This window comes from Moschus berezovskii, chromosome 12 (assembly GCF_049115385.1).
Source record: "Moschus berezovskii isolate FMDL1 chromosome 12, NW_MosBer_1.0, whole genome shotgun sequence".
Taxonomy (NCBI): domain Eukaryota; kingdom Metazoa; phylum Chordata; class Mammalia; order Artiodactyla; family Moschidae; genus Moschus; species Moschus berezovskii.
Genome location: NC_142471.1, coordinates 36,419,328 through 36,491,416, shown reverse-complemented (window position 1 = coordinate 36,491,416; position 72,089 = coordinate 36,419,328). Strand labels below are relative to the sequence as shown.

At 40.6% G+C, this 72,089-nt stretch overlaps 2 protein-coding genes across 3 annotated transcripts; one reads left to right on the top strand and one right to left on the bottom strand.

The window, feature by feature from the left end:
• Positions 1-23,409: 23,409 nt before the first annotated feature.
• On the bottom strand, positions 23,410-28,392 carry DYDC2 (DPY30 domain containing 2). 2 transcript variants are annotated; one of them, XM_088842467.1, is made up of 4 exons: positions 28,225-28,392; positions 27,700-27,870; positions 23,776-23,943; positions 23,410-23,676 (listed from the first exon to the last, which is right to left on the bottom strand). In XM_088842467.1, exons 1-4 carry the CDS (start codon positions 28,390-28,392, stop codon positions 23,659-23,661), a joined length of 525 nt encoding a protein of 174 aa, XP_088698593.1. In that variant the 3' UTR covers positions 23,410-23,658. The 2 variants fall into 2 exon arrangements, with proteins under 2 accessions (XP_088698593.1, XP_055281948.2); XM_055425973.2 differs by having other exon boundaries at positions 23,410-23,943.
• Positions 28,393-33,797: 5,405 nt separating this feature from the next.
• DYDC1 (DPY30 domain containing 1) lies at positions 33,798-55,938 on the top strand. Its single transcript, XM_055425974.2, has 8 exons — positions 33,798-33,912; positions 38,137-38,274; positions 38,363-38,532; positions 40,720-40,821; positions 48,288-48,380; positions 51,545-51,601; positions 52,448-52,549; positions 55,688-55,938. The coding sequence occupies exons 3-8, from the start codon at positions 38,386-38,388 to the stop codon at positions 55,715-55,717; spliced, it is 531 nt and encodes a 176-aa protein (XP_055281949.1). The 5' UTR covers positions 33,798-33,912; positions 38,137-38,274; positions 38,363-38,385; the 3' UTR covers positions 55,718-55,938.
• The last annotated feature ends 16,151 nt before the right edge of the window (positions 55,939-72,089 follow it).

Below are 72,089 nucleotides of genomic sequence, written 5' to 3'. Positions count from 1 at the left end.
AGGTTCAAGACACCAGGGAGAAAGAAAAACCCCAAGTAGTGTGACATTTAATACATTGCCTCATCCTAGCAGACAAATGCAAAACCATGGCTAGCAGACCCTGACACCCTCAGCAAACAGAGAGCTCAGTTTTCCACTAGAGAGAGGACTGGTGGAGCAAGTAACCAGAGCTCAGTCAATCACTGGCCCATCTGGAGGCTGATCTAGCATTCTGTGGCAATGCAAAGACTGGGAAGTAAGCATCCCATCTCACAGAGAAAGATCCTGTTTAAGTGTGCAGTCCATACTTCTAAAAGCTGGGCTTCTCGGGTTCATATTGATAAATTGTACTTTTAAAAAATAACATTTATTTCTCCAATGGAGAGAATAGCTTTATTTAATTTTAATTTTATAAAAGATTTATGATCATTATAAAGAAGTTTAAGTGCAGAAAAGTAATACAAAATATAAATTTGTCAGTATTCCTGTCACTCGACCATATTCTATGTATTTTTCTATGCATAGACATACACGCATAGTCTAAGAAAATACATTTATTGTGCTAACACATATCTTTCTACATTATTGCTTTTAGTGGCTGTCTAAGAGTCATAGTCATAAGCTGGAATCAAGATTGCTGGGAGAAATATCGATAACCTCAGATACGCAGATGAAACCACCCTAATGGCAGAAAGCGAAGAAGAACTAAAGAGCCTCTTGATGAAAGTGAAAGTGGAGAGTGAAAAAGTTGGCTTAAAGCTCAACAGTCAGAAAACTAAGATCATGGCACCTGGTCCCATCACTTCATGGGAAATAGATGGGGAAACAATGGAAACAGTGACAGACTTTATTTTTTGGGGCTCCAAAATCACTGCAAATAGTGACTGCAACCATGAAATTAAAAGACACTTGCTCCTATGCTATGACCAATCTAGACAACATATTAAAAAGCAGTGACATCACTTTACCAACAAAGGTCTGGTTTCAAAGCTATGGCTTTTCCAGTAGGCAAGTATGGATGTGAGAGTTGAACTACAAAGAAGGCTGAGCATCAAGGAATTGATGCTTTTGAACTGTGGTGTTGGAGAAGACCCTTGAGAGTCCCTTGGACTGCAAGGAGATCCAACCAGTACCTCCCAAAGGAAATCAATCCTGAATATTCATTGGAAGGACTGATGCTAAAGCTGAAACTCCAATACTTTGGCCACCTGATGCGAAGAACTGACTCATTTGAAAAGACCCTGATGCTGGGAAAAACTGAAGGTAGGAGGAGAAGGGGATGACAGAGGATGAGATGGCTGGATGACATCACCGACTCGATGGACATGAGTTTGAGTAGGCTCCGGGAGTTGGTGATGGACAGGGAAGCCTGGCGTGCTGCAGTCCATAGAGTTGCAAAGAGTCGTACACAACTGAGGGACTGAACTGAACTGAACTGAATAGTCATAGGGGGTTTCCCTGGTGCCTCAGCAGTAAAGAATCCACCTGCAATCCAGGAGCCACAGGAGACAGGGATTCAGTCCCTGGGTCAGGAAGATTCCCTGAAGGAAGGCATGGCAGACCATTCCAGTGTTCTTGCCTGGAGCTGGGAAGCTACATTTCATAGGATTGCAAAGAGACATGACTGAAGTGACTGAGCACACACAAGTGCAGCAGTAGTCATAGGGGAATGTTTTCACAATGAGTTCCAGAAACGTCTTTTGTCCTGTCTATCTCTGAAGTATTCAAGAAATTAAATACTAGATCAAAGTACCGTTTTTGTAATTGGCTCTTAAAATTGTTGTCAGCCTATGCTTGTGTGTTATTGCTTTTGTATGTGAAGTTCTTTGAGAAATGTTCAACTCTTTGTTTTAAGGAAAGGTTAGATGTTAAGCAGATTGGAACGTGGGATAGAATAACACAAGATTTTGGAATTCATTTGGCACTTCAGTAAGTAAATGGAAAGGTAGGCATCAGTTCAGTTCAGTTCAGTCGCTCAGTCGTGTCCGACTCTTTGCGACCCCGTGAATCACAGCACGCCAGGCCTCCCTGTCCATCACCAACTCCTGGAGTTCACTCAACCTCATGTCCATCGAGTCGGTGATGCCATCTAGCCATCTCATTCTCTGTCGTCTTGAGTCAGCTCTTCGCATGAGGTGGCCAAAGTATTGGAGTTTCAGCTTTAGCATCCAGCACTTGAAATCAAGTTCAGAAACCTGGAGCTGCTCCTCTGCCCACCTGCGCTTGTCTCTCTGATGCTGCCCTCTAGTGGTGAGCTGTCAAGGTTGCACCCTGCCACCTGTAGTCTTGCCTATCTTTTCTTCCTTTTCCCCTTATTTTTTTGCGCTCCAAAATCACGGTGGATGCTGACTGCAGCCATGAAATTAAAAGACGCTTACTCCTTGGAAGGAAAGTTATGACCAACCTAGATAGCAGATCAAAAAGCAGAGACATTACTTTGCCAACAAAGGTCCGTTTAGTCAAGGCAATGGTTTTCCCCGTGGTCATGTATGGAAGTGAGAGTTGGACTGTGAAGAAGGCTGATCTCCGAAGAACTGATGCTTTTGAACCGTGGTGTTGGAGAAGACTCTTGAGAGTCCCTTGGACTGCAAGGAGATCCAACCAGTCCATCCTAAAGGAGATCAATCCTGGGTGTTCATTGGAAGGACTGATGCTGAAGCTGAAACTGCAATACTTTGGCCACCTCATGCGACGAGTTGACTCACTGGAAAAGACTCTGATGCTGGGAGGGATTGGGGGCAGGAGGAGAAGGGGACGACAGAGAATGAGATGGCTGGATGGCATCACCGACTCGATGGACATGAGTTTGAGTGAACTCCGGGAGTTGGTGATGGACAGGGAGGCCTGGCGTGCTGCGATTCCTGGGGTCGCAGAGAGTGGGACACGACTGAGCGGCTGAACTGAACTGAACTGAACTGAGCTGGGTTCTCAAAGGGCACTGCTTAAACAGGAGGAAGAAATATTAAAAGGGAGACAAGCCTTCTTTTTAGTCGTGTAGCTTCTGAGTCCAATAAAATAGCTTTTATCAAAGAGAAGAAATCCACCCCTTTTTACAGCATCCTTTCAAACCACTCTTCTTTTTCCCACCTCTCTCTCTCCCCCCACGCGCCGCCCGCCTGCCCCCTCCCCACCTCGCCCCCGCCGCAAACAAACACATTCACACATACATACCAAAATCAATCATTAGCTGTAGCACATTCTCCCTATTGATGACACTCTGATTGCCCCGGGTTTTTCATTTTTATAAACTTATTTTGATGAACAACTCTGTATGTATATCTTTATATAGCTTGATAAATTAAAAAACTCTTTTTTACTTTGTTGAGAGCAGAGAGGCTGCTATTAGAAGCTGGAACAGCTATTCCCAAAGAGAATTCTTCCAGACTGAGGGCAACAATAACCTGCTTTCATGACTAGGTGAAAACAGGGTCACACAAAATGGCAAAAGATCCACTCCTGCCAGAATGCCTACAGCGCAGGGCCCTGCCTCTGGGGACATGGTGCCCCTTTAGCCCTTTGAGGGTGAGCAGTGTGGCAGCAGTGGCCATGGCACTGGGAGACAGCAGCACCTGCTTGGCGGCCGAAACCTTCAAAACACTCCTCAGAGAGCAGAGCCACATTACATGGTACTGTTTGAGAGCTCTCATGGTGGACCCACTAGGGATGACAAAAATAATCTAGGGAAGAATCTAAATAGGTGGAATTGTTGTTCAGTTGCTAAGTCATGTCCAACTCTTTGCTACCCCATGGATTGCAGCATACCAGGCTTCCCTGTCCTTCACTATTTCCTGGAGTTTGCTCAAACTCATGTCCACTGAATCAATCATACTATCCAACCATCTCATCCTCTGCCACCCCCTTCTCCTCTTGTCCTCCATCTTTCCCAGCATCAGGGTCTTTTCCAATGAGTTGGCTCTTTACATCAGGTGGTCAAAGTACTGTAGCTTCAGCTTCAGCATCAGTCCTTCCCATGAATATTCAAGGTAGGTTTCCTTTGGAATTGACTTGTTCAATCTCCTTACTGTCCACCACTGAAATAAAATATACATAATCACTTTTAATGTAATGGTTTTCAGAAGCCAGTGTTTAGCTACAGAAACATGGCCCATAGCTCGCGGAAATCCAAAAACAACTTTACATAGTGAAGCATCTTAGTATTCTAATCTTAGGGAGGGCAGGCATATGGGACGTGGAGCAGTTAAGTAACCTGTTCATAGCCAAACAGCTAATAAGTGCCAGGGTGTGGATGTGCAGCCAGTCTGGTGGAGGTCAAAATTCTCACTCTTATCTTTAGGTTATACTGCTTGCTTTCCAGTTAAACAGCAATTCACTTGAGGTGAAAATCAAGTAGAAATTGATCAATTTTATCATCACTTCTTTTTTTTGGTATGTTTTGTCTCTATTATTCATTGAGTGAAGGGGCTATACTCTTCTCATTTATACATTCAGTCCAGTTCAGTCACTCTGTGTCCGACTCTTTGCCACCCCGTGAATTGCAACACGCCAGGCCCCCCTGTCCATCACCAGCTCCCGGAGTTTACCCAAACTCATGTCCATCGAGTCGGTGATGCCATCCAGCCATCTCATCCTCTGTCATCCCCTTCTCCTCTTGCCCCAATTCCTCCCAGCATCAGAGTCTTTTCCAGTGAGTCAACCCTTTGCATGAGGTGGCCAAAGTATTGAAGTTTCAGCTTCAGCATCAGTCCTTCCAAGACTGATGAACACCCAAGACTGATCTCCTTTAGGATGGACTGGTTGGATCTCTTTGAAGTCCAAAGGGCTCTCAAGAGTCTTCTCCAGCACCACAGTTCAAAAGCATCAATTCTTCGGCGATCAGCTTTCTTCACAGTCCAACTCTCACATCCATACATGACCACGGGAAAAACCATAGCCTTGACTAGACGGACCTTTGTTGGCAAAGTAATGTCTCTGCTTTTTAATATGCTATTTAGGTTGGTCATAACTTTCCTTCCAAGGAGTAAGCATCTTTCAATTTCATGGCTGCAATCACCATCTGCAGTGATTTTGGAGCCCCAAAATATAAAGTCTGACACTATTTCCACTGTTTCTCTATCTATTTCCCATGAAGTAATGGGACCAGAAGCCTTGATCTTAGTTTTCTGAATGTTGAGCTTTAAGCCAACGTTTTCACTTTCCTTTTTTCATTAGGAGGATTTTTAGTTCCTCTTCACTTTCTGCCATAAGGGTGGTGTCATCTGCCTATCTAATGTTATTGATATTTCTCCCAGCAACCTTGATTTCAGCTTGTGCTTCCTCCAGCCCAGTACATCATTTCACATGATGTACTCTGCATGTAAGTTAAATAAGCACGGTGACAATAAACAGCCTTGACGTACTCCTTTTCCTATTTGGAACCAGTCTGTTGTTCCATGTCCAGTTCTAACTGTTGCTTTCTGACCTGCATACAGGTTTCTCAAGAGGTAGGTCAGGTGGTCTGTTATTCCCATCTCTTTCAGAATTTCCCACAGTTCATTGTGATCCACACAATCAAAGGCTTTGGCATAGTCAATAAAGCAGAAATAGATGTAGGTACCCATATGGTTATTTGCTTTTTCTTCTGGAGTTTCTGAAGTATCTGATGCATCTTTAGACCTGATATTTTGTTATATATTTAGTTAATAATCTCTTAAGAAATAGCTTCTTAGATAACTTCACCATCATCTTTCAACTCTAAGGAATAATACTGAACCGTAACGGAAAAGTTACAGTTACCCATAAAATAACCACTTTCAAGAAGAAATTTAACTCAGATTGGTGGCTGTCAGGAGCAATTCAGTCCTGATGAACAGCCTCCAGAGTGCTCATCTCTTGTGATGAAACTTCCTCCTGAAGTACAACTGGATTCTTTTATCTCTTCTCCGTGGTGTCTGTTCACCAGTGTTACCTCCAATATCCACCTCTCCCTAGTGGCAATTTGGTAAACACCTCCTCTCAGCTACTGACTTGTCTCTGAAGGAAGAAACACTGGGGAACTTTACCCGTTTTTCAAGGAAAGTCTTTGGGAATTATTTCTTGGATAACTTCATCCTGACTGAACTCATTCTCTGATGCTATGGCTTTCAATTCTCTTTGCTGAGATCTATCATCTTCGTTAACTTTAGTCTGGAGTTATCGCTCATGAAAACTTCTGAAAAGATTCTTTTATTTTTTTAGCTGAGTAGCATGTGGGATCCTAGCTCCTCGACCAGGGATTGAATCCATTTTCCCTGCATTGGAAGTGCAGAGTCTCAACCTCTGAACCACCAGGGAAGCCCCTGAAAAGATTTTTTTTGAATCACTGAATGCAAGCAAATTAAACTTAAAGTGGAGAAAATCTTCATGCTTTCATAGCTAACTAAATGTGGGTCATAGAAAGAAAACCTAAAGTTTAGTTTGGGTGACACTGATTACAGGACTTGTGCCACAAGATGACATCTGTGGGACTACTTGGCCTGGATTTAGTTTATGGTGGCTATCTGTTTTTCCTATAAAGAAATGAATTGAGATAATGGAGTTTACCTTAGAAGAAGTCACATCTGCAGCAGAGAATGTGCAGAGCACGTCTTTCTGATGGGCTACAGATATATGACATCACGAGCTAGTGTCAGGTCAGGTTTGCTTCAAATGGCTAACGATTCCTAAGACCTTTTGTCTTGGCTAACTTTTTCTAAAGATGTTCTTCTTTGAATAGTGTTTGCCACGGAGCCACACTGAGCTGGATCCTCTCCATAGATTGCCTGACAGCATTTGCTGGGTAGAATTTCCTGCCTCAGAGTATGCATTACTTGTTCCTCTCCTAGAGAATTGTTTGCAAGACTTTTATCCTGACTAATCGAATGCTTGGAATTTTAATCTCCAGATGACATTGTTTAACTAGACTTACCTACTATTATTTGCGATGACATTTGCTGAGAAATTTGTTCTTTGTTTAAAGTTCCTTATTTGGTTTGGGAGCTTTAGCCATGACAATGACAGTTGCTTTTGGTATTTTGGTAGCTAGTGACTATATCGGAGAAGGCAATGGCAAGCCACTCCAGTACTCTTGCCTAGAAAATCCCATGGATGGAAGAGCCTGGTAGACTGCAGTCCGTGGGGTCGCTAAGGGTCGGACACGACTGAGCGACTTCACTTTCACTTTTCACTTTCACACATTGGAGAAGGAAATGGCAACCCACTCCAGTGTTCTTGCCTGGGAATCCCAGGGACGGGGGAGCCTGGTGGGCTTCCGTCTGTGGGGTCACACAGAGTCGGACACGACTGAAGTGACACAGCAGCAGCAGTGACAAATGCTAATATGCCCCAAGGCATGTTCTCAGGAATACTACCCTGCAGAAACTCTTCAGTAAACCTGACTACTCAGGAGAAGTACGCCTAACAACCTCTGCCCTAGAGCTTGCCCTTATGCAATGGTTATATTTTCCAGATTTCAAGATTTTCTTAGTTTTATCATTTCTCATTGAGTCAACAAACCACCCTTTGGATCCTGCCTCTTTTGGGAGTTTTCCTCTAAACATCTTGACCTTTGGGTATTATTTTTCTAAACGAATTCTCTGAACATCTCTTCTCTGGCCAACCCCATTGATGGAAGCTTCTCTTTCTAAGGCTTTCTGTTGGTAACTATTAATATATTCTAAATATTTCACGGGAAGTACTTCTTTCAGAGCAAAACTATTGGGGAATTTCCCTCTTGATTTCTGTCCATTTGACTCCAGTACTCCTTAATAGGCTTGAGGAATAATGTCTTGGTCAACCTCTTTTCTACACGATAATCCCCCTGAAGGAGCTGCCTGGGAAATTGGGCCCCATTTACATATGTCTGTTGGTGAAATATCTGTTGATATCACTTGAGGAAATGTGCCTTAATTATCCTTTATAAAATTATACATATTAATTAAATTAATTAAATATATGTACATATTTTAAGCATTGCTTTTTGAAGACCTATTTCATAGATACCCTTATCCAAGGATCTCAGGGCTCTTGACCTAATTATTTTGTGGCTAATTTTATTCATAGAATCTTTCAAGTCAGCAACTGATTTTTGAGGCATCTCATAAACACCAGTTTTATGCACTGATTGTGACAGTGATGAATATTGAGGAATTTTTTTCCCCTGGCTAACTTTTCTCATGAAATTGCTTTCTATTGGCCATTACTCATGAGCATTTTCCCTAGCCAGGCTCATCTGCAGAATTTATCTCCTCTAGCGATAATTCTTGCAAAGTCTCTCCTCAGCTAGTTGAATCCATGTAGTTCATTTTTCAGATAAATTACCTGGAGGTAATTCATTCTGGCCCATTATGGTCTTGGAAAAATCCAGTGGTGACTTTTTTGGGGTAGTAGGGAATAATTGCAGTCTGACTGAAAACAGACGTGTGTTTCATCATAAGGGCAATGATTTCTGATCAGCTTCTCCCTTCTTGGCATTATGTATGCACACTTTTCTTTTACAGTACCTCTTGTGGGGCAACTTTGGCCCCAATAACTGGTATCTGGGAACTGTATTTCCCCATGAAATCTTTGATAATTCCATTTCACTTTGGCTAAACTTATCTACAAGTGTAATATTTTTTATACGTTATCTTTGGATGCTATCATTTTAGTCAGGGAGGTCATCCTTTTTGATGGTGCAACCAGAAAAATAATTTTTTCTTTTCTAATAATTTATTTGAGGAGGAAAGACCCAGGAAATTCCATCCAGTGTCAGGATAACTTCTGACCATGGCTTCCAAAAGTCTACTTTCTGGGAACACTTAATAGGACTTTCTTCCATTTATGACATCCAGACTTGCCTTTTGTTGAAAGTTATCAGAAGGAGTTTCTTCTTGACAAATAGAACTTGAACATGGACATAGAAAGACCCAGAGAACCTCCCTTGTGCTAACATGAGACATGCAACAGGGCTCAACTGTGAGCCATCCTTGGGGAATTGTTGGCACATGCATTGAACTCTCTTCATACAAGTCATAACTTTAGTCCTGCCCAGAAAAATCACTCACTGGTTTTTCTTTGCTGACAGGCATCTTCTCACAGCCACATTGTCAGCTGATTTAAGCCATTTCATCCTCATATTCTGAAAATATGTGGTTGCGACATCATGGCTGTCGCATTTGTTCTCCAAATTCATTCTTCATGTTGTCTTTCCGGAGATAGAAAACGGAGATCTGTTCTATCCTACAGAATACTATTCAACCTTTTGCAAAATATTTACAATCTGCATAAAAATATAACAATGAGGTTACTAGGTACTGATTATTCAAAAGAATATTTTCACTGGAAAATGTTACTCTGTCACTAGGAAGAGTTATAGTGATGGACTTTATCACATCACTTATAACAGTGTCTCTAAAGGATCTAACATGAATTTTTGAAGTATCCTGTTTGGATTGTAAATGCCTAGAGTGTCAATTAATTTTGGTTGATAATCAAGACAATAAAATATGCATGAGTGAGCTTAAATGCTCCTGGATAACAATGATCACTGGAAAGCTCTTTGAAGATTTCATTTCCTATCTGAGAGGTAAGAAAAAGACTGCAATTGATTTGGAGCAAAATATCCAAAGACTAGAGATCTCTTTATGAAAATTAGAGATACCAAGGGAACACTTCTTGCAAAGATAGGCACAATTAAGGACAGAAATGGTATGGACCTAACAAAAGCAGAAGATATTAAGAAGAGGTGGCAAGAATACACTGAAGAACTATACAATAAAGCTATTAATGACCCAAATAACCATGATGGTATGATCACTCACCTAGAGCCACACATCCTGGAGTGCGAAGTCAAGTGAGCCTTAGGAAGCATCACTGTGAGCAAAGCTAGTGGAGGTAATGGAATTCCAGCTGAGCTATTTCAAATCCTAAGAGGTTATTCTGTGAAAGTACTACACTCAATATGGCAGAAAATTTGGAAAACTTAGCAGTGGCCACAGGACTGGAAAAGGTCACTTTTCACTCCAATCCTAAAGAGAAGCAATGCTAAAGAGTGCTCCAAGTACCTCACAATTGCACTCATCTCACACGCTAGTAAAGTAATGCTCAAAATTCTCAAGCCAGGCTTCAACAGTACATGAACCATGAACTTCCAGTTGTTCAAGCTGGATTTAGAAAAAACAGAGGAACCAGAGATCAAATTGCCAACATCCATTGGATCATAGAAAAAGCGAGAGAGTTCCAGAAAAACATCTACTTCTGCTCTATTGACTACACAAAAGCCTTTGACTGTGTGGATCACAACAAACTGTGGAAAATTCTTCCAGAGATGGGAATACCAGACTGCCTTACCTGCCTCCTGAGAAATCTATATGCAGGTCAAGAAGCAACAGTTAAAACTGGACATGGAACAACAGACTGGTTCCAAATAGGGAAAGGAGTTCATCAAGGTTGTATAATGTCACCCTGCTTATTTAATTTATATATGTAGAGTACATCATGTGAAATGGACTGGAAAGGCTGAATTTAACTCACTTGACCATTGTATCTATTACTGTGGGCAAGAATCCCTTAGAACAAAAGGAGTAACCATCATAGTCAACAATAGAGTCCGAAATGCGGTTCAGTTCAGTTCATTTCCTCAGTTGTGTCTGTTTGTGACCCCATGGACTGCAGCACACCAGGCCTCTCTGTCCATCACCAACTCCCGCAGTATATTCAAACTCATGTCCATTGAGTCGGTAATGCCATCCAACCATCTCATCCTCTGCCATCACCTTCTCCTTCTGTCTTCAATCTTTCCCAGGATCAAGATCTTTCCCAATGAGTCAGTTCTTCTCATCAGGTAGCCAAAGTATTGGAGTTTCAGCTTGAGCATCAGTCCTTCCAATGAATATTCAGGACTGATTTCCTTTGGGATAGACCGGTTGGAGCTCCTTGCGGTCCAAGGGACTCTCAAGAGTCTTCTCCAACACCACAGTTCAAAAGCATCAATTCTTTGGCTGTCAGCTTTCTTTATGGTACAACTCTCACATCCACACATGACTACTGGAAAAACCATAGCTTTGACTAGATGGACCTTTGCTGGCAAAGTAATGTCTCTGCTTTTTAATATGCTGTCTAGGTTGGCCATAACTTTTCTCCCAAGGAGCAAGTATCTTTTAATTTCATGGCTGCAGTCAAAATCTGCAGTGATTTTGGAGCCCCCCAAAATAAAGTCTGTCACTGTTTCCATTATTTCCCCATATATTTGCCATGAATTGATGGGACCAGATGCCATGATCTTAGTTTTCTGAATGTTGAATTTTAAGCCAAACTTTTCACTCTGCTCTTTCACTTTCATCAAGAGACTCTTTAGCTCTTCTTCACTTTCTGCCATAAAGGTGGTATCATTTGCATATCTGAGGTTATTGATATTTCTCCCAGCAATCTTGATTCCAGCTTGTGCTTCATCCAGACAAGTGTTTCTCATGATGTACTCTGCACATAAGTTAAATAAGCAGGGTGATAATATACAGCCTTGAAATGCAATACTTGCATGCAATCTCAAAAATGACAGAATGATCTCTGTTCATTTCCAAGGCAAACCATTCAATATCACAGTAATCCAAGTCTATGCCCCAACCAGTAATGCTGAAGAAGCTGAAGTTGAACCATTCTATGAAGGCCTACAAGACCTTCTAGAACTAATACCCAAAAAAGATGTCCTTTTCTTTATAGGGGACTGGAATGCAAAAGTAGGAAGTCAAGAGATACCTGGAGTAACAGGCAAATTTAGCCTTGGAGTACAAAACAAAGCAGGTCAAAGGCTAACAGAGCTTTCCCAAGAGAACTCACTGGTCACAGCAAACTCCCTCTTCCAACAACACAAGAGCAGACTCTACACATGGACATCACCAGATGGTCAACACCAAAATCAGATTGATTATATTCTTTGCAGCCAAAGATTGAGAAGCTCTATAGTTAGCAGAAACAAGACCAGGAGCTGACTGTGGCTCAGATCATGAACTCCTTATTGCCAAATTCAGACTTAAATTGAAGAAACTAGGGAAAACCACTAGATTGTTCAGGTATGACCTAAATCAAATCCCTTACAATTGTACAGTAGAAGGGACAAATAGATTCAAGGGATTAGATTGAGAGACAGAGTGCCCGAAGAACTATGGTTAGAGGTTTGTGACATTGTACAGGAGGCAGTGATGAAGAGCATTCTCAAGAAAAAGAAATGCAAAAAGACAAAATGGTTGTCTGTGGAGGCCTTACAAATAGCTAAGAAAAGAAAAGACGTGAAAGACAAAGAAGAAAAGGAAAGATACGCAGGGTATATCATGCAAAATGCCAGCCTGGATAAAACACAAGCTGGAATCAAGATTGTTGGGAGAAATATCAATAACCTCAGATATGCAGATGACACCACCCTAATGTCAGAAAGTGAAGAAGAACTAAAGAGTCTCTTGATGAAAGTGAAAGAGGAGAGTGAAAAAGTTGGCTTAAAGCTCAACATTCAAAAAAGTAAAATCATGGTATCCAATCCCATCACTTCATGGCAAATAGATGGGGAAATAATGGAAACAGTGTCAGACTTTATTTTCTTGGGCTTCAAAATCTCTGCAGATGGTGACTGCAGCCATGAAATTAAAAGACGTTTGCTCCTTGGAAGAAAAGCTATGACAAATCTAGACAGCATATTAAAAAGCAGATATGTTATTTTGACTCCAAAAGTCCGTCTAGTCAAGGCCATGGTTTTTCTAGTAATCATGTATGGATGTAAGAGTTGGACCATAAAGAAAGCTGAGCGCCAAAGAATTGATGCTTTTGAACTGTGGTGTTGGAGAAGACTCTTGAGAGTCCCTTGGACTGCAAGGAGCTCCAACCAGTCCACCCTAAAGGAAATCAGTCCTGAATATTCATTTGAAGGACTGATGCTGAAGCTAAAGCTCCAAATCTTTGGACACCTGATGCGAAGAACTGACTCATTGGAAAAGACCCTGACGCTGGGAAAGATTGAAGTCAGGAGGGGAAGGGAGTGACAGAGGATGAGCTGGTTGGATGGTATCACCAATTCAATGGACATGAGTTTAAACAAGCTCCAGGAGTTGGTGTTGGACAGGGAAGCCTGGAGTGCTGCAGACCATGGGGTCACAAAGAGTCGGACATGACTAAGTGACTGAACTGAGCTGAACTGATCCACAGAGAGGGGAACTGAACTTTATTAGACAGCATCAGACAGCACTTCCTGGCTGTCATGTGGGTTCCTGACAGACAGACTCGAGTGCCACCTCCTGGCCCTCTGACCTTGGGACAGTCATCAACTTCTGAACCTTAGTTGTTTTCTCATCTACAATGTGGTGATTATTCAAATCTCCATCTCATGAAGTGTTGTAAGAATTAAATGAGATAATACAGTTAAGCATTTAGCATAGTGCCTGGCTCATAGTCAACACCCAACAATAGAAGTCAGATACTATTATTGATAATGATGATCATGCTTTTAAACTATGTCCTTTTAAACATGTGTGGAGGAATGAACTTGAGTGGGAAGTGGGGATTTCCATACTCCCATTCGGAAGGTATGAGAAACCTGATGAACCGATACCTTTGAGTCTGAGTAAGCTCCAGGTGTTGCTGATGGACAGGGAAGCCTGGTGTGCTACAGTCCATGGGGTTACAGAGAGCTGGATACACTGAAACAGCTTAGCATGCATGCACGCGCTCCATCCGAGATCTTAGCTCTTTGGGAGAGGTCCTGGTTTTAAAGTCCCTTCAAAAGTATGCACACTATTTTGCGGTGAATTTGCTCAACCTCTTAATTTCTCGTGAACAAATAAAAGTCGGAAGCTGTTTTAGATTTCTCTGTCCCATTCACTGCAGCTTCCTCTCAGATCTAGCCCTTACCCTTCACCCTGAGACCCTCCGGGAGCATCTCACACACATCTGCTTATGTTTCAGAGAGCTTTCACTCCTGTCTCCGTGCCTTTGCACATGCCCTTTTGCTCGGAAATGCTCTCTATAGCATCGTTCACCTGCCTTTGTTTATGTTGACATCTCTCCCTGCACTGGACCCTTCTGTGGTCATTGAACACCCCCTGGGCACTCGATGCTGAATCCCTTACTGCTCTTGTCCAACAAGCAGCCCTTTGTCAGTAAACAGGACAGGTGAAGAGCGCTGCCCACCACAAGAACCGAAGGGTGAGGAAAATAAGAGTCTCTCCTCAGTTGCTTGTCAGCTGTTCAGTAAGAGCAAAGCAAGCCTGGTCAGAGGTGAGACACACAGTCTTAGAGAGGAGAGAAAGACTATAGCCTGAGTGAAGGCATTCAGCTCCCTTTAGAAAGAATGTGTCCATCTGAAGGGGGGCAGCATGAGCACTGTCTGTGACTTCCAGGTACTACCCTCAGTGGGAGAAGACATTTCACTTAGCCATCCATCTTCAATCCCTGGCCTAGGCTAGCTGCAGAAAAGCTTGTGCATATGGGAACCAGTCACAGCTTGGTCTGTCCTGGACTGCAGCATAAAGCCTTCTCAGCTTGGAGAGGGATGGGGCTTCTGAGCTGAGTGCCCTTAACCCTATGCGTCCAAGGCTGCTTCTCTGAGGACAGTGCTGGTGAGTAAGTTCAAGCCCTCCTGTTGGGATTTGAGCACTGGCTCTCCCTCTTCTAGCTCCATGGGCTCAGGCAGGCTCCTTAATATCCTTGTGTCTCAGTTTCTTCACTGCTAAACTGGGGGAAAAATAGTATGTATTTGCAAAACATATATCTGAGGGTTTGTATCCATACATAAAGGGCTTCCCAGGTGGCGCTAGTGGTAAAGAACCCACCTGTCAATGCAGGAGACAGACGCAAGTTTGATCCTTGGGTCTGGAAGATCCCCTGGGCAAAGGTATGGCAACCCACTCCAGTATTCTTGCCTGGAGAATCCCATGGACAGAGGAGCCTGGTGGGCTACAGTCTGTAGGGTCACACAGTTGGACACAACTGAAGCGACTTGGCATGCACATCTACATAAGGATTTTATGTAGTTTACCATTTACTATTTTTCATGCATGATTAGAAGAAAATAAACGTAAAATAATTCACTCTAGCAAGAGTATAAAGAAATGACCATTTTCACATAGGAGTGTAAATTAGTCTATACTTTGCAGGTGACAGCTTGGCAAAATTGATTGCAATTAAAAATAAATGTTTATTTTTAAAATAAATAATAAATAAACAAAAGTTAAAATATAAGGACACTGAGGAGGTTTAAAAATGGACTATAGATAAGGTAAGAATTTTACAACTTTAAAATTTTAAAACTTTTAATAATTAATTTTGAGACAGTTATAAATTTACATGCAGTTCTATGAAATAATATAGAGAGATCCCATGTACAAATGGTAATGTTTTACAAAACTATGGGCTTCTCAAGTGGCGCTAAGTGTTTCTTTACAACAAAGAACCCACTTGTTAGTATAGGAGACATAAGGAACACAAGTTCGATCCCTGGTTTGGGAAGATCCCCTGGGGTAGGGCATGGCAACCCATTCCAGTATTCTTGCATGGAGAATCCCATGGACAGAGGAACCTGGAGAGCTACAGTCCATAGGGTCACATAGAATTGAACACAACTGAAGCAACTTGGCACGCATACAGTATAATATTGACATCGGTACAATCTACCAATCTGGTTCAGATTTCTTCAGTTTACTTGTACTTATTTGTATATGAGTATGGGTGCATGTGTGTGTTTAATGCTAAGCAATTTCTTTCATATGTGTGGCTTTGTGTATCCACCACCACAATTGAAATATGAAACAGTTCTATCACCACAAGAATTCCTCTTCTTGCCCTTTTATAACCACATCCACCTCCCACTTTCCCTAACCCCTGACCTAAGCCTTGGCAATCCCTAACCTAGTCTGCATCTCTGTAATTTTGTCATTTCAAGAATGTTATATATGTGGCATGATTTAGCATGTATAAGCACTTGGCCTAATTTCCTTCAGATTCATCTAAGTGTTCGTGTACCAACTGTTCATTCCTTTTTATTGCTGAGTAATATTCTATGACATTCTACCACAGTTTATTCACCCACTGAAGAATAAGTAACCAGGTTATTTCCAATTTTTGCCTATTATGAATAAAACTTTTATAAACATTCACATAAGGTGTGTGTGTGAACATAACTGTTCATTTTTCTGGAATATGTGCCCAAGAGTACACTTGCTGGGTTGTATGGCAGTTAATAATATGGTTGGTTTCATAAGAAACTACTAAACTGTTTCCCAGAGTAACTGTACCACTTTACATTCCCACCAGCATTAAGCCATTTTCGAACCAGTTTGGGAAGACTGAAAGCTTCATTATGTGAGTAATAAATCTTTTCATACCTCCTTGCTATGTGGCCGCAACACCCTGAAGCTCTCAGTCCCTGCCTGAGGCCCTTTTCCTATAACCCATACCTGAGATCTATTCCTATAACCCATCCTTGACCTAGGACCTAATGCTTTTTCACTAGGAACCAATATGTCCAATCTTTTAAAAAATTTTTCTTAAATAAAATGTTCTTGCTTGTCAGGTAGAAAACAAAATAAGTTGCCTTTCCATTACCGCAGGGACTACCTGAAGTATACGAGGAGTTGATTAACAAATCACAATATTTCACACTGCTTTGCCCACAAATGATTTATTTCTCCCAATCCCACCTCACCACTTTCTATAAAAGAAAATGGCCACCTTAACCTATGTTAGAAAAATTTCACTTTCATCTAGAATAGTGCTTCTCAAACAGAGGCAATTTTGTCTCCCTGGTTGGGTGACTAGTAGTCCAGGTTTGCCCAGGTCTTTCCTGATTTTGAGCTTCCCAGGTGGCACAATGGTAAAGAATCCACCTGCCAATGCAGGAGATGTGAGAGACATGGGTTCGATCCCTGGGTCAGGAAGATCCTCTGGAGTAGGAAATGGTACTCTACTCCAATATTCTTGCCTGGAAAATTCCATGGACAGAGGACCTTGGTGTCTACAGTCCATGGGGTCACAAAGAGTGACCTGACTGGACATAACTGAGCACACACACACACATATTTCCTGATTTTAGCACTGAGATTCTGTGTCCTAGGTAACTTTTCAGTCCAAAGTAAACTAGGACCATGGATCACCCTTCCCCCAGGGGACATTTGACAGTGTATAGCAGACATGTGACATCTGGAAACATTTTTTATTTTTAAACTAGGGTATATGGGTGTGTATATGGGGCTTCCCTGGTGGCTCAGAGGTTAAAGTGTCTGCCTGCAATATGTCCTGGAGAATCCCGTGGATGGAGGAGCCTGGTGGGCTATAGTCCACGGGGTCACAAAGAGTCGGACACGACTGAGCGACTTCACACATATGGGTGTGTACTACTGATATCTACTTTTTTCATTGAAGTATAGTTGATTTACAATCTTGTGTTAGTTTCTGATGCATAGCAAAGTGATTCTGATATATATCTGAATCTTCTTCATTTTAGATTATTACACAATATTGAATATAGTTTCCTGTGCTATACAGTTTGACCTTGTTATTTGTCTGTTTTATGTATAGTAGTATGTATCTGTTAATCTCAAGCTCCTAATTTATCCCTCCCCTCACCTTTCCCTTTTGGTAACCATATGTTTGTTTTCTATGTCTGTGAGTCTATTTCCGTTTTGTAAATAAGTTCATTTGTATCATTTTCTAGATTCCACATTTAACTGATACTGTATGATATTTGTCTTTCTTTATCTGACTTATATCACTTAGTGTGACAATTTCTAGATCCATCCATGTTGCAGCAAATGTCATTATCTCATTCTTTTTTATGACTGAGTAATATTCCATTGTATATGTGTACCACATCTTCTTTAACCATTCCTCTGTCTATGGACATTTAGGTTGCTTCCATGTCTTGGCTATTATAAATAGTGCTGGAATGAACACTGAGATGTATGTATCTTTTCAAATTAGAGTTTTCACCTTTTCTAGATATATGTCTAGGACTGGAATTGCTGGATCAGATGGTAACTCTATTTGTAGTTTCTTAAGGAAAATTCATACAGTTCTCCATAGTGGCTGCACCAATTTACATTCCCACCAACAGCATAGGAGTGTTCCCTGTTTTCCACATCCTCTCCAGCATTTATTATTTGTAGATTTTTTGATGATGGCCATTCTGACCTGTGTGAAGTGATACTTCATTGTAGTTTTGATTTGCATTTCTCTATGTCTATTAAGTAAAGGCTATGAGTGCTACTAACATCTCACAATATATAAGACAGCTCATTACAACAAAGAATGCCCAAAATGTCTGTAGTGCTAAGACTGAGAGATTTGACTACTCAGAGTGGTCTTTGGGCCGGCAGCTTGGGCATGGTGGAGAAAATTGTTGGGAATCTCATATCCCACTGGAAATCTAGAAAATCAAGAGATTTTAACAAGCGACATTTAACAAGATCTCCAGGTGACTTATAAGCACATTAAAGCTTTAAATGTGTTGCTTTTACACTTGTTGTTTATTATTTCTGATTGTCCGTGTGAAAGTACTATTTTCCAGAGGCTCTAAGAATTCTGATTAATTATAAGCATGAGTTGTTTTTTTTTTTAAGGAAAGACTTTACTGGGGCCCCTGCTGTAGCAGGGGGAAGCAAGAGCAAATGACAGGCTCCCTTACTTGCTCAGTCCCTGAGTGGGGTGGTGAGCTTGTTCCTTACATTGAGGAAGGATAGGGCTGTGTTCAGGGGACAGGTCGGAGGGATGGCTTAGGTGTTTTGCCCATCCCTTAGAAATAATTTTTGTTTTGTTTTTAAGCTGCACTGAAGGAAAGTTATGACTAGCCTAGATAGCATATTAAAAAGCAGAGACATTACTTTGCTAACCAAGCTCTGTCTAATCAAGGCTATGGTTTTTCCCGTGGTCATGTATGGATGTGAGAGTTGGACTGTGAAGAAAGCTGATCGCCGAAGAATTGATGCTTTTGAACTGTGGTGCTAGAGAAGACTCTTGAGAGTCCCTTGGACTGCAAGGAGATCCAACCAGTCCATTCTAAAGGAGATCAATCCTGGGTCTTCATTGGAAGGACTGATGCTAAAGCTGAAACTCCAATACTTTGGCCACCTTATGTGATGAGTTGACTCACTGGAAAAGAGTCTGATGCTGGGAGGGATTGGGGGTAGGAGGAGACGGGGACGACAGAGAATGAGATGGCTGGATGGCATCACCGACTCTGTGGACATGAGTTTGAGTGAACTCCAGGAGTTGGTGATGGACAGGGAGGCCTGGCGTGCTGTGGTTCATGGGGTTGCAAGGAGTCGGACAAGACTGAGCGACTGAACTGAACTGAACTGTGCAACATGGGGGATCTTAGTTCCTTGACTAGGGTTGGAACCTGTACCCTCTGCATTGGAAATGTGGAATCTTAACCACTTGGGAAGTCCCTAAGCACTGGTTTCTAAGGAGAGTACATTTCCATCTCAGACCTGGGCTAGCCATCCACACCCATGAGACAAACCCCAATAGCAATGCATTCCAAGATTATGAGCATTTCCCTCAAGCCTGGCACATGTGGTCCTGTGTGTGGCAGCTATGGACTGATTTATGTGTGTGAGTGTTGAGGAAGGCCAGTGGGAGCTCTCACCCTTGAAAGAATAGTAGTGCGACCTTGGATACACTTAATCCTAAGGTCTGACCTCATGGCTGGGGAAGATAAGGCTTTATCATAGATGTTCACTGTAGGGAAAAAAGGTCTCATCATAGATGGTCAATGTAGGCGGCAGCTTTGGCTACAGCAGGGCTGACTTCATGAGGGTGCAACCTGTACAGTTACACAGGACCAATTTTGGAAAGGTTGCACATTTGGTTTAATGCTCTGCTGTTGTCATCTTGAAGCACATAACTTTGATCAAGGCAGCCCTTATTTTCCTTTTGCACTTGGCCCTGCATATTATGTAGCCAATTCTGGGCCTAGAGGAAGGGGGTAAACAAACTGGAATTGCAACCTAACTGGCTAGCTTGCCCTTTTCACATATCTGTCATGAGTTGCCAGCCCTTATGTACTTTGATTCATTTACCTATTCAGCATATATTTGCTGCTCAGTCACTTCAGTCATGTCCGACTCTGTGTGACCCCATAGATGGAAGCCCACCAGGCTCCCCCGTCCCTGGGATTCTCCAGGCAAGAACACTGGAGTGGGTTGCCATTTCCTCCAATGTGTGAAAGTGAAGTCGCTCAGTCGTGTCCGACCCTTAGCGACCCCACGGACTACAGCCTACCAGGCTCCTCCATCCATGGGATTTTCCAGGCAAGAGTACTGGAGTGGCTTGCCATTGCCTTCTCCATTCAGCATATATTTACTGGCCACTTTTTGCACACTGGGCACTCTTTTAGGTGCTGGATATATCAAAGTACACTTGATCTTAGCCAAAAAGCCGAGAAGCAGTGGAAATATCAAAGTAAAGAGACAAAATCCATGCCCTCTTGGAGCTCACACTCTCTTGAGGGAGACTCACAGAGGAGACAGTGTGAAATGTTGTGGGTGGCAGTATAAATAGGATGTGTCTGGGCTTCCCTGGTGGCTCAGATGGTAAAGCATCTGCCCGCAATGCAGGAGACCCGGGTTCAATCCCTGGGTCAGGAAGATCCTCTGGAGAAGAAAATGGCAACCAACTCCAGTACTCTTGCCTTGAAAATTCCATGGACAGAGGAGCCTTGTAGGCTACAGTCCATGGGGTCACAAAGAATTGGACATGACTGAGCGACTTCCCTTAACTTCATAGGAAGCATGGACTTCCCTAGTGGATCAGTGATACAGAATCCACCTGCAGTGCAGGAGATGCAAGAAACCATGAGTTCAGTCCCTGGATTGGGAAGATCTCCTGAAGGAGGTCAATCCACTCCAGTATTCTTGCCTGGAGAATCCCATGGACAGAGGAGCCTGGCAGGCTATAGTCCATAGGGTCGCACAGAGTTGGACACGACTGAAGAGACTGAGCATGCACACATGCACGCACATAGGAAGCATTGATAGGATGGCTGAAAAGACCTCATTGCAAAGGCAACTTTTGAATGAAGATGTAAAGGAAGAGAGTGACCACTTTAATAACAGAATAGCCAGTTATATTACCAGCTACAGTGTTTATTAGGGAAGAGCAGAGGAATTTCAATTCAGACCATAAGCAGATCCAGAGAGGAGGAAAAGGAAGTTGCTTTTATAGAGAAAAGGGGGGAATTGGGAGGGGCGGCAGTAATCAAAGAGCTTACTGGAAGAAGCTGGGAGCCCCAACTATGGAGGCTTCTTATTGGTTGTTCTACTACAGTCTCTTACTGGCTGGAACCAGGGGTGGAGGGAAGTTTTATTCTGTGTGTGTGTGCACTCAGTCATGTCTTAACTCTTTGCAACCCCATGGACTGTAGCCCGCAAGGATCCTCTGTCCATGGAATTTTCTGTCCATGGATTGGGTTGCCATTTCCTACTCCAGGGGATCTTCCCGACTCAGGGATCAAACCTGCATCCCTTGCACCTCCTGCATTGGCATGCAAATTCTTTACCACTGTACCACCTGGGAAGCCCTTTATTCTCTGTGCTGGATGCTAAAGTAGAAGCACCTTCAGGTGGAGATGTAGGCAAGTACCTCTTTCTATTTGGAGCAACTGATGATGCGTGCAGGGGCATGAGTTCTCCCTATTGGCCTGTCCCAACTCCAACTTTGGCTGAGATGTTTTTTTTTTTTAAATTCTGTAAGAGAATCTGCAGAAATCCAGGGGTGTGGGGAGGTGAGAGCTTTCCAAGTGGAGGGGAAAAGAATGTAAAAGTTCTGAGACTAAACCATACTAGTCCTGTTTGAAGAAGAGAAAGTTGGCATGGCTGGCGTGGAAAGAACAAAATGGAGAATAAAAAAGGTGATACAGAATCACTTTATAGAGTTGGGCAGGTCACGGTGCAGGCCTTAAATGTTTCTGTGACTCAGATGGGAAGCTATTCGTTAGATATGATCAGACTTAATGTTTTACCAACATCATCCTACTTTAATGTTGAGGATAGACTAGAGACAGTCAAGGGCAAAAGAAGGGAGCTCAGTTGACAGTCTATTGTAACAATCAAGGCAAAAGATGATGGTGAGTTATGTATTTAGGTGGTTAGGCCTATGTATTTAGTTATGTATTAGGCCTTATTTTAAATGGAAAGTCAACAGACCAGGTTTAGGGCTAACATAAAAATAGTAGAGCCAAGGATGACACCAAGAGTTCTGACCTGAGCAAACTAAAAAATAAAATAGTAGAAACCAAGTCAGGGAGGATATCAGGGATTCCACCTGGATTACAGTTGCTCCTTGAACAACATGGGTTTGAACTGCACAGGTTCACTTACATGTGGTTATTTTCCAAGAGTAAATACTACTGTACTTCACAGTCAGTGGTCTGTTGAATCCAAGGATGTGGAGGAACCTCAGATATGGATAGCCAACTCAATGCAAGTTATATGTGGATAAACCCTTGCATTGTTCGAGAGTCAACCATGGTTAGGTTGGAGATATCCATTGTTTATCCAAGTGGAGGTAGCAAACTGGGAGCCATGTTCAAGGAAATCTTGATCAAAGATATAAATATGAGATCATCAGCATATTGATATCTGAATGAATACAGATGGAAAATGATGGAAAAAGTTTCAAACCTTTGAGTTTTACTGTCACTGGAGTTGTTTCAAAATTAAGGACATGTAAGATCATGGCATCTGGTCCCATCACTTCATGGGAAATAGATGGGAAACAGTGGAAACAGTGTCGGACTTTATTTTTTTGAGCTCCAAAATCACTGTGGATGCTGATTGCAGCCATGAAATTAAAAGATGCTTACTCCTTGGAAGCAAAGTTATGACCAACCTAGAGAGCATATTAAAAAGCAGAGACATTAGTTTGCCGACAAAGGTCCGTCTAGTCAAGGCTATGGTTTTTCCCATGGTCATGTATGGATGTGAGAGTTGGACTGTGAAGAAAGCTGATCGCCGAAGAATGGATGCTTTTGAACTGTGGTGCTGGAGAAGACTCTTGAGAGTCCCTTATACTGCAAGGAGATCCAACCAGTCCATTCTAAAGGAGATCAGTCCTGGGTGTTCATTGGAAGGACTAATGCTAAAGCTGAAACTCCAATACTTTGGCGACCTCATGCGACGAGTTGACTCACTGGAAAAGACTCTGATGCTGGGAAGGATTGGGGGCGGGAGGAGAAGGGGATGACAGAGAATGAGATGGCTGGATGGCATCACCGACTCAATGGACATGAGTTTGAGTGAACTCCGAGAGTTGGTGATGGACAGGGAGGCCTGGCGTGCTGTGATTCATGGGGTCACAAAGAGTCGGACATGACTGAGTGACTGAACTGAACTGAACTGAAACACCCTGAAGGGCCTAATTGCAAAATTCAGCTAAAGCTGAGGTACAAACATATGAAACTGATCTGTCTTCACTGTCTAGTCTCAAAAAAATGATAAAGCAAGAGGAAAAATATTCTCATCAGTTTAGTTATTTATTTTAAATCTTTATTATGAGTTTATTTTACCCTATACGTAGTTCAAATCTTCACACAATTAAGGGGTTTTCATGGTTATCAGGACGAGACTTGGGTTGGAGAGTCCCTGTAGACACCTCCTTCCACAACCTCTCATATCTTGGTTTAATCCACATAGCGAATCTTCTTCAAGTAAGAGCTCTTTGAGTTGGCCTCTTTCTCAGCTTGTAGCTTTAAGAGAAGCATCATTAGAATCATCCACCTTCTATAACCTAGGGAGGAGATACGGAGTCAGGATGAATTTCAAGAGCAATTTCATGCTAAACAGCCTGGTAATCTAGTTCTTGTGGCGTTCCAGTGTTTAAGTCAACCTGGCTGGAGACAGGTGGCTCTGAAGAAGGGCTCTGTTGAGGCATTCCTGGAATCATACTGGAAGTTCCTGGCAGGGATTCCTGCTTCAAGGCTTCCTTCTCAAGGGGTTCTGTGTTCTCCTGCATGAATTTAGTCTTCTCCAAGGAACTTGCTACAGATATCGGTGGCTAAATAAAAAGCAGAAGAGCACAAAAAGTCATTCAGTTCAGTTCAGTTCAGTCGCTCAGTCATGTCCGACTTTCTGTGACCCCATGAATCACAGCACGCCAGGCCTCCCTGTCCATCACCAACTCCCGGAGTTCACTCAAACTCATGTCCACAGAGTCGGTGAAGCCATCCAGCCATCTCATTCTCTGTCGTCCCCGTCTCCTCCCGCCCCCAACCTTTCCCAGCATCAGAGTCTTTTCCAGTGAGTCAACTCGTCGCATGAGGTGGCCAAAGTATTGGAGTTTCAGCTTTAGCATCAGTCCTTCCAATGAACACCCAGGATTGATCTCCTTTAGAATGGACTGGTTGGAACAGAGACTAAACATTCTCAGCATAGCAGGAATACAATATTGCCTTTTTCATGCTCAAGCCTGAACAAAACTGAAAAAGACATTATCCAGAAAAGCATAAAATAAATCTGACAGGTTCAAGATAATTCACCAATAATTTAACTGCCAGACAGACCAAAATTCAACACCTTTTAGAAAAAAACTACACAGTTTAGATGGCCTATACAGTATCACGTACAAAGTTCAGCACACGGGTAAATAATTACTAGACATGTGAAAAAGTAGGAAAATGTGAACCATAATCTGGAGAAAAAATGTTTTCTAGAAAGAGACCTAAAAATGACAAAGATGATGAGATTGGCAGACAAGAACTTAAAAGTGATTACAGATTTAAAGGAGAAAAATGGCCATAATGAGTGAAAAGATAGGGTATATCAGCAGAGAAGATAGGAGCCAGAATGGAATTCTAGAACTGAAAAAATAAACTATTCAAAATGAAAAAAAAATTCATTAAATTTCTAAATAGGATATTGGACATTGCAGGAGAAAGGATCAGTAAACCTGAAGACAGATCAATAGAAATTATCCATATTGAGGCAGAGAAAGAAAAAAGATGGAAAAAATGAATACAGTCTCAGTGACCTATGAGACTCAAGGAGACATCAAGTATCCATGTAATTGCAGTCCCTGGTGAGGTAGGAAAACTTGGAGTTTAAGTTCTACCCCCAACTTTGCCCACTGTCCAATCAAGAGTGGACCCTGTGAGGTACTGCAGAGAGGTCTGGGAAGCGCTTGCCCACACGATCTCTAAGACCCTTCTAACTCCAAAGTGCTATGAATGAATCTGCAGCAAATCTACATATTGTTTCCATAAAAATGTATTCCTGAAACATTTGTATGGCTCAGATCTTTATAACAATGGGATTTTCAGACTTAGAAACAGAATAATGATTTACTTAACTAAAGATGCCTCTGCTTAATGAAGAGAAACCAATACAAGGACAACTTTTGCCAGTTTTCTTCTAGGTCTGACTCAAATGCTATCTTCTCTGTGAGTCTCTTCTTGATTCCCATAATTTGATGTGATCCCTACCACACATAGTGCTCTGTTTCTACTCCTTTTTTGACCCATTTACTAGACCAACAGCATTCAATCTGGGGTACTAAAAGATATTATGGTTTTAAGATATTTAGGAAAATCTTGCAAAACTTTGAGTACAGGTGTTAAAATCCATGAGTTAAATCAGCAGGCCTTCTGAAACCCAATGCAACCCATTCTGGGCCTATTTCAGATAAGTTGTACAGTTCTAGTGATAAAATCTAAAGCTGACAGCAGCAAGGAGTAGTTTGCAATTCATTTGGAGCCAACGAGAAACCAGAACTTAGACTGTTATTCTATTTGATGTATCTCCACAACTTCCCTTGTGGCTCAGCTGGTAAAGAATCCATCTGCAATGAGGGAGACCTGGGTTTGATCCCTGGGTTGGGAAGATCTCCTGGAGAAGGGAAAGGCTACCCACTCTGGTATTCTGGCCTGGAGAATTCCATGGACTCTATAGTCCATGGTGTCACAGAATTGGACACGACCGAGTGACTTTGATGTCACCACCTCCTCACCCTTTATCAAGCTCTTTCAATTGGTACCATGATGTGGCTCTCCCTTGCCCTGTAAGCAATAAGCTTTCTTTTAGACCCCTGTTGGGTGCCCTTTGCTTCCTTCTAACAAAGGGAATAAATTTCCATGATTACAATTTGCACTTAATCGAGAACTTGCTCACAATCCAGGCATCAGGTTGGCTCTCATTTCCCCGACAATTGCTAATTGTCTCACACTTGGCAAAAGAACAGCAAACCTTTTGTTCATCCAAATCTTGCTAAGGAATACGCTACAGCGTGTGAAACCTCCTGAGTGCAACACAAAGGGACAACGCAAAATACTGATGTGAGCAAAACTTTCCATCATAAAACCAGGGTACAGTTTTGGTAGTCTTTCCTTGTCTTATACATTTACATTTCTATTAACAGTGAAGCAGGGTGTTAGAAAAGGATTAGCGTGGGCAACCGAGGTGATGACAACTTTTGCTTAATGATCTCACCTCTACCATTTCCCAACAACTGCTCAAATGATGAACTGTTCCTGAAGGAGGGTTCCTTCAATTACTGCTTTCAGACTGTAGTAGGAAACGATCTTTCTTTTGATCTATTTCTATTTTGATGTAAAATATCCAGACTTAAAAAATATAAATCTATTAATTTTGAGGAAAGCCGAGCATGTTGATATAAATGTACATAAAGCTAAATATTTTCATGTCTTCATCAAAATTGGCTTTGGAAACTAGCAAAAGCTAATAAACTATATAAGACTACATTAAAGATTTTTATGCAGAGGAATATAGTGATCATTACAAAGATGTCAGATATCAAGTTCAAGAAGTCAATTTGCTCTCCAAGTGTCATGTACTTTGTAGACAGCACAAAATGACACATGGTGTTTTTCAGAAGACTGCGGCAAAAACTGCGGGAGATAAAAGATAAGCTTGTCAGACTAATAAATATAGAATTTATTTCTCAGCCATCAAAAAGAATGCATTTGAATCAGTTTTAATGAGGTGGATGAAATTGGAGCCAATTATACAGAGTGAAGTAAGCCAGAAAGAAGAACATCAATACCGTATATTAACGCATATATATGGAATTTAGAAAAATGGTAACCTGAACCCTGTATAAGAGACTGCAAAAGAGACATAGGCATTTAGAACAGTCTTTGGGACTCTGTGGGAGAGGGTGAAGGTGGAATGATTGGGGAGAATGGAATTGTAGCATGTATATTATCATAAGTGACCAGTCCAGGTTCGACGCATAAATTTTCCTCTGTTCAAAAAAAAAAAAAAAAATAAAGTTTATTAAAGTGATATGTTAAAAAATAAAAATAAAAAATAAAAAGTTCAGAGCAAAAAAAAAAAAAAAAAGATAAGCTTGTCAGACTAATAAATACAGAATTGTTGCTAACTATTCTAATAATTCATGACCACTATTAGAGCATCACAGGAGACATCTTGTGGATTGATATATAAATAGCATACATTAAATTAGTTAAATAAATAGTATATAACATAAAATAATATATCTGAAGTATATACTGGAAACCATATTTGGTTTCTGAAAAATATTGAGTAATTTTTTAAAAGAATTCAAAGAATCTTGTATGAAAATATATTTGTTCCAAATGATGCTTTAGATTTTTCTAAAATCTGTTTTTTTAAACCAGTAACATGTAAGGTATTTCCTGAAATCTGAAATGCCTTTAAGCATTTTGTTCATTGACAAGGATTGTCAGTAAGATTGATTTACATGCAAACATATGACTATGGAGGGAAAGTAGGTTTGGGGAACCTCAGTGCACTCCGTGCATTTCCTGGTACCCACCTCAGGATGTGGGTGTGTGCCCACTGCCGAGTTTCTCCTCCCTAGCTTGTGGTGACACTTTTCATACTGCTGTTGAATCTCATGTTCTTCTTGCTTCAGCATTTCTGCCATTCTGGTTTCTTTGAGGCTATTTTCATATTCTCTCTGCAGCTGGATCTTCTCTTGTCTATCCTGGGGTGAGATGACAGAGTAGAGTCTGGTCAGTCCCCAGAGGCATGGACCCTCCCTGGGATAGATCACAGGCCCTGGGCCCTTTGGGCCTCCTGAATTTTCTCCTGTACTGACTAGCTTCAACCTGGTAGTATCTCCAAACCCACCAATTCTACAACTCCACTGAGTTGGTTTCTCTCTTCAGCCCCCAGACTCCCTCCCTATACTTCAAGGATATGTGGGCCAAAGCCATCCTCACAAGTGAAATGAAACATGATACTCCCCAGGTTGTCTCCAGAGTCCTGCTTTGGGTTTCAGGTTACTATGAGAAAGCTGACAGCCCTCCCCAAACTGACCTAGCTCTCATGCACACACCTTTTCTTTCGCTTTCGCCATTTTCCTGTAATGATAAAGCCAGTGAGCCAGGTACTCTATGGGGTCACTGGGCTGAACCATCGCCACTTCTGCCAGAGCCTGGGCTAGGTGATTTCCAAAGCACTTCTTCAGGTAATTGGTTTCCATCCTGGTGGGCTTGGGAAACATCAAAACAGGGTCAGAATCTCATTGGACTTAAAAAAAAATAGACACATTCTAACCAATGGAGATTTATTTTGGGACAAAAATGATATGCTTCTGGGAGTCCGTCCTTCCACCAAGTTACCAATAAATATATATGCACTTGCCAATAGCTCTTACATTCAAATTAACTTTTTTCTAAAGCTTTCCAGCTGTCCTAGGTCACAAAATAGGTCCCGGGGTTCATCTGGCCAGGAGCTTAGTGCATGGGTATTTAAGAGTGGCTGAAGCCTCCACTTATCCACACATCTCTACTCGAGCACAGAGGAAATAGCTGAGCAGACAGGAGGGTGTAAGAGGGTCTCTGGGCACCTATTGTGAGGTTAAAAGCTACAGTCATCTATGACATAGATAAAACAGGCTTATATATTTCACCACGGACCACTGAGAAGCCCTGAGGCAGAGAGGGAGGGAAAATGCCTGGCACTGTAGCTACCTGAGCAGAGGTGTATGCAGCGGTAGGAACACAGACTCCAGGATCAGACAGACTGAGTTCCAGCCCTGGGTCTCCTGTTTATTAGCTGTGTGATCTTCAGCAAGTTAGCAAGCCTCTCTCAGCCTCAGCTTTCTGATCTAGGAGCAGAATAACAAAAATACGTATTTCATAATTGTGAGGATTAGAAGAGATACTAAGTACATGCGAAGCGAGCACGCAGCTTGGCGAGTAATAAACGTTTAATATTAGCCGTTACAGTGGAAGACTGTGACATGAAATCGCCCGGCTCCCAGTCTCTTCTTGACCATCTTCATATTTCTGAAGCTGACGCATTTAAACTCCAAAAGAGCTAATAATAAAGTGAATAATAGGCTTAGATCAAGCCCTAACATTTTCTGGAGGCACTTTTCAGTTTAAGGAGGGAAAGGTAAGTAGATTGATAGATATGAATATGGAAAAAAATTCCTAGCTCTTTCCACTGCAAAGGCCTAGAACCAAAAACACCTCAGTAGCAATGAACACACAGAATCTGCTTTTTTTTTTTTAGTTGAAATATAGTTGATTAGTAATGTTGTTTTAATTTCTGCTATACAGCAAAATGATTCAGTTATACATTAATATATATATTCTTTTTATATTCTTTTCCATTATGGTTTACCACAGAATATTGAATATAGTTCCCTGTGCTATACAATAGGACTTGTTGTTTATCCATTTTATATATAATAGTTTGCATCTGTTAACCCCAAACTCCCAGTTCATTTTCCCCTACCCCCCACCCCACCCACCTAGCCTCGGATAGAATTTGCTTTTAAATAGCTTTAACAATTTAAAAGGAATCAATGTTCCTTGGAGAAAGGACCAAGATCAAGGCAGGAAAAGTCTAATAAACCTGGAATATTTTGCTGTCTCCCCCAAATAAGAAAATGCTAAAAAATGGTTGGGGACAGAGGCGTCAGCTTGAAGGGGCTATTACTAGCCAAATCTGAAGTAATTTGGCCACCAAAATTAGTAATGATTGTTGTTATTGTTCGGTTGCTAAGTCGTGTCTGACTCTTTGCAGCCCTGCAAAGAGCACACCAGGCTTCTCTGTCCTTCACTAGCTCCTGGAGTTTGCTCAAACTCATGTCCATTGAGTTGGTGATGCCATCCAACCATCTCATCCTCTGTCACCCCCTTCTCCACTTGCCCTCAATCTTTCCATGCATCAGGGTCTTTTCCAATGAGTTGGCTCTTTGCATCAAGTGGCCAAAGTATTGGAGTTTCAGCTTCAGCAATAATGACTGTAATGGATTATAATCAACTGAATAAAGTAAGAATCCATGAGTCCATGAAAGAATGAATTACTGAATGGGAGGACAGGCAAATTCTTTCATAAAGAAGAATGCCAACTAATAAATATGGAAAGAATAATGGAATTTAAAAATATTTTGTAATGATCATAGTATAACTGAAGCAATCATCAGTGAACACTAAAACTTGGTGAATATTTGACAAGGAGTAGGATATTCACATAGTCCCAAAGTTTCTCTCTACAAATTATGGATTAACTCCAAAAGGAAATACAGAAACTTCACAGAGGTAAAACCTGACAGGTACAATGTTAACCAAATGATCAAAGCAAACATCATCCATAAAGGGACAAAATAACATTATGTGTTTCCTGATGTCATGCACTTTGTCCTGGGACACAATACATTTCTGTGGATTCTTGCCCCAAATACAAAACTGGAATCTGACATCAAACAAAGCCAAGTTGAGAGAAAGTCTGTAACTGGGGTATACTCTTAAAATGTCAACATCATGAAAGACAAAAAAGATGAGGCACTGGTCTAGATCAAAGGAGCCTAAACACGCATCCCAACTGCACACAATATATGATCCTTAGTTGGATGTAGACCAGAAGACAGAATTCTGTAAAGGACGTTGTTGGGAAAACTGAATGTAAACTGTAAGTTCCGTAATAGAATTATATCAAGGTTAAACTTCCTGGTTGTGGTAATTGAAATATGAGTAAGAAAATATCCTTGTTCCTAGGAAATACACAGTGTGTCAGGGCAGAATAATGGCTCCCAAAGGTGTTCACAAAGTAATACTTGGAATCTATGAACTATGTTACCTTATATGACAAAGGGGACTTTGCAGATGTGATTAAATTAAGCATTTTCTGTTTTGGGGAAATTATACTGGATTATCCAGGTATGCCAGAGAAGGCAATGGCAAGCCACTCCAGTACTCTTGCCTAGAAAATCCCATGGACAGAGGAGCCTGGTGGGCTACAGTCCATGGGGTCACTACTAGTCGGACAAGACTGAGTGACTTCACTTTCACTTTTCACTTTCACACATTGGAGAAGGAAATGGCAACCCACTCCAGTGTTCTTGCCTGGAGAATCCCAGGGATGGCGGAGCCTGGTGGGCTGCCATCCATGGGGTAGCACAGAGTTGGACACGACTGAAGTGACTTAGCAGTAGCAGCATCCAGGTATGCAGGCTTTCCAGGTGGCTCAGTGGTAAAAAATCTGTCTGTCAGTGCAGGAGATGTGGCTTCAATCCCTGGGTCCGGAAGATCACCTAGAGAAAGAAATGGCAACCCACTTCAGTATTCTTGCCTGGGAAATCCCATGGACAGAGGAGCCTGGCAGGTTATAGACCATGGGGTTGTAAAGAGTCAGACACAATTTAGCAACTAAAATAACAACAAATCTAGGTAGGCACAATGTAACCACAAGAGTCTTTATAAGAGGGACACAGTAAAGTCAGACAGGGTAGAAGAAGGTGTGGTGATGGCAGCAGAGGGAGAAAAGGTGATGTTATTCAGGACCATGAGCCAAGGAGGGTGGGTGGCCTCTAGAAGATGGAAAAGTCAAGGAAAGGGATCTTTCCTAGGGCATCCAGGAGGAACCAGCCTTGCTGAAACACTCTGATGTTAACCCTGTAAGATTCATCTTGGATCTCAAACTTCAAAAACTGTAAGATAATAAATGTGTGTTTAAAGTCACTACGTTTGGGGTAGTGGTGAAGGGAGGGATGGGAATATGTGGTGGCTCCTTCTGCCAATCTGTGACTAATGCACCTGAACCAATGCACCCAAATAAACTACTTTCTACACCCCTTCTCATCAAAGTGTGGTCCACAATCAGCAGGATTGCATCACCTGGGAGTTGTTGAAATGCAGAAGGTCCCACCTCAGACTTACAGATTGAGAGTCTGCATTTTAACCGAATCCCCAGGTGATACACAGTTACAGCTCTCCTTTGCCTTAATCCCAGTACAACAACCCTTCCCAGGGGGCGGAATCACCATGTTTGCAGCAGAGAGTTTATCCAGTTTGCCACACTTACTGCAGTGTGGCAGCCACTGAGGACCAAAGGCTGAAGAGCCTTCCATCTGTCAATGCTCATGCTGGCACTTATTATCTCAACCAACATTTAGTGAAGCATCTCGTGCCCAGCACTGCCCCACATAAACTGAAACAAAACACGGGAAAAGCTAGCCAAGAACTGTGCAAAACAACTAGCCCAGGGAAGGCTGCAGATGGTCGGGGAAATGACAAAGGTTGGAAGACTTCCTGGAGGTGGGGGCACCTGTGCTCGTTCTGAAAGGAGTGCCAACTAAAGAATGTCTCCAGCCAGCTGGCTCTACAAGGACTAAGTCATTGGCGGTTGCTAATTGAGTCACTAACACAGCCTGAAAAGAGTTCAGGGTGGAAATTAGGAATGAGATACTCTACTCTCTGGGAAAACTGACAGAATAGACTTTCAGATAGAAATCTTCAGGAGAAAATTTTATAAACCCAATCTCTTGCATCTTCAGTTCAGTCCATTTCAGTTGCTCAGTCGTGTCCGACTCTCTGCGACCCCATGAATCACAGCACGCCAGGCCTCCCTGTCCATCACCAACTCCCAGAGTTCACTCAAACTCATGTCCATCCAGTCAGTGATGCCATCCAGCCATCTCATTCTCTGTCGTCCCCGTCTCCTCCTGCCCCCAATCCCTCCCAGCATCAGAGTCTTTCTTGCATCTTACATACTTAGAAAAGCAATAAAATAATTAAACTGTGTGTGCTTGATAACTAGCAGTAAACTTTTACCTAGATATGTGTTTGACTGCAGGTACCCGTTCTCCAAATCTCCTATTCGCAGACCTCTGCCTTCACCTCTTCCATGCTGAAGCAGTTTCTCAGAGTTGTCTGAAAGGCTGTTTGCAGGGCTATAATCCTCAGTTAAGCCCCCAATAAAACTGAATTTACAGCTTTTAGATGTGCTATTCCTGCCCCCGCCCCCCGCAGTGGACAGGATCCAAGCAGAAGTCACCAGCAGGTGTAAAAGCGCTAGGTTGAGAAAATACCAGGATGTTAGATTGCTACACTCTTCCCTGGCCTTAAGCAGTGCGGGCTTCACCTACAGGTAGTCTGTGTGGACATCCACTCCCGCCCCCGCCCCGCCTGGGTCAGCCTCTGTCCTCGCTTTCTCCGCGTGCACTGAGCTTGCCAGTCTCGCTTGGTCGATTCCCCTTTTTGGCTGGCCCCTCCTCACAGGCTCTAGATTGCACATCCTGTCTCTGCTCACCTACCCTGGTGCTTCCGGCTCTCCATCCAGCACCCTGCACCCCTCTGGCGCAGCCTCCTCTCAGCTGCTCATCCTACCCCGCCCCACTCCTCCAGCCTCTCCTCTGCATCATCTACTTCTCCGAACACTCCCCTCCCCGCCCAACCCCCACCGTCACTCACGCCCCGGCCCGCGCGCCACCTCGTCTGACCTCGGCCCAGCGTTGTCAGCTCAGCTCTCAGCGCGCACTCTTCTCCCTCTGCCCCAGGCAAGCGCGGGCTCGTTGCCTAGCAACGGGACGCTCTCTGCAGGTAGGTAGGCGCATGCGTCAGGCGCCAGCCTCTAGAATGCAGGTGCCTTTTGCGAAGAACAGCTTCCGGTGCTGGGCTGGGTTCCAGCGGGCAGAGGCAGCTTTGGCTCTAGGACCTTGCCAGTGGTGCCAGAGAGGAATAGCTCAGCGCAGGGCGGCACCTCTGTGGCTGAGTCCTCCTCCTCCTCACTGGTGAGCAGCGCCGCGCGTTTTGGAGGGGCAGGGGAGGCCGGTCTGGGATAGAAAAGCTACCGAAGCTCTCGGAATCCAGGTCAGGTAAAATTCGGGGTACCCAGTTAAATTTGAATTTCAGAGAAATAAGAATCACTGTTTAGCACAAGTATAGTATAGTGTATAATACAAAATCGTTTCTTGTTTATCTGAAATTTTAAATTTAACTGGCCACCGTATCCGATTCCTTCCTCTCCTACTCGGCCGGCTTTCTCCCAAGCGTGAGCAAGGAACCTCTGTTTCTTTGGACAGCTTCGCCAGGCTTAAGGCGGCTGTTTCTGTGGGAATGGGCTTTCTTATGTTGAGCCAAGATGCCTGTTGGTGTGTCTGAAAAATATGCCTTACAACAGGCTGGGTATTTTTGCCGTTTCGTGGAGAGGAAGCAAGCCAAACGAAGTAACAGGTTTCACCTGGGTTCCGTTGATGAGAAGATGCAGCCGGCTTCGATTGGAGACCAGTCCTCCTTGGGCGGTTTCTCCTTACGAAGATCATGGTCGTCTTCTCTTGTGTTAGCTTTCTGGAGCTGCAGCAGGAATTAGTTCCATATTTCCTGCACTGCAGGCAGATTCTTTACTGCCTGAGCCACCAGGGATAAGTCCTTTAAATTGCTAGTGTGTTTCAAATGGAATTGAGATGTCAATGTAGTTATTTTTGTCTTTATAGTATTATCCCATTGAGGAAGTACAATTAGGATACTGTGTTCCATACTGTTATAATCATTCTTTTCTGTGTGGGTAAGATGCCAGTGCCAGCTAGGTAGGGCATTAAGTTTGTGCCGGGTTTTGGTTTGTTTTTATGACAATGTTTGTGGATACACAAGTACACATTCCTTTCCCCATAGCGGTTGTTAATACCGAAGAGGGCATACTAGATGCAATTTCTGCATCTTGCATCCTTCCCCCGCCTGCCCCACGCCTTCACAGTATGTCCTAGAGCTCACTCCTGGTTTTGGAGACCTTCCTCATTCTCTTTTTATTTGCACAATAATCCATTGTGTGGCTGTACCTTGACGATGGATTCCCAATTTGGTTATTGTTAGTTATAGTGCAAAACAGCCCTGTGTATGTATTGTAACAGATCGTGGGGAGCTCAGCCCTTAGAACGCAGCAGTTGCTCTGCGGCTTACTCTGGACAACCCTTAGCAGGCAATGGTCCGGCTCAGCCATTAGTCAGTACAGGCTGTGGGCCTGCCCATAACCAACCAACCATCAGTGAGTGACCGTCAGTGGTCCTGCTTAACCATTGGTTGTTGCTGCAGTGGGCTCCGCCCACAAGCAACCAACTGTCAGCAACCGTTACTCAGGAACACAGCCGAGGGTCTGTTGGTGGAGTAGTGGTCTGTGGAGTGGTGGTCCTCAGGTGCAAAGTGAGGGAAGAGGCGGATCCAGGCCTTCTCCATGGAGACCTCCAGTTCACCTGGCCTCGGGCCAGTGGGTGGGCTGGAGGACCCTGGGAACAGGTTGGTGGCTCTATCCTGCAAAGTTTCAGAGCCCTTGCCAGGGCCACCCATTGGCCTTAGCCCAGGGCTTGAGGCAGCAGTGAACCTCTCCCCCATTCCTACTAGCAGTGGCTGTCTGTGGAACCTGTTCCTCCCCACACCCAGCAACTTTTTGGGCAGAACATTTACAGGAGCACCATTACCTGACCACGATCTGATACCAAGAAGTTTGCAACAACTAACTCCATGCCTCTCTCATCTTTCCTAGAAAAGGACTTGGCTGATAGCTTTTGGGGGAGTTTGGGATTTTTAAGGCATTAGCCACCCAGTTCCTTGCATGGCCCTGCAATTAACCTTTCTCTGTTCCAAACTCTGATGCTTTGGTATTGTTTTGGCCTCACTGTGTGACAGGCATCAGTTCAGTTCAGTTCAGTCGCTCAGTCGTGTCCGACTCTGCGACCCCATGAATCACAGCACGCCAGGCCTCCCTGTCCATCACCAACTCCCGGAGGTCACTCAAACTCATGTCCATCGAGTCGGTGATGCCATCCAGCCATCTCATTCTCTGTCATCCCCGTCTCCTCCCACCCCCAATCCCTCCTAGCATCAGACTCTTTTCCAGTGAGTCAACTTGTCGCATGAGGTGGCCAAAGTATTGGAGTTTCAGCTTTAGCATCAATCCTTCCAATGAACACCCAGGACTGATCTCCTTTAGAATGGACTGGTTGGCTCTCCTCGCAGTCCAAGGAACTCTCAAGAGTCTTCTCCAGCACCACAGTTCAAAAGCATCAATTCTTCCGCGATCAGCTTTCTTCACAGGCCAACTCTCACATCCATACATGACCACTGGAAAAACCCTAGCCTTGACTAGACGGACCTTTGTTGGCAAGTGATGTCTCTGCTTTTTAATGTGCTATCTAGGTTGGTCATAACTTTCCTTCCAAGGAGTAAGCGTCTTTTAATTTCCTGGCTGCAATCAGCATCTGCAGTGATTTTGGAGCCCAAAAAAATAAAGTCTGACACTGTTTCCACTGTTTCCCCATGTGATGGGACCAGATGCCATGATCTTCGTTTTCTGAATGTTGAGCTTCAAGCCAAACTTTTCACTCTCCTCTTTCACCCTCATCAAGAGGCCTTTGAGTTCCTCTTCACTTTCTGCCATAAGGGTGGTGTCATCTGCATATCTGAGATTATTGATATTTCTCCCGGCAATCTTGATTTCAGCTTGTGCTTCTTCCAGCCCAGCGTTCCTCATGCTGTACTCTGCATATAAGTTAAATAAACAGGGTGACAATATACAACCTTGACGGACTCCTTTTCCTATTTGGAACCAGTCTGTTGTTCCATGTCCAGTTCTAACTTGTTTCCTGACCTGCATACAGGTTTCTCAACTTGCATTTCAGTAATAGTGTCACTTCATATTTTTGTAAGATAGGATCCCAAATGTGAAATTGATGAGTCCAGTGGTAAATACACATGTAATTTTCAAGATATTTACAAATCCTTCTCCATGGTGTTATGCCATTTTGTACTCCTATCATGAGAGAGAGAGTAGGTTTCAGATCTATGGATGGAAATCAAGGGGTTATTGTTTCTACAATTTTGTGCAGAATGTTAGGTGCAATTGTTTAGGGACAGGTCTAGACACTGGCATTCTGTCCCCTGAAATTGCTCATGTCTGACTATAACAGGTACTCAGTATGTATTTGTTGAATAATGAATACATTTCATCAGATTCTCAGAGGAATCTGAATTCCATAGGGATAATTCAAAGGTGATCACTGTTTTCAAAGCACCGGAGATAGATGGTTACTGCATTCCTCCTTCCTTCCCTCTTTCTTTCTTTTATTCTTCCTTCCTTTCTTGTCTAAGATTATTCTTGTCCGGATTCATTAGTAAATTGGGACATTATTGAGAGAGTGGAAAAACTCATTCACTCGCCCATGGAGGGCCTGCTGTGTCCACACTGTGACTGAGCCATACTTTTTGAGGAGCTAGAGAAACTTGTTCTCTTGTGGGAGGACAGACATATGCACACACAGAGAGTGCTCAGGTAGTGTAACAAATGCTGTGTGAGCGGCTCAGGGAAGGAGCACCATCTTTGCATTGCCTGGGAGACAGTTGTATGAGCCACACCAGGGAGGAATGAGACAGGATTGATGCCTTGCAGGTGAGGAAGTATTTTCCAAGCAGAGGGAGAGTGAGGGGGCCATCATATGCAAAAGTCAAGGAGATGGAAACATGCAAGTTGTGAGCAGCAGGATGGCAAGATCTTCTGTGTAGTTAAAGCCCAGGAGCCAGAATGGATATCTGGAAGTGAACCTCAAAAGAAAAGTGGATTCAAAACATGGGGAACTTCATAGGCTATTCTTGGAAGGTTGGGTTTTTTATTTTTATTTTTTTATTCTTTGGCCTTGAGATATTTGGAGTTTTAAAAAATGTGAGGTGGATGATTGTGATATTTTCAAGAAATAACTCTCATGGCTTGCAACGAACATCTTAATAAGTCATATAGGGTAACAGCTCTGGAATCAAGAGTTGGGTATGATTCCCTCTCCATCATGCACAACCTGTGTGATCCTGGGCTGTTTGCTTACACTCTTTGTGCCTGGTCATCCTCATCTGCACAGTGGGGCTAAGGGTAACATGTTCAGGTATGTCGTGAGGATTTAGTAAGACATGCATCTCTTGTCATATGGACATCTCACAATAATGAAAGTAACCCTTCTCTGACTCTTGGACTCCAGGTTCCTTCAGGATTTGGAAACTATTCTAGTTGTGGCAACTTTTGTGGAGCCATTTTGGAAACTGCTAGAAGCATCCCAGAACCAGCTTACTTGTGCCCTGATGTGCTGATGGCAGGTGCCCATCACTGGTGACAGAAGGTAATGCTTTGTTGGCCTCACTGGACTCTGCTTTGACTGTGCCTTCATTGAAAATTTCCTGCACTAATGCAAAACATTAATCTTTTAGAAGTTTTTATTTAGCAATTAGAAATGGAGTCAGCGTATCTTCAAAAGTTTCTTGGGACATGTCTAACTGAAGGTCTTGCGGAAGTGGCAAGGATGCGTCCAGTGGATCCAATAGAATATTTAGCACTATGGATTTATAAGTATAAGAAAAATGTGACCATGGAGAAACAGGTAAATATGGATATAGTTTTAAAAATTTATTATTTATCAAAGAATAGTTGATTTGCAATATTATATTAGTTTTAGGTGTATAGTAAAGTGACTCAGATCCATGTATGTATTATATACATATATATTTTTTAGATTCTTTTCCCATATAGATTATTACTAAATAGTCAGTATAGGTGTTTGTGCTGTAGAGTAGGTCCTTCTTTACTAATACATAGTAGGGTGTATGCATTAGTTCCGAATTCCTAATTTATCCCTCCCCTCTCCCTGAACCTTTCCCTTTTGGTAACCATAGCTTTGTTTTCTATGTCCCTGAGTCTGTTCTTGTTTTATAAATAAGTTCGTGTGTATCATTTTTTAGATTTCACATATAAGTGATATTGAATAACATTTGTCTTTGTGTGACTTACTTCACTTAGTATTATAATCTCTAGGTCCATCCATGTTGCTGCAAATGGCATTCTTTTTTGTGGCTGAGTGGTGTGCCTTTGTCAGGGAAGGCGATGGCACCCCACTCCTGTACTCTTGCCTGAAAAATCCTGTGGACAGAGGAGCCTGGTGGGCTGCAGTCCATGGGGTCGCCAAGAGTCGGACATGACTGAGCAACTTCACTTTCACTTTTCACTTTCATGCATTGGAGAAAGAAATGGCAACCCACTCCAGTGTTCTTGCCTGGAGAATCCCAGGGACGGGGGAGCCTGGTGGGCTGCCGTCTATGTGGTCGCACAGAGTCGGACAGGACTGAAGCAACTTAGCAGCAGCAGCAGTATGCCTTTGTATATATGTACCACATTTTCTTTATCCATTTAACTATCACTGGATTTTTAGGTTGTTTCCATTCTTGACTATTGTAAATAGTGCTTAAGTGAACATTGGGATGCATGTATCTTTTTGAATTAGAGTTTTCTCTAGATATATGCCCAGGAGTGGAATTGAAGGATCATGTGGGTTCTATTTTTCATGTTTTAAGGAACCTCCATACTTTTCTCCATGGTGATTGTACCAATTTACATTCCCACCAATAGTGTAGGGAAGGGTTCCTTTTACTCCATACCACCTCCAACATTTATTATTTGTAGACATTTTGATGCTGGCCATTCTAACTGGTGTGAAGTGATACCTCATTGTAATTTTGTTTTGCATTTCTCTAATAGTGATGTTTAGCATTTTTTCATGTGTATTTTGGCCATCTGTACGTCTAATTTGAAGATAAGTCTAATTAGAATTTCTGCCCATTTTTTGATTGAGTTGTTTGTTTTGATATTCAGCTATATGAGCTGCTTGTATATTTTGGAGATTAATTTCCTTGTCGGCTGCATCACTTGCAAATATTTTTTCCCATTCTGTAGGTTGTCTTTTAATTTTGTTTATGGTTTCCTTTGCTGTGCAAAAGCTTTTAAGTTTAATTAGGTCCCATTTGTTTATTTTTATTTCCATTACTCTAGGAGATGGGTCAAAAAGATATCACTGCAATTTAGGTCAAAGAGTGTCCTGCCTATGTTTTGCTCTAGGAATTTTATAATATCCAGTCTTACATTTAGGGCTTTAATCCATTTGGGGTTTATTTTTGAATAGGGTGCTAGAGAATGTTCTGATTTCATCCTTTTACATGTAATTGTCCAGTTTTCACAGCATCATTTATTGAAGAGACTGTCTTTTCTCCATTGTATATTCTTTCTTCTTTTGTCATAGATTAATTGACCAAAGATGCTTGGGTTTATTTCTGGGCTTTTTATCCTGTTCCATTTTGGATCTTCTGTTATAAAATTATATGAGTGAAATAATTGGCCCAGTGTCTTTGCTTTTTAAAAGAAATTCAATATTATAATTTCTTTCTATTATAAAAAATAGTATGTTTATTATACAAAACTTGGACAACATGAAAAAGTAGAAGAAAACAAAGACCTCTATTTAGATTTTTAGGTATTTTTAGGTAGTCTAATCTTTTTTCTACATACTTGTCTGGAGTTTTTTTTTTAACACAGTTGTGACAACATTCAATGTGTAATTTTAATTTTATGCTCTTTGTTGAAATAATATATTTTCCCCAGTTATATAGTTTCCTAGTGGAGAGACTGTAATTTGCTTTCCTTTCCCTACTGGTGGTGGTTAAGATGCTTTCAAGATTGTGTTTTACAAATTGTTTTATCTGTAATTAGTAATGTGATGTTTTTCTTTAAATCATGCAAGAGACAAGAGGAAATGGCCCAATTGGAGCATGAAAGAGAAATAGCTTTGATGGAGCAGGAGATGATGGAGAGACTTAAAGCAGAGGAGCTTCTCTTCCAGCAGGTGAGACCAGAGAGTTCAGTGGTGCCTGGAGCCCCAGCGGTGGCACCCTTAGTGCGGTGCCCCCACACCAAGGTGCAAAAAACTCCTCACCTCTGGTTGCTTAGATGTGGCTTTCTTATATCTTCAATGTTATGTCTGTTATGTGGTTTCTTTTGTTTAATACTTATTTTTATTTATTTATCTTACTTGACTGCACCAGGTCTTGGTTGCTGGCATGGGGGATCTTCATTGGAGACATGCAGACTCTTAGTTGTGACATGCGGGATCTAGTTCTTGTATGGGGAACATGGAGTCTTAGCTACTGGACCACCAGGGAAGTCCTTGTATGTGGCTTCCTTACTGGGGAAGAAGCAGTGTGAAGTAGGAGGAAAACCCAGAGAGTCTGCTATCACTAGAAGCCCAGGGGACAGCATCTCAGTGAGACCTGAGTGGTCAATCATGTCTGTGGTTGGTCAGGTGAGAACAGAATTGCCAAGTGCTCACTTAAGGCCGCTGGTGACCTAGGTGGGAGCAGCTGTGTGGGGTGGGGTAAAGCAGGGGAGATAGAGATGTGAGTAGATGTAATGCTTTCAAGATTTTCAGGGAAGGGGTTTTCATTTGTTTGTTTGTTTTGAGGAACACAGTGGAAGGGGAGTGGTTGATATAAAGAAATGAAGGGGATGGTTACTAGGGTCAGCTTTTCTTGGAGACCAGAGGAAACTGTCTCTGGAATGAAGATTGCTGCTGCTGCTGCTGCTAAGTCGCGTCAGTTGTGTCCGACTCTGTGCAACCCCATAGACCCACCAGGCTCCCCCATCCCTGGGATTCTCCAGGCAAGAACACTGGAGTGGGTTGCCATTTCCTTCTCCAATGCATGAAAGTGAAAAGTGAAAGTGATGTCGCTCAGTTCTGTCCGACTCTTGGCGACCCCATGGACTGCAGCCTACCAGGCTCCTCCGTCATGGGATTTTCCAGGCAAGAGTAATGGAGTGGCTTGCCATTGCCTTCTCCGGGAATGAAGATTAGGCAGGTGAAAATGTCCTTTGATTCAAGGGAAGAGGAGAAAACGACATTAAGTACATGTGTGTAGGTTTTGTGGAGCAAAGATGAAGAGTTTCTGTATGACTGTTTTTTTTTTATAAAGCAGGGACCATGATCATCTACCCAGAATTAGGTGGTAAGGTAGGAGGTGACGGGAGAGTGGTGAAGGTTTGAAATGGTGACTTTGGAGAACTAGAATTGACCAAGGAAACTTAGCGTCCCTTGGTAGCACTGAATTCTGAGAGTCCAACCAGTCATAATGGGGTCTTTTGGTTTGATTTTGTTACTATGTGGTCTTCTCCACTTAGACCTAGGTATACTGGTAAAGATGTGGAGGAGACAGACAGACTGAAGTGAGTTTGGGTCGGCAGGATTGGGGAGCTGAGGATGTTGGTATAAGAATGGTTGAAGAGGTGGGTCATGGACTATAAACCAGATCGGGAAAGTCCTAGAGTGACTTCTGGACTAATTTAATTTATGGAGCACTTCCAAACTAAATTTGAGTCACTCTTATACTTCTACCATATAGTACCTAACTTTAGAGACTCAACTCCAGTTTACATATTTTAAGAAGGGATTATTTGGGTGTGTGGATAAAAAGGAAAATGTAGACGTGGAAAATAGCTTCTCTATCTTATCTCCCATCCTCAATACTTGGTAAAACATTCTAGGCACCTTAGATGGATATGGCTGTAGAGGCCTTTAATGCTTCTGAGTCTTCATTTTTCAGTCATTGGGCTTATTTTTGTGGGGAGGTTGCAAAGTGTTGGATGTCAAATGCCCATCCAAATGGGCAAGTGTCTGCTGCAGTCTCCAACTTTGAGTGGGGATCTGCCCTGCCTGTTCCAGCTCCTGGAACTGCATCTGCCGCCTGTTTATCTGAATAAAGGGAACTTCTTAGCAGTTCTCCTTCCCCAATACAATTAGATCACAGCTGTGGAGATACCCCAACTTTCGTTGACTTATCTTCTTTACATTACTTCAATGAAATTTGACAGTACTAGAAACTTTTCTCTGGCTGTATCAGTATGAAGCCACCCACTGTGCATCCAACCCTAAGCATTGTATTGGGTGGGTGGAAGATACAGTGATATCCTGCAGAAGGTATGGTGGCTGGTTAAAGAAATGAATTGGTGGGCAGAGAGAGATGAGAGGAGGAGAAGGGATGTGTGGAAAGATGGACCAGCAGAGAAGCACTGAAAACAGAGTGAGGCTAAGATGAAGAAAAATCAGAGAGGCTCTCTGTGCCCTTTGAGTTAAATGAACTGGCGGTCAGGACTCTGGTCACCTGCCTTTTGGTTGCAAAAGCAAGTGTCCTCTTAGTATAGCTGACTTGAAATTCTTTGAAATTTTAGACACTCTTCAGCAAGCCCAGGTCCTTGTGAACAGGGAAACATTTTTGTTAAGTGTTTTTTACTTAAGAGCTCATTTTAGAAGTGATAGCTTTTATATTTGTTTGAGTGTTTTTCTAATGGTTTTGGTCACATGTGAAGAAAGCAGTTGAGTTTCAAACATTTCCTGAAAGTGTTAAGAAACTGGTTATGTTGACCAGTGTGGTTGGTATTTAACAACTGCATTTTGCATTATTATTGACTGATTAGAGTTATTTCACTTTCTGTACTAATGTCTGAAATGATTGAACGATAACATTCCTGCATTTCGGCTAGCTAGCCCATCACATTTATTTTAGTGGGGATGACGTAAGAATATGAAGAAATTAATTAACAGCCCTTTTTGAATAACTATTAATCACTGTTTATAATCTCTTTGTAAAAATTTATTTTTAAAAATTCCTTAATATAGTTTTAAAATGCTCTTAATGGAATGAGCTTCTATTATCCTGTTTATGGGGTAAGAAATTATTTTCTAGTGACGTTAACAAACTCTTCATGTAAAGGTGGATATTTTCAGGCCAAGAGGCAAAACTGAGGATATTGTATGGGGATTATGATATATTATAGCAAGAGAGAAATTTCTACAAATGTTTTATCGATGAAATAAAAAATTAAAAAGAATACAATTTCTTTCTGTAATGTAGGCTTCCTATTGAGAAGAATTACACTCCCCCTTTAAAGATAAGAGTTCACTTAGTTGGACTAATAATAGTAAATAATAAAGATAATGTTCCCTCTCATCAAAATGGATGGAAATGTTTCTGTTAATGCTGATCTGTAATGAGATTTTATGTATTTCATCTATGAAAATGTCTTTTCACTCATAGGTCCTACCAACTATTGATAATTAGTCCCTGTGCCTATAATATTCAGTGTATCGATCTCTTGGAAGGCACTTGTAGAAGTCTGCTCAATTTTTCTCTTGATATTTGTCTTTAGCATGTCTCTACCTGGTAAATTAATCTCTTCCAGTTGAAGGTTGGTGAAAGCTTCACAGTTACACAGTTTTGAAATCCATTGTAAATGGATTTTGAAATGTGGGAATTTCCTTTGCACTTACATCAGGCCTAAACACACTCTGAAACTACAGTTTGAACTTGGAAAATGTATCTGGCACAAATTTGTATGGGAATGGAAATCTCGTTTCTGACAGCACTGGGAGTGTATACAGCAGCTTGACGTGATTCAGATGGTATTAGCTGTTGTTCAAATGGTTTTACTGAAGTGTTAAGTTTTACATGTAAGTGCTATTTTGCCTTATAATTTTAGATTGAATTGATTAAAAATTGTTTAGTCTACAGCAGAAGCTAATTTCCAAAGTTATTTAATGTTTGATAATTGTGATTGGAAATGGTCTTCTCATTCAGAAATACCTCAGTCTTGTCCCTGAGCTCAAAAATTCACAACAGAACTTAGGCATGAAACTGTCGAGTGGTAGGGCATGTCAAGATATATTCAACTTCCATTTCTTTATTTTTTTAAATATATGGTCTTTGTAAACATTTTTATTAATTTGGCTGTGCTGGGTCTTAATTGTGGTGCACAGGATTTTCTGTGTTGTGGCATGCAGGATCTTTAGCTGAGGCTTGTGAATTCTATTAGTTTGTGGCATGTGACCTGGAGTTCCCTGACCAGGAATTGAACCCAGGCCCTGTATTGGGAGCATGGAGTCTTAGCCACTAAACCACCAGGGAGGTCCCCAGCTTCTGTTTCTTATGAAAATTCATAGAACAGATGATGGTTAAATTCACAAGGGTAAATGAAGGTCACTGTTGACACTGTTACTGAACCAAACTCAAGTCTCTTCATCCAATCCACAGTAAAGCCAAATCTGTTGACACTGGGTTGTGGTGAAGGCAAGTACAGAGTTTACTGCAGGGTAACAAGCAAGGGAGTAGGAGACAAACTGCATATCCACTCTCAGTGTTTGAGTGAGTGATTTTCTTAAAGGGGAAAAGTAAAGAGGCTGGGATTAATCTTGTGACATTTTCTATTTTTTAAATTGAAGTATGGTTGATTTACAATATTGTGTTAGTTTCATGTGTATAACAAAGTGATTTGGTTATATATATATATATCGATAGATACTTTTTTTCTATTTTATTATAGTTTACTACAAGATATTAAATATAGTTCTCTGTGGTATACAGTATCCTTGTTTATTTTATATATGGCAGTGTGCATCTGTTAACCCCTACTCCAATTCCCCCTACCTTTGGTAATCATAAGTTTGTTTTCTATCTCTGTGAGTTTGTTTCTGTTTTTTATGTTAAGTTCATTTGTACTATTTTTCAGTTTCTATGTACAAGTGTGATATATGATATTTGTCTTCCTCTGTCTGACATACTTATTATAATAATCTCTAGGACTATCCATGTTGCTTCACTACTTCTGTGATATCTCTTAATCATTGCTGTTTTTCAGTCAGTGATTGATTTTTCAGTTGTTTTGAACTCAGCACTGACTCCTTTGGAAGTCAGGGTGTCGCCCATTTACAGTTCTCTGGCCAGGTGGTCCATGGCTCAGTGGGTCAGTTAGCTTATCTTGTCCTAGAGAAATGATCTGAATTTGTACATTAATGATAAAATAGCAATTTTAGTGCATTAACGATGTTACTGACAATGGCAATTTTAGTCATCTGACTCTGGTTGATTATAGTGTTCAGTTAGCACAGAATTGAGGTCAGAGACGACAACAAAGGGAATAAAGTTTTGAATAGAGAGATTACTCATAAACTTGGTACAGGAACTCAACTTTAGGGGTCTCAGTTTCAACACTGCTGGCTCAATAACACATGATCAGTTCAGTTGCTCAGCCGTGTCCGACTCTTTGTGACCCCATGGACAGCAGCACGCCAGGCTTCCCTGTCCATCACCAACTCCCAGAGCTTACTCAGATTCATGTCCATCAAGTTGGTGATGCCATCCAACCATCTCATCCTCTGTCGTCCCCTTCTCTTCCTGCCTTCAATTTTTCCCAGCTTCAGGGTCTTTTCCAGTGAGTCAGTTCTTCGCATCAGGTGGCTAAAGTATTGGAGTTTCAGCTTCAGCATCAGTCCTTCCAATGAATATTCAGGACTGATTTCCTTTAAGATTGACTGGTTTGATCTCCTTGCTATCCAAGGGACTCTCAGGAGTCTTCTGCAACACCACAGTTCAAAAGCATCAATTCTATGGTGCTCTTTAAGAATTTTCCATAGTTTGTTGTGATCCACACAGTCAAAGGCTTTGGCATAGTCAATAAAGCAGAAGTAGATGTTTTTCTGGAACTCTCTTGCTTTTTCGATGATCCAACGGATTTGGCAATTTGGTTCTTGTGCCTTTTCTAAATCCAGCTTGAACATCTGGAAATTCATCTGGAACTCTAACACATGATAGAGTCAAATATTTCCTGCAGAGTAGCCGCTATTGAATCATACAGTGAAAACTCATAGGCTTTAAACATTATGTTTTCACAGACTTTGTAAATTTGTCCAATTAGGCATTTTTCTGTTCCACACAAATTTTCTGGCAGGTTGTTACACATCTTAGCAGATTTCATATCTGGTTGTTCTGAATTAATGTTCCTCAATGTCTGAAGATGTTCTTGCCTATAGTACTGTCCCAAGAAGATTGCTCATGGTGGCTGATTTTTCAGTCACTGCAAACTCAGCATCAACTCCTTTGATAAACAACAGCTAAGCAGTGCTGAGAGCATTTGTCTCCTCATCAAGGGCAAGGAAGATCAGTATTTCCTTTGTCTTTAATTGGCCATTGAAGTTGCTCCTCATGTCATCCACTCTGAGCAACTGTTCTTACCAAAAGGCTAATCATCTTATTTTTTTTTTAGACACTGAAATCAAACTTGTTTTAATTAAATCACCATTGATAAATGTGTTTCTTTGCTTGGCTAACAGAGGAGCCACTTGGGAACTTACTTGCATTGCAGCCTCCTTTTCACTTTTATTTTTTGTGAAGAAATTCTGTTCTGGTGAAATAATTTTGTTTTGAATTATCTAATGTTTCCAACCTTTGTGTTCATGTGAGTTGAGACCATTGTGATGAGTGCTTACTCTGATAATATTGACATTTACTGTATTCTTTTAGTACAGTGTCATTGAATGAGAAACATCCTTTGCTGTTGAATAATTTGATAATAAAATGACCCACATTCTGCTTTGTCTTAAAAGAGCAGCATTCAAAATTCACTTCTTTTCTTGATGGATAATACACTGGTTAAAAAAATATCCCGGTGTGGAGATACTATGGCACTCCAAACACTGTGAGTTCTGATGGTATCAGTGAACTTGTATGTACTGTGCTGAGCAGCAGCGCAAGGCAGTGAGAGCACCACCTGCCACCTCTGCGGCAAATACTTGGCTTTGCTGTCATGGGGCGGAAGCAGTCACAATAAATAATTGAGCGAGTGTGAGCATGGCAGTGTTTCAAGAAAGTTTTATTTATAGACACTGACATTTGGACTTCACATAATTTTCATGTGAAATAAAGTATTATTAATTTGGTATTATTCAACCATAAAAATGTATAAAAACCTTTCTTCACTTGAGGACTATAAAAAAACAGGAGTTGGGTCAGGCTTGGCCAGAGGAATTTAGTCTGTGGACTTCTGTTCTCCTGGAGCTAGGCTATGTGTTGAGATGGGACCAAATATGTTGTTGATTGTCTCCGGGTTCAGGTAATATACTTAAAATGTTCTCATCTACTGTTTTACAACCAGAGTTTGGCTATTTGAAGATCTATCTGTTCTTAAAGAAATTTTATCTGAGAAAATCATGGCAGTCTCATTTGTAGCTCCTAGAAGAATAGGGAAAATGATTTAATTTTGTACAAATACTGCTTTTCTAAAATTAGCAATAAGGAAGCTTCCTTTGAAATTTTGTACTTCAGGAAATATTTGTAAAAGCTAAAGTACTGGGAGCCTGTGACCATTTATTCTCTTAAGTTTCTGAAACTTAGGTGGGTGTAACCTTAATTATCCTGGGATACTTCAGAGTAATCGAGTGAATTCCTTGCAATAAACTCAAATATGACTTATTTATATCTGAATATTCAGCAACAGCTGGAATTCCAGCTGGAGTTGGAAGAGCAAGAAAAGGAGAGACAGAGAATAGAAGAACTGCAGAGAGCTCAAGAACAATTTGAGAAGGTAAATTAAAGTTTTATAAATGTTTGTTTTATTGAAAACCTCTTAGAATCCTCACTGGTACTTCCAGTTGTTATAGCAGGGGATTCACAGTCTAAAGACCTGCCACATATTATTTGTGTGAGTTAAGGAAGTCCTATAACCCTTTTCAGTTTCAGTTTACCTTTTAGAAAAATAGGGATAACAGTATAATGTTATTGGCAATATCTCACTGGGCTGTTGTAAGGATCAAATAAGATTGTGTATGTGAAACTGCTTTGTGAGCAGTGGCGTTCTCTCATATTGATATGGTCAACATTTTAGTCAAGAGTTAGTAGTTCCTAACTATAGTAGCTGATACTGAAGGCAAAGTTCTTTGTAGTATTGGAGGTATTCTGATCTCAAGACAATAGTTTGTCTCTTTTCTTCACATCGGATGTATTATCAACAATAACTTACATTTTAAAATATGTTCTTATTTGGATTTTTCATGTCTTTAAATTTTTCAGTAACTTATTTCAAAAAAGTCCATCTCCCTTGACTGTGTCTATTTTATGTCGAGCCTCCTGCTTGGTCAATGTTTCCTTGTATCCAAAAAGTATATGTTGTATAGACCAAATTTTTGCATGATTGAGTTATACTTTTCAACTGGATATTTCATATTGTATGCTTACAGCTATCAATTGTTACTCAAATGTTATTCTTCTACTTATTCCATGATTAAAATTTAAAAAATTTAAAATAGAAGCAAGTTTTGTAGAATATATTTATTAATGGCTTAGATGAGAGTATCATTGTTTAAAGCAATTTTAAAAAGTAAGTTAAAGGGTAAATTAAATTTTTTTAGATGAGATTTAATTAATTTACTATTTTTTCCCATCAGTGTACAATGCTTAATCATTCTATAAGAGATGAATAAGAGTTGTTCTTTATAAAGTGAAATCATTTAGTCCTATTGTAGTCCAAGTGTTGGAAGACTACTCTTGTGAGTCAAAAAGATGAGATTTTAAAAGGATAAAATGAAATACCTGTACAGAGTTTTAAAAACACAGATGCTGATGTTATCTTTGTCTGAATGAGGGTAGTACACATGGATATCTGCAGGCACACACACATGTAAATGCACACACCCTTCCACTTCAGTTAAGATTCAGTGATCGCAAATAAAAAAAGAAAACTCAGACTACATCAAGAAGATAGTGATCAAAATGATAAAAGAATTGAAAGTGTGTTTTATTGAGATGCCCTGATAGTTATAGCTGAGTGATATAGAAAATCTGTGATTTATAGGAGGGATTGGCTCCAAAGGGTCCCCATTCATGTTACTTACTTTCTGGGCATTATCAGACTGAGTGTCCAGAGCTGCAGTAACATTAATAATCCATATGCCTACTGGCTTATCACCCCTTTCTTCCCTGAAACATACTGCCTTGCTCAGAGGCAGATTCATCCAGGTCTTTTCATCCTGGCCTTCTTGTGGCTTCAGAAACATGACTTAAACTATCATTTGCAAAAGGAAATTTATTGGAAGGATCCTGGGTTGAAGCAAGGGTTTTACAACTAAACTGTGAAGGGCTTTGGTTGAGTTGGGTCTTCCAGACCTCTGGGAGCGAGAGAATCAGTGCTGCTAGGGCTCACACCTCTGCTGTTGTCTCACTGTGGCCTGGTTTGCTGCACATGGGTGAGGATCATCATGGTTCTCAGTGGTTCACAGGTCTTATAATGCTGTGGCTCCTACCGTCTGAAAGGAATGGATTCCTTTCTTTTAGGTTTCAGTTAAGAACAGAATCTTGGGAAAGATTCTGACTGGATGAATTTGTGTCAAGTATCCATCTTTTGGTTGGGAACAGAGTCCTGTGAGAACATGGATTTTTCCATCAGAACCACGAAGTTGTGGGATAAGATGTGTGCAGGAGAAGGGAGTGATCTGGAGAAAAGCATATAGTGCTAAGTTGCTTCAGTTGTGTCTGACTCTTTGCAACTCTATGGACTGAAGCCCACGAGGCTCCTCTGTCCATGGGATTATCCCAGCAAGAATACTGAAGTGGGTCGCTGTGCCTTCCTCCAGGCGATCTTCCCAACCCAGGGACCAAACACATGTCTCTTACATCTCCTGCATTGGCAGGTTGGTTGTTTTTTTTTTTACCACTAGCGCCACCTGGGAAGCCCATATGCACCATTCAGTTCAGTTCAGTTGCTCAGTCTTGTCTAACTCTGCAACCCCATGGACTGCAGCACGCCAGGCTTCCGTGTCCATCACCAACTACCAGAGCTTGCTCAAACTCATGTCCATCAAGTTGGTGATGCCATTCAATCATCTCATCCTCTGTCGTCCCCTTCTCCTCCTGCCTTCAATCTTTCCCAGCATCAGGGTCTTTTCCAATGAGTCAGTTCTTCGTATCAGGTGGCCAGAATTTTGGAGTTTCAGCTTTAGCATCAGTCCTTCCAATGAATATTCAGGACTGATTTCCTTTAGGATTGACTAGTTGGATCTCCTTGCAGTCCAAGGGAGTCTCATGTACCATATGTGTCCCTAATCATCAGGGCTGTTACATAAATGGTCACGAGATGACTCACCTTTGGATAGCTGAAGTGAATCAGCTCAAGAGCAGTTAAATCAGCTTGCTGCCTTAGAATGAAAAGATAGAGGCCACAGCAAGGTTTGGTTTGGTTAGAAGATTCTGTGTTTTCATATTCAGAAAGTAGTGTCCTATGTGTTCAGACTGCTTTACAGAGGGCATTGCCCAGGTGCTGTGGAGAGGTCACGTGTATTAGGTGGTGCTTTGGGCCAGACTAATTACTTTAGAAATATTTGCTTCTTTTTTATTATGTGTAAAATTCTAATTAACTGAAAGTTCTTTCAGAATCTCTTATTCTAAGAGTTTATTAAAATTTTTCTTTTGTCACTTTTCACTTTTGTTAGTAATTTGGCTTCAGGGTTAGTGTTTCAGCCTATTTCATTTTTTAAAACATTCTATTTAATTATAAACAAAATATGGTAGTCACCTATTAATAGAGTATTAAATGAGACTGTATCTGTAGTTTTGTATTCAGATTTCTCCTTTAAGAAGGACAGCATTTTTGCTGTTAAATGGGTCATAATGTAAAAATAAAATGTTAAAAATTAAACATGGAATCAAAATGAAAAGCATATTCAAAGTATTTTTCTCCATTTTTATATATTATAGGAGTTGAGAATGAGCATGGAAAATATGGCTAAGGGTGAAGATACTTTACATGGAGAGGTGAGAACAAAAAGTTACTCTGTTATGGGATACGAATAAGTATCCTGGAGTGTGACGCTTAATTTTGATGCATTAGTAGATATGTTTTACAAACAATTTTATTTATCTGTGTTTGGCTGTGTTGGGTCTTCTTGCTGCACAAGGCTTTTCTCTAGTTGCAGTGAGTGGGTGCTATTCTCTAGTTGAGGTCCTTGGGCTTCTCACTGTGGTGGCTTCTCTGTTGTGGAGCATCAGCTCTAGGGCACTTGGGCTCAGCAGTTGCAGCTCCCAGACTCCAGAGCCCAGGCTCCACAGTTGTGGCTGCTGCTGCTGCTGCTAAGTCACTTCAGTCGTGGCTTAACTGCTCCCGCAGCGTGTTGGATCCTCCCGAACCCATGTCTCTTGCACTGATCGGCAAATTCTTTAACACTGAGCCACCAGGGAAGCCCAGTAGCTAAAGTTTTAATATGGAGATTATCAAAACTGATAGTTCAAACGCATAATCTAGTAATAACAAGTCACAAATTGGGTGTACTTTAAAGCCAAATCTCAAAGTGGGTAAAACTGGGATATTCAGTTTGTTTTTATATTTTTAAAAACCAGAATATTATTGACCATATGATTACATGCAGTGATATGTTTTAAATTTCTGATGTATGTTTTTAAAAACACATTTTAGCATTTGTTTTTAGAATTCTCTTGTCATTAACAGATATTGGTTCATTCCATTAACTTGACAATGTTGAATTTTGATGTTACAATTTAGAAATATCTTAGCAGAACTGAAAGCAAATTAAGGTATTAATCTCAAAGTCATTTGAAAGTGAAAATGAATTATATGATTCATTTATGATCATATGATTATAGGATGGAGCTGACTCAGGCAAAACACTAGCTGAAATTAGTGATCGATATGGGGCACCAAACTTGAGCAGAGTGGAAGAACTCGACGAACCAATGCTCTCTGACGTAAGTATCCTTAGGAAAGTGTTTTGTGAAAAGCAGAGTTTCTTGTTTTACATGGGAAAGCCTAGTGTCTCTCAGGCCAGGGTTGGATGGCAAAATCGGTCTTTTGCTTCACAGAAGGAAATCAGTTTTCTGGGTGCCAACTGTTTTCTAATTGCTGTCCTGTGCTGCTGGCCCCGAGAGTGAGGGCAGACACCTGTCTGGCTCCACACAGAAGCATGGGCGCTGCTGGCGAGGTGGCTGGGTGTTACTGTGGAGTGAGCAGTGTGCCCTCCTGTGCAGAGGGTGATATGGTTGTTCGGAAGGGAGGCTTTGAAAATTTCAAAATCTTTCAAAACGTATATTTAAAATCATGTGGTAAAATACATAATCTTTAAATTTTGGGGGCCGATATTTTGGTTCTCAGTAATGAACCATGGAGCCAAGTAAATAGCCTAATGAGATTGCATGTTTTTATAGTATTTATGTACGTTGGCTTATTTAATAATCATACAGTGTTTCCTGTACACACATATTGTGCCCAGTGCTTTCATGGCCAAAACAGGTCATTCTGACCTTGTCTAGGAAAGAAACAAATAACTGGACAAGCAAGTAATTGTCAGTGTTAGAGTGGCCAGGTAATTTGTCTTCCAAAGCAGTATGCTTTGAGAGCGAGAGGAGGAGCTGTTGATATCTGATGCCATCAGCAGCTATAACCCAGGACTGCCCTGAAAGAGGCTGCATTGAGTCACCTGCATCAGTGGGCACTGACAAAGTAGGACAGCTGTGTGGCTGAAGACCCTTGATCAGGGAAAGCTTCATGGAGAAAGTCAGCCTTGTCACTCAGTGGTGGGGTGGGAGTCTGGGAGCACAGAAAGTATCAAGACCCAGCTCAGGGTGAAGAGAGAAGGAATGGGAGGCAGGGAGAGATCAGAGCTGGGACAGTGGAGAAATCAGGGGCCAGACCACTAAAGGACCTTAATTTGTGCTCAGACGTGTATATTTTATCCTAAAGACAGTGGAGGTCAACATGATCAGAGCTGTGTCTTAGGAAGGCCATCTGGCTATAGCATGTAGAAGAAACTGGAGTGATAGATTTGAGAAGACCCACCAGGGGGCTATTGTAATCTACGGAGAGATAGCATTGATGACCGAAAATAGTAAATGGTGTTTTAAGAGCTGTTCAGAAAGTGGAGCTGGGTGGATTTGATTCTAATCAGTCAGTGGATACATTTTTTTAAAATGGCTGCTGTGGTTCAGTACTATGCAGGGAGCTAGAAAATACCAGAGAGCAAAACAGATTGGGTTTCTGCCCTTTGGGATCCATGGGCTACTGGGGGAAGTTCACTGAGAGCACAGAGCAGGGAAACCTGACCTAGCCTGGGTGAGTCTTATGCAGGAAATGACGTTAAAAGAATTAGCCTGAGATAAGTCTAGCAGATAGAGCAAGATGCTTTCAAGGAACTGGAATAGTCCAATATTTTGGTTTGAGTTGCATGGAGCTAGGAGAAGGAAGTGATTTGAAGGTTGGAGAGGTGGGTATTGGCAAGATCATACTGGGCTCTGTGTGTCATGTTAGGGATTTTGGACTTAGGTGCAGCAGAAGTCATCAAAAGGGTTTATGTGAGGATTAGATATGTGTTTTTAGAAGGTGGAGAGAAGATCTGAGTGGGTGGGAGTGGGAACAGCAGACAACTTAGGAAATTATCATAGTCATTCAGGTGCAAGGTGAATAGGACCAGGATGCACACAGCACAGATGGGGACAGTAGGTTTTGTGAAAACGTTGGCTTCAATTGTGGACATGTTGAGTTTCAGGTCACTCTGAGATATGCAGGTGAGTCTGGAGGAAAGAGGTCCAGGCAGGAAAGAGGAATTTAGTCATATATACTAAATGAAGCTAGGAGAGTGAGTCAGATGCTCAAGAGAGAATGCAGAATGTGAAGGAGGGGTCTCAGGGTGAAGTGTATGGGTGTGTTTGTGTGTGTGTTTTGTTGCTAAGTCATGTCCAATTCTTTTTTGAATTCATGGACTGTAGCCCACCAGGCTCCTCTGTCCAGGGGATTTCCCAGGCAAGAATACTAGAGTGGGTTGCCATTTCCTTCTCCGGGGGGTCTTCCCAACCCAGGAATCAAACCTGTATCTCTTGCATTGGCAGGTGGATTCTTTACCACTGAACCACCTGGGAAACCCTCTTAGGGTGAAACCATGAGAAATTTCAACATCTAAGGGATGGGTACAGGAACCTGCAAGAAGGATACAGACAACACTAAGAGAATAGCAAGAGAAATAGAAGAAAGGATGGGTTAATAAATACATTGAAAATACAATTAAATTATTATTATGTTGAATTTGGATTTTATGTGAAATAATCTGAAACTATCAAAAAACTTCATTTACATAGTCACATAGAAGTTACCTAAGCTCTAATTTTGTGTAGCTTGTACATTTCACAGTTCTAATTGTATTTAGTTAGTTCAGTTACTCAGTTGTGTCTGACTCTTTGTGACCCCATGGACAGCAGCATGCCAGGCTTCGGTGTCCATCACCAACTCCCAGAGCTTGCTCAAACTGCTGTCCATCGAGTCAGTGATGCCATCCAATCATCTCATCCTCTGTCATCCCCTTCTCCTCCTGCCTTCAATCTTTCCCAGCTTCAGGGTCTTTTCTAATGAGTCAGTTCTTCACATCAGGTGGCCAGAGTATTGGAGTTTCAGCTTTAGCATCAGTCCTTCCAATGAATATTCAGGCCTGATTTCCTTTAGGATTGACTAGTTGGATCTCCTTGCAGTCCAAGGGACTCTCAAGACTTTTCTCCAACACCATATTTCAAAAGCATCAATTCTTCGGCACTCAGCTTTCTTTATAGTCCAACTCTCACATCCATACATGACTACTGGAAAAACCATAGCCTTGACTAGATGGACCTTTGTTAGCCAAATAATCTCTCTGTTTTTCAATATGCTGTCTAGGTTGGTCATAGCTTTTCTTCCAAGGAAAACTGTATTTCTAATTGTATTAATTAAAATTTCTAATTGTATTAAAGCATATTTTAATACAATATGCTATAATTAATTTTAATACAAAAGCATACAATTAATAATTGTATTAATTAAAATTTATAGTTGTATTAAAGCATATTTACTTTTCATTTTGTTTTTAGGTTGCATTAAACATTGATCAAGATTTGTAGGATCAACCAACCTAAGAGCAATACATTTTTCTTCTTGTCTCAAGTTTCAAAATAGGAGGTGTCCCTGGTTGTATTTTTTTTACCTCCAAACTTGTACTCTGCTTTTCCTCCCTCTAACCATAGCTTTATAAATGAGTTTCAAGTGTGGCCTTAAAATATTGTTTTCTTAATGTAACTGGTTGTGAGTATGACCTCATTGAGAGAACAGGAGAGAGATTTTCCCAAAGCAACCAAAAGGAGCACCAGCTGAAAAGAATTGTGTGCATCTGTTTGAGAACAAGATTCCCTGAGGTGAAAGTTACTGGTCTGTGAGAAGTGAAAGAGGCTGCCACTGTGTAGGGCTCAGGAGCATTCAACATGCTTTAGATATGATGATTTCCTCCTGGGAATGCACTGCAAAGACTTCTCCAGTTTGCTGGGAAATGATGCTTTGTAGTTCCGCTTAATCCACGCTTATTGATGTGGCTGGGGTGGGGAGGGATGTCAAGTTCCCGAACAGGGAAGTTTTGTTTTCTTTTGGAACAATCTCTGGGCGGAGGGATGATGTGCTGCTGTTGAAGGGAAGATCTCTCTTCCTTCAGTGGATGCTGGGTGGTCTGTGGACCCTGACTGCACTCTTGGCCTCTTGGAAGTTTCAGGGCTAGCTTTGAACTTTAGGGAGAAATTTGCTTTTATAAAAAAATTTTCCAGATCTATGTTTATGCCAAGAAGAGGCTTCTTCTAAAAAAAAAAAAAATCTGGTTTTGGTTATAATATACCTTTCCTGACACAGTGAGAAGAGAACAACCTAACTGCTTAAATGGGAAAAAGGGAAAAACGATTATGGGAAAGAATACAGATTTCATTGAAGAGAAATGTTATATCAGTTCTGTACTTTTTAAAAAACTTAAAGAATTTGGGGCTGCACTGGGTCTTCACTGCTGCCCGTGGGTGGTTTTCTCTAGTTGTAGTAAGCGGGGGCCACCTTTCCTTGTGGGACGCAGGCTTCTCATCGCTGTGGCTTCTCATCACTGTGGCTTCTCTTGTGGAGAAGCGCAGGTTCTAAGTGAGCGTGCTTCAGTAGTTGAAGCACGTGGGATCAGTAGTTATGGTGCAGGGGCTTAGCTGCCCTGTAGCATGTGGAATCTTCCTGGACCAGAGATCAAACCTGTGTCCTTTGCATTTGCAGGTGAATTCTCAACCACTGTACCACCAGGGAAGTCGAGTTCTGTACATTTTTTTTTTTTTTTTTGAGAAAAAAGTCCCAGGTACCCTGGAGCCATAGATAACTTCTGTGTCAATCAGGCTGCCAGGCACTCTGCCACCCATATGGATGACCTGTGTTCACTCCACCCAGGCAGAAGTGTTGAAGGCAGCAGGAGAGTGTCCTTCAAGGCCTCGGCCTCAACCAGTGTGGCACCATCAAGGAGGGCTAGGTGTGGAAAGACAGGCTCAGAGGGCATCGTGGACTCAGTCAGCCCGTGCCACTCCCCAGAGAGTGCAGTCTGGCCCTGGGATTTGCCAGCAAGAGTCTCTGAGTGTTAAACACTCAAGAGTGTTACTCACAAGGTGCAGCTTTGTGGCTGTGGGCTAGGGGGTGGTCTTGTGTGAAGAGTCCCCAGCCAGAGCTTGGCATAAGAGGAAGAAGGTAGAATGGGATAAGACAGCAGATGAAAGGTGTTCAACCTTTGTCTGGGGAGAGAGCCCTCAGGATTCAGCTGGGGGTCAGGGTGCAAGGAAAGAGGCTCCCATCTCCACCAGGAGATGACTCATAGGTACAGCAGATGCTTAGCGGGACTCGGGCAAGGCTGTCATCTTTGGGCAGACACTTACGCTGAGTTTGAATCTGAGTCTTAGAGTTTCTTGCTAATGGCAGCAAGACTTATTTTAGACCTACCCAAAGAATGGGGTTCTCTGTCCATTAGATTTCCCAGGCAAGAATACTGGAGTGAGTTGCCATTTCCTTCTCCAGGGCATTTTCCCAACCCAGGAATGAAGCCCGCATCTCCTGCATGGACAGAGAAGCCTGATGGGCTACAGTCCATGGGGTAGCAAAGACTGAACAATGACAGCAAAGGATGGGGTGGGGATGACTCCTGTTCTGGCATACCTTTAAGGAGCTAGATGAGATCCTGTTTTGGTTGAAGTATTCTAGGTTTTCCTACTGATCTGGTTCTTAGTGGAAGGCAAAGGGGAGGAAGAAATGAAAGAATGGAGAGAGATAAAGCATCTGAACATAAGTAAACTATAGGTTTCTGCTTCTTTTTGTTTTATTCACTAGTTTGTTGTCGCTTTTTACATTCCACATGTAAGTGACATTGGGCAGTTAAATAGACGTTTTGGCTGAATCTTAAATAGCCAAGTATTTAACTTCACTGTTTAGCTGAAGTTAAGGCTGAAGTTAAGGCTGAAGTTATAGGTTAACTTCTGAGACATAGAAATTTTAAAAACTACACTTTTATTAAAATTTTGGTTTAATATTATGATGCTGGAGCAGTGATTTTTTCAACATTTTAAAATAATTGGAACTTTTGTGGTCACTGTGCCACACAATTTTGGTACTATGTAAATGTTTATTTTTGGCTAAAATAAAGAAAGAAGATACTTTTTCAGTAATTTTTCTCCCTAATGTGTTTTTTTCTTTAAGCTCTCTATTGTTTAGTTGTGTTTGATAATTCTGGATACCTAATTTTTCTCCAATTCAGTTTTTTGCTCTGTAGATACTATATTTTTAATTTTGTTTGGATTGAAGATGACTTATCCAGCTGTATATATTTTGGGGACATAACAGCTTTATTGAGATAAAATTCACAATCACCCATTTAAAATTTGTAATTCATTGGTTCTTAGTACATTCACTAGTTTGTACAACCATCACCACAATCAGTTTTAGAACATTTTCATCATGCCAAGAAACTGTCTGGTTTAGTGGCCTAACACCCAGATCCTTCCCCGTCAACTCTCGGCAACTACTAATCTAATTTTTCTGTATAATATCAGAAAACACAGCATCTGACCCACCATCAATATAGTTAAGAATAACTGTTGAGTTAGGGTGATGATAGTCTGTGCCTCCGGTCTTCTGTGGCCCCTCTTGCAACTCTGAAGTAATTTGTATGGTTACAGTATGACCATCCAATCCTAATCATTTTAATATTAGTTGCTAATTTTTGTCCAAATCAAACTTTGCATTGGAGTTTGTGAAATTCATTGTTAATTCTATTTTCCTTTTACATTTATGTCCAGCATTCTTCTGAAAAGTTTTTCATAACCACTGAGAATCACTGGGTTACCCCCAAATGTAATTCTTCCTCAAAAGAGGTAAATGTTTCTTTTCCCTTAAGTACTAACCTTAAAAGTAAGGAATTCAAGTAGCTATGAATAGTGACACTTTTCCCTGAATTTCTTTTAATTGATTATCATTATGGACTCATGGTATTTCTTTGATTTGGTAGTGTCTTTCAATCCATTACAGTTATTTTTTATTATCATCACCTTGGTAAGTGAGTAAGCTCCTTTATTCCTTATGTATGGTATTGCCACTACTCAGGACCCTGCATAATTGATATTATTCACTAGTCTGCAGATGAAGAAACTGAGGCATGAAGAGAGGGGTTTTGCCTCATTTTAAACAGTTGGTAAGTGACAGAGCTGACTTGAACTGGGACTTTGTTGGGCCTCAAAGTCAGTGCTGCTGATGTGCTCAGTCGTGGCCAACTCTTTGCGACCCCATGGACTGTGTAGCCTGCCAGGTTCCTCTGTCCATGGAATTTTCCAGGCAAGAATACTGTAGTGGGTTGCCATTTCCTTCTCCATCAGAGTCAGTATTTTCTATCAATTCACTATTTGGATTCTGGATAGGGACAAGAAAATTGAAAGTAATTTTTTTTTAAAAAATCTGAAACAATTGTTTGTATAGCTCAATGTTCATAAAGAATTAGACTTTTTAAGTATATGTTTTACTTTTTATTGTGGTAAGATGCACATAACATAAATTTTACCATTTTACCATTTTAAAGTGTACAATTCAGTAGCAGTTAATAAAGTCAGCCATCACTGTGCTTGATATCATGCAGCCATCCTCACTGTCTGGTTCCAGGATGTCTTTATCAAAGCTGGAGACTACACACCCATTAAGTAATCACTCCCTGTTCCTCCCTCCTTCCAACCCCTACCAACTAAGTAGATTTCTATGAATTTACCGGTTCTGGAAACTTCAAATAAATGGAATATATGTCCTGGTTTCTGTCACCTCCATAATGTTTTCGAAGTTCATCTCAGTACCATATATCAGTACATTTTTTGTCACTGAATAATAACTTACTGTATTGATATATTCCACACTTATCCATTTGTCAATTCATGGACACTAGGGTGATTTCTCCTTTGGGCTATTGTGAATAATGTTGCTATCAACTTGTGTTTTCAAACTTTTATGTGGACATGTGTTTACAGTTCTTTTGAGTATATACCTCGAAGTGAGTCATACAGTAATTCTATGTTGGAGTTTTTGAGGAAACTCCAAGCTACTTTCCACTGCAGCTACACCATTTTACATTCCTACCAACAATGTATCATCCCCACTTACGCTATTTACCATTTTCTTTTTGTGTGTGTGGCTATCCTAATGGGTGTGAAGTCATATGTCATTGTGGTTTGGTTTGTATTTCCCTAATTACTTAATAACTAAGCATCTTTACATGTGTTTGTTGGTCATATTTATGTCTTTGGAGAGATGTTCATTCAAGTCCTTTGCCTGTTTTTATTTTGTTTTTGTTTTTTTTTGTAGTTGAGTTTTAAGGTTGTTTTTTTTTTAGAAAAATATATTTTCTGGATTCTAGACCCTTATTGGTTGTATAATTTGCAAATATTTTCTCCCATTCTCTCACTCTCCTGATAGTGTCTTTTAATCCTCTAAAAATTTCATTTTCAAAAAGTCCAGTTCATCTACTTTTTCTTTTGTTACTTGTGCTTTTGATGTCATATCTAAGAAATTATTGCCAAATCCAAGGTCATAAAGGTTTACACCCATGGTTTCTTTGAAAAGTTTCATAATTTTAACTTTTATTTGGATCTTTAATCCATTTCAAGTTAATTTTATATATAATATGAAGTAAAGGTCCAACTTCCTTCTTTTGCATCTGCCTATTCCATTATACCAGCACCGTTCATTGAAGAGACTGTTCTTTCTCTATTGAAACGTCTTGGCACTCTGTTGAAATCAGTTAAGATAATGTATATGTATGGGTTTACGTACATTGTGGACTCTCCGTGCTATTCAATCAATCTATATTACTGTTTTTATCCCAGTAATACCGTCTTTTAACTATTGTAGCTTTGTAATTTTTATGAGTTTTGAAACTGAAAAGTGTGAGCCCTCCAACTTTGTTCTTTTTCAATGTTTTGGCTATTAGGCCCCCTTGAAATTGCATTTGAATTTTAGGATTGTCTTTTTCATTTTTGTAAGGGAGGACATTGGGATTTTGATGGGGATTTCGTTGAATCCTTAGACAGGTTTTGGATATATGTCCATCTTAACAGTGTTAAATCTTCCAATTCATAAACACAAGATGTTTTTCTATTTAAGTTTTCTTCATTTCTGTCAAAAATGTTTTGTATTTTTCAGCACACAGGTCTTGCTCCTTTTTGGTTATATTTATTCCTAAATATTATTAATGCTATTATAAATGAAATTATTTTATTAATGTCTCTTTTACATTGTTCATTACTTATGTACTGAAACGCAATTGGTTTTGTTTATTGGTCTTATATCCTGAAATTTTGTTGGATTTATTTATTAGCTCTAGTAGTTTTTTCCTTTTTTGATTGCTTAGAAATTTTTATATACAAGATCATGTCATTTAGAGAGAGAGATAATTTTACTTCTTCCTTTCCAATTTGTGTACCTTTTTATTCTTTTTCTATTCCCTCAATTGCTCTGGTCAGAACTTTCAGTATAACATTGAATAGAAGTACTGAAAGCAGGCATCCTTGTTTTGTTCCTGATTTTAGGGGAAAAGCTTTCCATCTTTCACAAGTAAGTATTATGTGACTAGGGTGTTTTATAGTTTTTTTTTTAACCATTTGAGGAAATTCCTTATATTCATGATGTGTTAAATGTTTTTATCATGGTATGATCCTTTTTATGTTTTACTAGGGCCAATGGACATGAGTTTGAGTGAACTCTGGGAGTTGGTGATGGACAGGGAGACCTGGCATGCTGTGATTCATGGGGTCGCAAAGAGTCTGACACAACTGAGCGACTGAACTGAACTGAACTGAACTGAAGGGCCAATTTACTAGGAATTAGTTAAAGATATTTGTATCCATATTCAAAACAGATACCAGTCTATAGTTTTCTTGTGTTGTCCTTAGCTTTGGTGTCAGTTTAATACTGGTTTCATAGAATAAGTAAGGAAGCATTCCTTTCTCTTTTGTTCTCGGAAGAGTTTATGAAGGATTGGTATTAATTATTCTTTAATTGGTAGAATTTTTTTAATTGATAGAATTCACCCATAAAGCCTTCTAGACCTTTACTTTCTTTGTTGGAAGCTATTGATTACTAATTCATTCCCTTTACTTTTAGTATTTCTCTTTCTTTTTGAGTCAATTTTTATAGTTTATGTCTTTCTAGGAGTCTCTTCATTTCACCCAAGTTATCTAATCTGGCATAGAGTTAACATACAATCCCTATAATCCTTTATGGGGTGCATATATCTTTTTGAGTTAGAGTATTAATTTTCTTTGATAAATACCCAAAAGTGGAATTTCTGGATCATATAGTTTTACTTTATTTTTTTGAGGAACCCTGTACTATTTTTCACAGTGGCTACACCAATTTACAACTCCCAAAAGAGTGTATTAGGGACTCATTTTCTTTACATCCTCACCAATACTTGCTATTGTGTTTTTTGATAAAAGTCATTCTAGTGGGTATGAAGCGCTATCTCTTTGTGGTTTCTATTTGCTTTCCATGATGATTAGTAATGTTGAGCACCTTTTCATGTTAGCCATCTGTGTGTCTTTGAAAAAATGTCTATTTGGATCCTCTGCCTATTTTAAAAAAATTTTTTGATATTGAATTGTATGAATTCTTTGCAGATATATGATTTTTCAAATATTCTTTCCCATTTGGTAGGTTGCCTTTTCATTTTGTTGATGGGTTCTTTTGCCATGCAGAAGCTTTATAATTTGATGTAGTCTCACTTGTTTTTTTCTGGTCTTGTTGCCTTTGGTTTGATGTCAAATTTAAAAAATAATCACCAAGAATGATGTCAAAGAGCTTACCACCTATGTTCTCTTCTAGGAGTTTTGTAATTTAGGGTCTTTAATAATTTTGAGATAATTTTTGTGAGTGGTATAAGATAGTGGTTTCATTCTTTTGCATGTGGCTTTCCAGTTTTTCCAATACCATTTATTGAAGACACTGTCCTTTCAAAGAAATATGTTAATAAATAATACTCTGGTTTAGAATAATGCCTACTTGATTTTTTTTTTGGTAATTAATTTATTTTTTATTGGAGGCAAATTATTTTACAATATTATATTGGTTGGTTTTGCCATACATTGACATGAATTTGCCCCGGGTTTATATAAGTTCCCCCTCCTGAATCCCCCTCCCACCTCCCTCCTCCCTTTATCCTCCCTCTGGGTCATCCCCGCATGCCAGCCCCGAGCGTCCTATAACATGCATCGACCCTGAACTAGTGATTCGCTTCACATATGACAACATACGTGTTTCAATGCCATTCTCCCAAATCATCCCACCCTCACCCTCTCCCATAGAGTCCCAAAGACTGTTCTATACATCTGAGTCTCTTTTGCTGTCTCGTATACAGGGTTATCATTTGCATCTTTCTAAATTCCATATATATGCGTTAGTATACTGTATTGGTGTTTTTCTTTCTGGCTTACTTCACTCTGTATAATAGGCTCCAGTTTCATCCACCTCATTAGAACTGATTCAAATGTAGCAGGATATAAAATCAACACACAGAAATCCCTTGCATTCCTATACACTAATAATGAGAAAATAGAAAGAGAAATTAAGGAAACTATTCCATTCACTGTTGCAACGAAAAGAATTAAATACTTAGGAATATATCTACCTAAGGAAACAAAAGACTTGTACATAGAAAACTATAAAACACTACTGAAAGCAATCAAAGAGGACACTAATAGATGGAGAAATATACCATGTTCATGGATTGGAAGAATAAATATTGTAAAAATGAGTATACTACCCAAAGTAATTTATACATTCATTGCAATCCCTATCAAGCTACCAACGATATTTTTCACAGAACTAGAACAAGTAATCTCACAATTTATATGGAAATACAAAAAACCTCAAATAGCCAAAGCAATCTTGAGGAAGAAAAATGGAACTGGGGGAATTAACCTGCCGGACTTCAGGCTCTACTACAAAGCCACAATCATCAAGACAGTATGGTACTGGCATAAAGACAGAAATATAGATCAATGCCTACTTGATTTTATTTATTTACAGAAACTGCTTCTACATAGCTCTATTTTCTCCCTCTTTTGTGCTATCATTGTCAAAGAAATAACATTTTCAAATTTGTATGCCCATTAACACAGATTTTTAATTGTTGCTTTTTAATAATATAGGAGAAAAAGTTACAAACAAAAAATACATAATTATGGGTATCAATGTTCTTTATTTCTTCATGGGAATTCAAATTACTGTACAGTTTCGTTTCTGCCTGAAGAATTCTCTTTAGTATTTCTTGCAGAGCAAGTCTGCTAGCAATGAATTCTGTTAGCTTTGTTTTAATTTCTCATTGATTTCTGAAGGATGGTTTTGTTGGATATAGAGTTATTATCAGTGTTTTCTTTCAGCACTTTGAATATATAATCCCACTGCCTTCTAGCCTCCAAGGTTTCTGATGAGGAATTAGCTGTTAATTTCATTGAGCATCCCTTGTATGTGATAAGTTGCTTCTCTGTTGCTGCTCCCAAAATTCAGTCCTTATCTTTGGATAGATTGATTATCATTTCCCCCAATATGCGTCTCTATGAGTTTATCCTACCTGGAGTACACTGGGGCTTCTTGGATTTGTGGTTTAATATTTTCTATAAAATTTGGGAAGTTTGGGACCATTATTTCTTCAAATATTATTTTAGCTTCTTTTTCTTTCTGCAGCTCCTTTATGCACATGTTGGTATAATTGATGGTGTTCTACTTGTCTTTCAGGCTTTTGTTATTTTATATTTTTTTTCCTTTCTTTGTCTCAGAGTGAATAATGATAATTGACCTATCTCCATAATATTGATTTATTCTTCTGCCAGCTCAACTCTGCTATTGCATTCCTCATATGAATTTTTCATTCTAGTCACTATTTTTCAACTCTAGAATTTCTATGTTTTCTTTAGTTTTTATGGTTTATGTTAGCTCTTTGAACATATTTAAAATAGTTGACTTAAGGTTTTGTCTAATAAATCCCATGCTTGACTTTTCCTTAGGGGCAATTGCTAATAATCCTTTCTTTTCTGAATATGGGCCATACTTTCTTATTTCTTTGCATACCTTGCAATTTTTTTGAAAATTGGGTATTTCAAAACATATGTATTGACAATTCTGGAAAACAGATTCTACCCTCTCCCCAGAATTTATTATTGCTATTTGTTCTTCTTGTTGTTATTTGTTTAGTAACTTTTCTGAATTTATCTTATAATGTCTGTATGTTTTGTCATATGTGGTCATTGAAGTCTGCTTGGGCTGCTTAGTCAGCCTTTGATTTGACAGAGGTTTCTTTAGATATTTGAAACCAATAAATCTTCCAGACTTTGTTGTGGTGTACATTCAATGCCTAGGTATGTAGTTTACAGCTCTGCTTTAACCTTCACTTTCTGATTGCGTTGAACCTCCTCCAGTTCAGCCAGAGATGAGAGCTTAGGGTCTTCTTGGGTCTTTCTTAAATGTGTGTATAGCCTTAGGCATGCAACCCAGCAAACATGTAGCCTTCTCAATTTCTAGCAATATCCCAGAACTTTTAATATTCCCCTACGGAAGCTCATTCTTAAGCTTTCTGACTTAAGTTTTTGGTCATCTTGTTCTTTGTCCCAGTCATTATCACTGTATCAGTCAGCCATGATGTTAAAAAAAGTTGGTGCTGATTTTTTGCTTGCAATGGGTGAATTTCAAGTCATGTCAAATATAGTTTTTCAAGTGGGATTTTCCATGGAACTTCCAGGCAAGTCAAATCATGATTATTTTCTGGGAATTGGCCTTTAGATAAGTTCCATCCTGATTCTGCCTTTTTTTTTTTTTTTTGGCTAATAGGTCATAGATTTCACCATGGTTTCAACATAAAAACTCTGTTGGTTTTCAAGACTACCATAGACTTGGGAGTAGGGGAATGGGAATAGAGAAAGGTAAATAGCCACAAGGTTCATGCTATTCTTGAGATTCAGCTATTTTTCTTGAATGAATATTTCCTGAATTTTTGCCAGTCTTTGGTTAATTTTAAGAGTTCTGAAAAAGTTGGTTTTGACAGTTTATACCAGTATTATTACTGCTTTTATGGAGAAGAGGATTTTTGGAGATCTTTATTTTTAAAGATCTTTATTTTTAGAGATCATTATTTTACCTTTATTTTAAAATTGTTTATTTTTGTTCTTAGACATCCTAGTGAGATGAGGCCAAATGGTACATTTCTTTCTAACATTAAATGAAACCTATAATCATCTATCATGTAAATGATATGAGATGTAAGCCTTTGAATTTGTATAGTTTTTGAGTTTTTATGTTAATATTTTCTGGATTTTCACATTTGTCTTTGAAGCAGTTTTCCACTGCTTATAAAATTGTAAGTTGACAGTTTTTTCTCTTTCAGTATTTTAAGGATGATTTCTTGCTCTCTTCTCATTTGCTTTGTTTTCGATAAGAGATCTAATATCACCCTTAGCTGTTCTTATGTAATATGTCTATTTTCTCTGATTTTAATATTTTATCTTTATTACTGGTTTTGAACAATTTGATTTTGATGTGCCTTGGTGTACTTTGCTTCATGTTTTGTATGCCTTAGGTTTATCTGAGTTTCTTGGCTTAGGTTTTTATTAAATTTGAAAAAGTTTTAGTCTTTATTTCTTAAGTATTTTTTCACTATCTTTTCTCTAGGGTGAACTGAGCTCACTGATGTTATAATTCCCTTCTTTTTGTTTTTTTGCCTCTCCATGTTTCATTTTTGAACGTTTCTGTTGCTAAATATTTTTTTTCCTCTGTGATATCTACTGTTAATCCTGTCTGGTATATTTAGCATTTATATTTATTATTTTAAAAAAATCATCCATCCTCTACTTAATATGTTCATTCTTTCCTCTAGCTTTAAAATGTATAGGAGACAATTAGAATGATTGCATTAATGTTTCTGGTTGCTAATTCTGTCATTGCATTGGGGCAATTTTGATTTATTTTTTCCTTATTATAGGTTGTTTTTCTTCTTTGCTTGGTAATTTATGATGTGAATTTTGTCTTCTTGAATGTTGAACATTTTTATTCCTACAGTAAATATTTTAGAGCTTTTTTCCTAGGTGCAATTAAGTTACTTGGACATAGTTTGATATCTTTTCAGGTCTTCGTTTTAAGAAGCTTTGTGAATTGGAACCAAGGGAGCATTCAATCTTGGGCTAATTTTGCCCTGCAACTAAGGCAATAGTCTTGAATGTATACTACCCAATGCTAGTGAGTTATGAGGATTCCCACTTTGGCTGTGGTAAGATCAATTATTTTATTGTATTTTTGAAGCCACTTTATTTTTTCCAATGAAAATCTATTATTTAAAAAAATTATTTTATTTTTAAATTTTGTTGGAGTAGAGTCGATTTACAGTTTGTGTTAGTTTTAGGTGTACAGTCAGGTGATTCAGTTTCACATATACATATATTCATTCTTTTTCAGATGCTTTTTGCATATAGTGAAGCCACTTTATTGATGTGTGATTGACAGGAAGAGAAATTTTTCCTGAGTCTTTTTGAGCCATGCTGTCCAATCATTTCAGGGGCTTCTTTCTCTAGCTTTGTGTCATTTCCTCGTACACAGGCACTTATTACCCAGATGAAGACTCGAAGAGGACCCTCTGTAGGTTTCTCTGTGCTTTTAGTTCCTTTTCCTTCAGGCAAGGAGACACCAGGCTTCATGTACATCCCCCTCCCTCACTGTAGTGGAGAATACTTTTTTTCTCATTTCTCGGTGATTACTGTCCCTTGTTGCTCAGTGATCACTGTCTTGAAATGTATTGTTTCAGGTGTTTTGTCCTGGTTTTGTTTCGTGTGCAAGACCTGTCCCTTTTACACCATTCTGGCTTGAAACCAAAGATCAAATTCTATAGACTTTTTCTCATGAAAAACTGTTCCTTTGCTATACTCATCTTTCTTAATTTCATGAAGTTTAGTGTGATTATTTTCTGAGAATTTTAGGGGTCCTGAGTGTACTTAATGACTTATATCTCTTATCCTGTTTGAAACCAGGCATAAGAGGCCAAATACCCCTTATGAGTCAAAGAATTGACTTCACAGATATTAATTTCATCAAAGAGTGCCCTTTGGACACTGGGCCAAAACAGAGTGTTTCATTCCTACTGGTTAGTCTCAAGAAAAGCAGTCAGGGAGCTGCAGTTCTGTCTGTGTCAGGTGGAGAGCCTGGTCTATTGGCTTCTCAGAGCGAGAGATGAAAGCACAGAGGGTCTTTGGTTGGTTTAGATGGCTGAGACATTGAGGAGCAAAGAGCTCTAAGTCCCAGGTGGGCCTGGGGCCTTTACACCAGACCCACTCATCCTTCTCTTGGAAGAAGCAAGAGAGGAGGGTGGTGCAGAGGTAACCTGGCTCTTCTGCCACATCATTCCATCCTGGGAAATGATACCGTATTGGTCTTGTTTTGACTGAAATAAAACTCCAATTCAGCTGGTTTCAAGGAACAGATAACTAATCATTTCCACAAGAAGTGCAGAGGATGGCAGGCCCCAAGCATGACAGATCAGGGCTCTAGCTCCCTCGTCTTGGCTCTGTCATTCTCTTCTATAGGCTTCATCTTCAGATTTCTCACACTTTGACTGCAATAAATAAATCCAGGTGTTATATTCAGATACAGCAGCATCTTGTGTAAGAATTAGGGAGACTCTATATTCCTGGGTGTTATTATATTCCTAGAAACTGTTTAGCAAACTTCTTTTCCTGTCTCACATGATCGCAGTATATATATGTCATCTCCAATCTCATTTCCAACAAAGATGAGTAGTTATCACCCAAAGTACTTACACACCGTTGATTCATTCATTGAGTCATCGGTTTAGATTCTTTTATTCTCAATCTATATCAAAGAGACATCACTAGTAACAGGGCAGGGCCAGGGTGAGGCAAATGTGATAAAAGTTTAAGTGCAAACTCTGTAATTACAGGAACCTGAGTATGCCTGGCCCTTAAATTTTGCCCCCTAGGCACTCTGTTTGCATTGCCCTAGTCCTGCCCCTGCTAGTTACTGTAGAAAATAAAAATAAAGTATTACTTTTCCCCTGACAGAATGTTTGTGTCACTGAAGAGCATAACTATGTGCACATATTTGGGGCAGTGTGTTTGAAGCAATTAATTGGCACAAATAGCACCAAAGAAATTAGAGGAGGGAGGTAATTTTTTAATTTAATTTATTTTTTAATTAAAGGATAATTGCTTTACAGAACTTTGTTGTTTTCTGTCAAATCTCAGCATGAATCAGCCATAGGTATACATATGTCCCCTCCCTCTTGAACCTGAGGAGGGAGTTATTTGAGCAAGCTTTATGAAAGGGAGAACCTTGAAAAGAACCTTAAGGGAAAGGTAAGTTTTAAACATGTCGAACCCACGGGGATGTGAAGTGAAGTGAAGTGAAGTGAAAGTCGCTCAGTCGTGTCTGACTCTTTGCAACACCATGAACTGTACAGTCCATGGAATTTTCCAGGTCAGAATACTAGAGTGGTTAGCCTTTCCCTTCTCCAGAGTATCCTCCCAACCCAGGGATTGAACCTAGGTCTCCTGCATTGCAGGTGGATTCTTTACCAACTGAGCCACAAGGGAAGCCCATGGGGATGTGAAGGAACTAGCCAAAGAGAGGGCTAGAGGGACTATTAGGAGCCAGATCATGGAGGCCATGGATGCCAGCCTCCATGGTCTGGACTTGAGATACTGGAGTGATTAATGGAAAGACCCATGATGGTTCTTGAGGGCTTTTTGCAGTTTTCACAAAGTATGTGGATGTGAAATTCAGATCATATGGTTAAGGCATGAATTTTGGTAGAGAAGGGAAAGATATTGTAAAGGTATTCTTTGGAGAAATTTTGTGATGAAGAGAAAGTGCTTGAGAGTTTTGCAAGATTGAGAAGGGATTCTCCTTTGGGTAGAAAACAGTTTCATGTTTTTGGCAGTAGGCAAGAGGCAGTTGAGTTGACTTGTTGGCAAGTTGAGAGGCAGAGGCTGGAAGTGTGGTTCAGGAGACTTAGAACAGGGTTCCTGGAAAAGGAGAATTAGGTGTGGAACAAAATTACAGAGGAAGGAAAGCACTTTGGGAGTTACTCTTTTTCTCTCATCCAGGGGTGGGAAGTAGACATTCTGAGTGAAGGGGAAGAACATTTGGGATAGTGGTGCATTCTAGAATTTGCAGTATGGACTTCTAGTCCTCTTGGTAAAGAAGGAAAGGAGGACAGAGTTTGGTTACATACTTGAGTGAGGATGAATTTTAAAATATCTGCTGGGGGAATGGATGAATAAAATGATTGTTGGATGACTGTGCATCCACTTTAAATTTATTCATTCTGAAAACATTTCATGGCTACCTACTCTGCCTCACTTTCCTTATCTGTGTAATAAGTAATGATGTCTGCCTCTTACAGTTGTAAAGATTAAATGACTTAATTCATATAAAGCTTCTGTAGCATTACCTAGCATTTAGTAGGCACTCAAGTAGTGAAGTTGTTACCACTACCATGTTATTTCATGCTGGGTACTCCGCTAGGTAAGTAGAGACCTCATCAGCATTCTTAAATCATATTCTCCAATAGCCCATTACAAACTCAGAGGTAGGGCAGTCAGTGGGTAATAGAGGTGCCCTAGAGGTGACAGTTGGTAGATATCACAAGACCGTGGGGTCTAGAGTCCAACAAGAACAGCAGGGGAGTGTGTGACTCCCAGGCTCACTGTCAGCTGGGTGGAGGTGAGTAGCCTTGTGGCTCTAGGGGAGGAGGTGAGTAGCCTTGTTCAAAGCAGATTCCTGGCCAGGCACAGAGCAATGATAGGAGAGGGATGGGGAGACAAGAGCAAATAGCATAGCTCACGGTAGATGATTTTGCAAAGATTTGGCCCAGCCAAGGAGTCAGTGTTAAGGAAGGATTCTGAACCTACCAAGGAGCTTGACTATAAATCAGAATCAGGACCAGTGCCCATTGTCCAGCCTAAACACACACTCTAAGGATGGGGGCAAGACAGAAGTGGGTTTGTGAGTGGGTGGGAAGGGGTGAGTCACGAAGTTAGTGAAGGAGAGAAATGGACTGAGTGCTTCTTAATGTTGAAGGCTCTACTGTGAGTTTACAGGATTGTTGATGTGAGCCTGTGTTTGAAAGGAAGTTTCAGAAAGTAAGTTCAGAGGTGTTTACCGAATGTGTTGGAGCTGGCTTTGTTGCCCAGTTCTGTGCGACATGTTTAAACTACTGAATTACTTACATAAGCTGAGAGCTTTACAAAAAGCTGCATCTGAAACAGACTTGACTTTATTTTCCTAGAAGGTTGTTCTCCTGCTCACCTTTTGTTGTTGTTATTGAGTCACTCAGTCATGTCTGACTCTCTGTGACTGCAACATGCCAGGCTTCCCTGTCCTTCACCATCTCCCGGAGCTTGCTTAAACTCATCTCCATTGAGTCGGGAATGCCATCCAACCATCTTATCCCCTGTTGTCCCCTTCTCCCCCTGCCTTCTGTCTTTCCCAGCATCAGGATCTTTTCTAATGAGTCAGCTCTTTGCATCAGGTGGCCAAGGTTTTGGAGCTTCAGCCTCAGCATCAGTCCCTCCAATGAATATTCAGGATTGATTTCCTTTAGGATTGATTGGTTTGATCTCCTTTCAGTCCAAGGGACTTTCAAGAGTCTTCTCCCACACACAGTTCAAAAGCATCCGTTCTTTAGTGCTCAGCCTTCTTTATGGTCCAATTCTCACATGCATATATGACTATACATACTCACCTCTGCAGTATCATAAATGGCTTCATTACTGTTCAGGTGCCAAATTTATGAGGGAAGAGTCCTCCCTGACCCTCTTGTGGTTATCTTTCATCCAGGACAGGGAGCCTGATACTCCTCATTCTCTCATGTTCCAAAGCCATGTGATAGGTTTCGTAGCTTGTCACCTTCCT

Bases quoted from the DNA above. Each gene is read 5' to 3' on its own strand.
- DYDC2 (XM_055425973.2), bottom strand. From the start codon at position 28,392: ATGTTTCCCAAGCCCACCAGGATGGAAACCAATTACCTGAAGAAGTGC. The intron at 27,871-28,224 runs GTGTGTGCATGA...ATCTCACCCCAG, and splicing joins TGGCGAAAGCGAAAGAAAAG to GATAGACAAGAGAAGATCCA. The intron at 23,944-27,699 runs GTGGGTACCAGG...CTTTTTATTTAG, and splicing joins GCACACACCCACATCCTGAG to CCACCGATATCTGTAGCAAG.
- DYDC1 (XM_055425974.2), top strand. From the start codon at position 38,386: ATGGAGTCAGCGTATCTTCAAAAGTTTCTTGGGACATGTCTAACTGAA. The intron at 40,822-48,287 runs GTGAGACCAGAG...CTGAATATTCAG, and splicing joins AGGAGCTTCTCTTCCAGCAG to CAACAGCTGGAATTCCAGCT. The intron at 48,381-51,544 runs GTAAATTAAAGT...TATATATTATAG, and splicing joins CTCAAGAACAATTTGAGAAG to GAGTTGAGAATGAGCATGGA.